Source organism: Silene latifolia, chromosome Y (assembly GCF_048544455.1).
Source record: "Silene latifolia isolate original U9 population chromosome Y, ASM4854445v1, whole genome shotgun sequence".
Classification (NCBI taxonomy): Eukaryota; Viridiplantae; Streptophyta; class Magnoliopsida; order Caryophyllales; family Caryophyllaceae; genus Silene; species Silene latifolia.
In genome coordinates, this window is record NC_133538.1 from 359155810 (window position 1) to 359227898 (window position 72089).

The window sequence follows — 72089 nt, forward strand, 5'->3', positions numbered from 1 at the left end:
TGGTCCTAAAATGTATTTAGGATTTTTGGGTTAATTTATGGATTTTTATTGTTCATCTTATAAAATAATGGCATTAAAAATGTGATTTTATGATAAAAAAAAATGTCATTTTCGGACTAAAATTAGCTAAACTTCGAATTTTACAGTGTTTTTTGGATATGTTATCACATGTATTATTTTTAGATGACCTGTAAATTTTCATAATTTTTGGAGTTTTTATGCTCGAAATATGGATTTTTCATGATATAAATCGTATTTAAATGAAAAATAGGTTAATATGAGATAAATTTCGAAACTGATCATATAAATTTAGTATGTTGTCACATGCAACTTTACAAGATGTGTGTAAAATAATAGGCTATAATGAAGTCTTCATGCATTATTTATGAATTTTTGATGAAGAAAAATAGCATAAATAGTGACTTAATTAGTGAATAATTGCTAAAACATACTTCATGACTAAGGAAAAACGTTACATGTTGCATTTTATTATCTTTTTCAGATCTAAAATTGAAAAGTTGATGAATATAATTTTTCTCATGTTTTTATTATTATAATTGATAAATCCCATAAACCGCAACATAGTTTTTCCGATAATTTATTGAAATTTTAACCTGAGTTTTTGAACATTATGAGTGTCATGGTATTTTTCCAGAATGTTCATGAGTTTAAATTTTGAATTTTGAATTTATTTGAAATTTTTGTGATTTATTTGAAGTTTATCATTTTATTGTAATTTTGAGTCCATTAATGAACAATTTTAAGAAATATAAGTTAATTATAGTCAAATAGTTAGTGGAGACTAATTTTGAGTCCTAAGTTGGTTAGGGTAATTAACTTGTGCATAAATATGATTTTATGTAGTTTATTGTGATTTTAAAAGGTTGAATCACGCAAATCCGTAAAAACCGTTTAATATACGATATTGGCTCCTTAAAGGCGATTTAGCATAAAATTGGGCATGTTCATACATATTATAATGCTGCATTTTATTTATGATTGTCATAATTTTATTTTATGTAATTTTGAATTATGTATTTTTTTTTTTACTTAGTATAGCCTTAGTTTTTAATTGGTATTGCCCGAAATGAATGGGAATATCGATTCGGTTGTAATTTATTGTGATCTCGTATCACTGTTTTGTAATTTAATAGATTTATTTTTATTTTAATTACAAATGTATAATAGGAAATTATGTAATTTGTTATGTAATTTATTTATTCCGGAGTTCCTTGAAGACGGTGTCACTCAAGAAGGCGATACATAAAGACGGTGTTACCTCGAGATGCGTGCTAAAACCGAAGTTCAAGGGACCAATGGAGTTGGTTTCCGAATATGTAATAGTTAATTAGATTTTCTATTTTAGGAAGGCCATACTAGGATTTAATTTATGCTTTGCATTTTACTTATATGTTGCATGCATCGCTAAATCGCCATAACTAAAACATGCATTATCTTTTAATCGAGTTTATCGACCGTGTCAATTATATTTATCGTAGTTCACCGCTTTAGTTCACTTAAAACGTGATAGATAATAAATTGACATGACCTCTCGCTAAAAATAATCAATTGAGACATAGCCTTACCAAAAAGTAGAAACCATGAAAACCTATTTCGTGAGGGAGTGCACTCGGCCACACCGGGGTACAAACCTTGTTACGTAGCGGAAGTGGGTGATAAATGTCAATCCACCAAATTTATATTAATGAGGGGTATTTCGGCACACCGTGCCCTAAGTTGATATGAGTTTGGATCATGGACACATTTATTCGAAATTTGGGTTGAACTCAACGAAAGTATTCACGACGATTTCCGGATGTGTTTCGGGCTAGAGATAAATATTAATGTAATTTTATCGACCAAGAGTTCTAAAAGTAGAATCGATTAAAAGGTTATTCCACCGAGTTATGTTAATAAAGGGTATTTCGGCACACCGTGCCCTAAGTTAATATGAATTTGGGTCTTGGAATCATTTATAATAGTTGGGTAGAGGTCACTATATAAATGTTCATATCTTGTTAAAATTATTTACAAGTATGATTTAAAAAGACAAATGTTAATATTTCCTTTTCCTCCATACTTGTAGTTCATTACAATGAATCCATCAAACGCTACCGCACCGATAACTATTGAGTCTTGCCACAATGTTTTTGACGACGTTTGCTTCAACAATGATTTCGACACTGCTAGAGAACTTCATTTTGGGATAGGATCGGATGGAAACCTTAACTTCATCACTTCTTCTAGACCACCAACTACTACTAGATTTCGTGTGAGCCGGTCCTTCCGCCTCATAAAATCTATAGGATCTTTGTCTCTGGAAGATAAAGATGCCAAAACTAGTGGGAGCTCAAGCAATCAAGTTCTTGCTTCAAAGGGCAAAAAGTTCAAAAAGAAGGGAAAGAAAGTGAAAAACTTCAAGCAAGTTGATGATGAGTGCCATTATTGCTATGGCATGGGACATTGGCTTAGGAATTGTCCCGTATATTTGCGAAATATAAGGGAAGGAATTATCGTTCCAAAAGGTAAAATTCCTAAGGAAATTTAGGTTATTGATATAAATTATACTTCCACTACGACATGGGTACTGGATACCGGTTGTGGTTCTCACCTTTGTAATCATTTACAGGGTTTAAGAGACGTGAAGAGGCTTAGCAAAGGAGATGTGGATCTACGCCTTGGAAATGAAGCTCGAGTAGCGGTCGAATCCAAAGGAACTTATGTATTAGCTTTGCCTAATGGATTTGAGTTGTATTTACATAATTGTTTTTATGTGCCTACACTCTCTAAAAACATTATTTCTATCGCTATGTTAGACATGGACGGTTTTTGTTTTGTCATTAAGAACAATCGTTGTACTATTTCTAGGAACGACTTGGTTATAGGCCAAGCTTCTTCCATTAATGGCATTTACATTTTAGAAACCTCGAATCTGACTAATGATATCTATAACATTCAATCAAAGAAACTCAAATCAAGTGACCCAAATGAATCGTTCATTTGGCATTGTCGATTAGGTCACATAAACGAGAATCGCATCAAAAGATTAATTTCGACTAATGTGATTACACCATTTGATTTTCAATCATATGGAACATGCGAATATTGCCTTCTTGGCAAAATGACTCGAAATCCTTTTAGTGGTAAAGGGACGCGAGCAAGTGAACTATTGGCACTCATACATACCGATGTGTGTGGACCAATGAGTATCACCGCTCGTGGAAATTATGACTACTTCATAACCTTCACCGGTGACTTGAGTAGATATGGGTATATCTACTTGATGAAGCATAAAAGTGAAGCGTTTGAGAAATTCAAGGAATTTCAAAACGAAGTAGAGAACCAATTTAACAAAATAATTAAGGCACTACGATCCGATCGTGGTGGAGAATATCTTAGCCTTGAATTCGATTCACACTTAAAAGGTTGTGGTATTATATCACAACTTACTCCACCCGGAACACCACAAATCAATGGTGTTGCCGAAAGGAGAAATCGAACCCTAGTTGATATGGCTCGATCCATGATGAGTCAAACCGAGTTACCAAACTCGTTTTGGGGATGCAATTCAAACCTCAATAAAATTTGAACGTAAGTCCAACCAAAGCAACTGAAAACACTCCATATGAGATATGGAGAGGAAAGGTTCCAGTTCTATCCCATATGAAAATTTGGGGTTGTGATGCTTATGTCAAAATTAAAAATGACAATAAGTTGGCACCACGATCCGAAAAATGCATTTTTGTAGGTTATCCCATGGCCTCACGAGGCTATTACTTCTATAAGCCTCAAGAAAACAAAGTGTTTGTGTCTCAAAATGCTGTCTTCCTAGAAAGTGATTTTATTTCTAGGGGACAGAGTGGGAGAAATTTTGAACTTGATAAAGTTCAAGAGCCACAAACCGAGGTAGAGACGCAAGAAGATGTTCCTTCATCGTCTAGCGCGGTTGTCCCTCCTCCTCTTAGAAGAACGGGCCGAGTTATTCGCCATCCCGATCGATATATGGGACTTATCGATGAAGATGGAACACTCGATGTGTTGCTTTTGGAAAGTGACGAGCCCGCCACCTACAAGGCCGCAATCTCTAGTCCCAATTCCTCCTTATGGCTTGAAGCCATGAAGTCCGAAATGGATTCTATGCATGAAAGCCAAGTTTGGAACTTGCTAGATTTGCCTAAAGGGGCAAGACCTCTGCAATGCAAATGGATTTTCAAAGTCAAGAATGGCATAGAAGGACATGATGATGTCTACAAAGCTAGGCTAGTGGCAAAAGGATTTACCCAAGTCCAAGGTCTCCATTATGATGAGACCTTCGCCCCCGAAGCCATGCTAAGATCTATACGGATTTTGTTAGCGATTGCCGCATTTTATGATTATGAAATATGGCAAATGGATGTCAAAACTGCTTTTCTAAATGGGCATTTAGAAGAGGAGGTGTATATGATACAACCTGAAGATTTTGTTGATTCAAAAAATCCTAACAAAGTGTGCAAGCTTAAGAGATCCATTTATGGTATTAAGCAAGCATCTAGAAGTTGGAATCATCGATTTGATCATGTGATAAAAGAGAATGGTTTCACTCGAAGTGTTGAGGAACCATGTTTATACATGAAATTCAGTGGGAGCAATGTTGTGTTCCTAATCTTGTATGTCGATGACATACTACTCATTGGAAATGATATTCCAATGTTGTCTTCTGTTAAGAAGTGGTTAGGTAACCACTTCCAAATGAAGGATTTAGGAGAAGCACAACGCATATTAGGTATCCGGATCCATAGAGATAGATCCAAGAGGATATTGGCACTAAGTCAAGAGTCTTATGTTGATAAGATTCTTCGACGGTTCAGCATGGACAAATCGAAAAGGGGTTTGGTACCTATGGTAACTGGGACTATATTGAGCAAGTCTCAATCTCCCTCCGAACCCCATGATGTTGAACGCATGAAGTTGATCCCTTATGCTTCCGCTGTTGGATCAATCATGTACGCCATGATATGCACATGTCCTGATGTCTCGTATGCCTTGAGCATGACGAGTAGACATCAAGGAAATCCAGGTGAGAGTCACTGGATAGCCGTCCAGAACATCTTTAAGTACTTGAGAAGAACTAAGGTTTCTATCTTAGTGTTTGGAGGAGACACCAAGATCCGTGTTAATGGTTACACGGATTTAAGTTTCTAAACGGATAGAGATGACATGAAATCACAAGCTGGTTTCATTTTCATGCTCAATGGTGGTGCCGTTAGCTGGAGAAGCTTCAAGGAAGCTATAACTGCGGATTCAACAACGGAGGCTGAGTACATTGTAGCATCAGAAGCTGTCAAGGAAGCTGTGTGGATCAGGCAATTCACGGAAGGTCTAAGAGTAGTACCTACCGTCAATGATCCCATCACTCTCTATTGTGATAATAGTGGGACGATCTTCCAAGCTAAAGAGCCTAAGTCTAGTAATAGATCTAGACATGTACTTAGAAAATATCATGTAATTAGATATTTCATTGAAAGAAAGGAAATTGCGATTTGTAAGGTTGGGACGGATGACAACATAGCCGATCCGCTCACCAAGCCTTTATCACAGGCCAAGCATGATGGACATGTTACGTCCATGGGACTTAAAAGTGTACCAAGTTTTTGTTAGATTTTGAAATGAAATAAAAGTGTTGTTTTTGTTCATGTTCATAATCACATTTGTCTTTTACCTTTTCTTTATACATTGTTACATCCAAACGGGTTGTGGAGACAATTGAACCCCGTTAAAGTGAACGCGGATTAGCATTGTATTCGCCAATAATTACTTACATGAGGTGACGTCTCGAAGTGACTAGAATGTGATGCGATTGATGGCAAGTTCAAGTGCCATAAAGTCATATGAGAATGACTAGTCGATCACATAGGCAGACTGTTAGGAACACTTTGTCGAGCCTTATGACCGCTTATAGAGTTCTGGCAAATTTATATAGCCTGGTCGTGGCAAGAGCTACTATAGTATTCTAATGAGTCGAGTCTTTTGACTAAAGACTATTCGCCTAAGATGGCACAGTTTCAGATTAACTTTGATTTGTGTTACTACGACCTTCGTAAATGGGGTCAAATGGGCATATTTTGGGTTATGATGGTTGTGACTAGTCGAAGGGAATGAGTGCGATAGGAATTGTCCACCCCTAGTCAGGGTTATAACAATATCTCAGGGCCACTCGAGGAGTAATGAACTGGAAATGCGTGGCCACGCTCGGCAGATATCTATGGTAGATAATCCGGTCAATCAGTTATTCTCCAGATCGAGGAAACCACTCTCGATATGATCACTTGCAAGTACGACCTGAAAGATACCTTGCATTGAGTGGGAGATAGTAATAGGACAAGAGAATTGGTGACGCACACTTGTCGAGGACAAGTGGGAGATTGTTGGAATATGTGTCCTCCGACAATAATGCGATCACAACTGTCTATCATGATGATCACATGTTTAAGCCTCATTTTAAAGGATACAATTGGGAAGTAATATTTTACTGTCAACTGGTCCACACATATCGGTAATGAATGGCTGACTAGAGTTTGACATTACTGTCGTGCGACGGTGGTGACCAGTTGATCCCCTTAGGTCATACCAAAGGGTAACACTCTTAATTGATTATTTAATTGATCGTATGACGATATGGGTTAATTAAATTTCTTAAAATTGACGGAGATTTTGGAATTAATATTTACGTATCTCATTATAATTTGATTAAATAAGATACAGTCTACGTGATCGAATTGTTTTATTGCTTAGACGAAATTATTGTTTAAGAAAACAATTGCAATTGAATGAATAATTTATTATAAATACAAGATGTTGTGATTTATAATTGCTAAAATATTTTGGTACAAGTAATTATGAATTACTAAGTTGATTTTGTATATGACGTATTTTATTAATGCGTTGAGTTTTAATATGTTAAAAATACATAACAATTTTACATGACATGTGACATGTGACAAATTGATAAATTGACAAAGATAAAATGGAATCCATTTTATCTCAATATGACCGAAATAATGGGGTGTTTTAGGAAATTATTATGTTAATTATATTAGTGGTAAACATAATCATATTTGCCTAAAACTAGCCACGCAAGCCTACTTGTTCTTGTGAAGATAACCTTGCTCATGCATTGGCCCTTTGACCCCCTCCCTCTACCCGGTTTTGAGAAGGAGAAAACCATGGGTTTTTCCTCTAATTTTTACCTTATACACTAGATGAAATGTTAGTGTATTCATTCATTCATTCAACAATCAAAAATAGAGTTTTTAGAGAGATAAAAACTTCTTCCTTTTCCTTCTCTTAGCCGAAATTAAGAGAACCAAATAAATATTTTTGGGTCATTTTATTTAAATTAATATTGTTCTAGTAATAATAATATTAATTTTTGTTAAGAGATTACCTTGGGTATTAATCCTTGGGAGGGATTCTACACTTGAATCCTTGTTCTTCCATTTTAGGAGTGCTCAAGAACAAGTAAGAAGGAGATCTTACTTGTGCCCAATAATCTGAAATATCAATGTAAGGGTTGACGATTTCTTCCTTATTTTCATTATTGTTTGCATGCATAAGATCAATGTTTAATTTTATGACTAAATTAATTCATAACATATATAAATATGTCAAGTAATGAGATATAGATTTCTAACAGAGACACCTTGAATTGAGTGGGAGATTGTAATAGGACAAGAGAATTGGCGACGCACACTTGTCTCGGACAAGTGGGAGATTGTTGGAAAATGTGTCCTCATGTAATACTCCGTATTTTAATAATAATTTAAAAGAATAATTTATGTAATTTAATGAGTGATTAAATGACATTTCTAATAATAAATACAAGTAAGACGTTAATTAAATAATAAATTAATAGATCAAGTCGGGAGTTGGGTTTGGCTAATATTTGTGCTTTGGGCTTAGTTGGTAATCGAGTGTTGGACCGTGTGCCATTGATTGGTTGGGCCGAAATTTATTAAATTAGTGTGAGTGTAATCGGGATTTATATCGGGAATTAATAATAATATAATATGGAAATAATAATATATAAAAGTAATAATAATTATATCAATAATGATAATAAGTTGTGGCAAATAATAAATTAGTAAGTATTATATGAGGAAATCATAGTTATGGTAAGGTTAATAATATGTGATAATAATAATAATATAATTGTAATGACAATTCCTATACTAATTAGAATAAGGTAAGTTACATAGTTTCCTAATTGGCCTCGTATTCTCTAAATCTTACATTATAAATACCACCTTAAATCTGAGAAATAATTCATTAATTAAAAGAAGTAGCTTTAGCAGACGGAAGAAGAACGAATTAACATAAATCAATTAATCTACTCGAGGCAATTATTCATCTTAAATCGATTTATATTCTTTTCATGCAAGCATCTTTAGATCTATAGTATGACTTATATAGACCACCATAGGACTCGGGAACTGGACCTATAGCGACATTGGACTGCCAAGTTTCTGACCTGACCATTGTTGACCGTCATTGACCGTGGTAGGGTGGTGTTTAGGGCGGCTAAAGGTGGCTGGTCAGGGGGTTATACGGGTTTGGTTGTGGGTGATTGGAATGGGTAACTGAACCCTTAATTGACCTCATCTTGACCTGGGTATGGAGGGGTTGTGACAGGGGAAGGTGGTCGGTCCTTTTGGTGGTGGTGGTATGGTGGCAGGTGGCGGTTTGCGGCGGTGGTGGCGAAAACAGAGGAGGAGGAGGAGGACGTGTTTGGGCAGGCGGTTTTCGAGAGTATTTTTAGTGGTTGTAGGAGGTCTGGGTTGGGGTGGTTTTGGGTGGCTTTCGTCGAGGGTAGATTGGTGAGTTGATTAGTGGTTGTAGGTGGCGGTGGAGGTGGTGTTAGGTGGTGGTTTTGGGACGGGTTTTATGGGGGTGTCAGGTGATTGTTGTTGGTGTCGGGTGGATTAGGGCGTATTTTTGAGGGTGGCTGGTGGCGGTTAAGCTGGTGGTTGGGGGATGGTTGGATTGTCCGTGGTGTGGGCTAGGGGTTTGGGTGGTTTTGACGGTGGCTAGGGGTGGCGTGATAGGTGGGTTAAAGGAAGGGGTTTAACTCGGTTTTGCCGTAATATGGGGCTGGTGTTTGTGTTTGTTTTCACGAGGTGTCATGGGATTTCATGGGGGTGTGCATGGGGGTATATTTGTTTTATTTAATTATTAAGTCGAGTTTATGTAATCGTTTACACGGGAAAATAATTTATTAAATTAAATTATAATCGAATAAATTAATATAATAAACTGAATAATAAATAATTAAATAAAAGGAATAAATAAATGAATAAATAAAGTTAGTAATTATAATTGTTGTAATTGTTATTATTATATAGGTGACGGAAATTGTGAAGAGTTTATAATCGGATTTGTTCGCTTTGATTATTGGATTGCGTAATTGGAGTGCTTGCTTGCCAGGTAGGGATAATCCTACTCAACTCGACTTTTAATTATCTATGTTTGGTATGGTGGATTACTTACGTTAAAGTGAATTGATCGTATGTGAATTGTGTTGGTTGATATTATCGTAATTGTTGGAAGGGAGAATTATGTTGCATATATTAATTGATCATATCGTAATTGTTCGGAGGGTGAATTATATTGATTTGTGTTGGCTAATATTAATAGTATTGATGAGGTGATTTGAATTGCTATCGTTGGTTGGAATGTGATGATTGCGAAAAGCTATGCGACAGTCAGTTGTACGTTGTTGAGGGATTTTATACACTGGGGTGATGGTAATATGTACGTTGTGAGGGAAGGGTACTATTACATATTTGCGGCACGTTGTTAAGGGAGGGGTACCAAAGTAATGTGAACACGTTGTTAAGGGTGTTGTGCTAAGTAAAGGAAAGGAGCACGTTGTCAGGGGATTGTGCAATGAAAGTGAATTGAATTGGATTGATAATTGTATGTTCTTGTTGTTTAGTTTTATTCCTACTCAACCTCGCGGTTGACAGTGTATTCGTGAACACCTGCGGTGAACCATTTTATGGGGAGCAGATTTGACAGGTACTAAAGATTAGCTGACTTGGGAGCATTGGGATGAGAGCTTGACTTGGACCATAGTTGAAGTCTAGATCACATATATGGTTATATCACTTATTTATTTTCCGCTGCGAGTTGTATTTATTTTTATATTAAGTTTTAGTTGATTACAATTGTAAATCTTATGTAATCATTAAAGTTTTTATTTAAAGTACTTTGGTGAGTTGGACTTTGTATCTACTACCTCGGGAAACCGAGATGGTAACAGTCCTATTTATTTGGGAATGTCTAGCCAAAGGCTCCCGAATAAATGGGGGTGTTACAAAGTGGTATCAGAGCAAAACGATCCTTAGGCCTAACTAATGAACAATAAATGAATATAGGTTGTGTCTAATAAAATGAACCCGGGTAGAAATTGTTAGGAGCACCCTTAAGGCTTGGGATGAGTAGGGCCTCTCAGACCAAACTTCCGGCCCTTCCAGTCTTGAACCGGTAACCTTGAGAGAATAATTGTGAGTGTGGGGTAATTTAAAATGAATATAGTAGATTTCTCTTAGGAATTTTGTCTGTCTTGGTTGCATATTGTTGTCATTAATGGTCGCGGTTTCGGGGGCGTAACCTTATTTTACGGAGGAGGGTTGTGACATGATTTATTTAAGTATTGTTATAAGCATGATGATATGGGGAAAATATGTTGGCATGTATGTGGAAGGGGTTAATATGATTAAACATGTGAAGTATTAATTGTTGTGCTTTCGGTTGATTTCTCGAAATTTTATCGCTTGATTGTTTTGGCTGCCATTTACTGTCGGTTTAAAATTCTTTCCCGAGATTTTTTTGTATGATACCCTTGTTAGTTAGATTTCATATGCCACTGGTCTCATATTCAAATAATATACGGTTTAGGAGAAATAAATATTTTAGTGGACAGTTGTCGAAATATTCATGTACAGTGATGTTTTCGCGCCATGTTTTTGTAAAATTTGCCATTTAAAAACTACTGAATTATTTGTTATAATTCCAACGCCATTGTTTAATAAAATCATGTATGTTTCTAAATTGCTAAGCCACGTTTTAATAAAATATTTTGACAATTTATGGTGATTTTTACAATTTGGCCTAAGTTTCGGACAAGTTGCTGTAAAATTTCTGTTTCGACCAAGTAGCTTGTAAAATGCATTATAAATTGACCCTTTGAATTTTTTGACTTTATTCTTTTTCTCATGGTTCATTAACTTTCTCTATTTTGATGTTGCTAATTATGTGGAGTAGAATAATATGTCTAGTGATATGCGGAACGTGTTGCCCTAAGCCAATATTGCCTCCATGTTTAAGTTAGATGTTGTTGATAGAAATTAAAATGAACGAATAATAAATCAATTGTGAAGGAAGGGTGGGTAGTACCTCATTAGATTAAGTGACCGTCATACCAACCCAATAGTTGGCATATTTATAGCATTTCCATTCATACCAAGCATACATCTAGTAACCATATGCAACTTATATCGCACAAACACTAGCATATGAATTCCGTAACCTAACTTGATTCCCTTATATTCCTTAGGATGAATCCTTTTTTGCGCCCAGAGGACCTATTCATGTACCCAAACTCAGATTTGAACGAGCATTGCAAAGCCTTGGAATCTCAAATGAATGTTTATGGAGCTCTAGTGAATTCAAAGTACCTAACTGACACTCATCTTAGAGCCTACACTTTGGTTACCACACTACCGTTCTCTAGACCTTTAGGGAAAGTAAGAGCAGATTACATGACTGAGTATGATAACTACAAGATGCATGTGAATCATAGTCATTATTATGGATCTATCTATCCTCCACATCTCACCTATGATGTCGTGTTAGACAGATTGAGATACCTAGTATATGTATGTTGGGCTGATAACCATAGCATCAACCTTGGACCTGAACAATTTAGTCATACCAATGGGAGTAGTGATGAGGAGGGAGAGTCATGTATGTTCCTTGGAGAAAAGAAGAGTGAAGCTTGTGAGGTGATAGAAATTAGCGATGATGATGAGGAGGAGGAGGAAGTAGTAGATATTATGTGGACTGGACCGTATGATGATGATAATGATAGACTTCAACCTTGACAGCAGAGAGCCTCAGACTATGAGATGGAAGATGATGTGATTTATGTTGGACAAAAGTTTACACCTGATCCTAAACCTAGGAAGCACAAATGGGCTCGTCTTGAGAATAGACTTAGGAGGGTCATATGAATTAAGAAAAGAGTAACTAAACATTTATGCATAGCTTTTGTGATAGTTTATTACTTTTTTTGGCAATGTATTCGCCAAAAGCTAGTTTAAGTTGTGGTTTTGCTACTCGGAAGTAAATCAAATATTTCTGTATTCATTTAACCATTAATTCGTGTTGGAAATAATACTTGTTTTCTATTATAATGTGTGTTTTAATATTTTGTGGCGTTACAACAATGAACTGTTAGTTACTATTGTTTGATATTCCGAACTTCGAGGACGAAGTTAATTTTTAGGGGGAAGGAATGTAATACTACGAATGTTTTGAATTGTTGTTGTGATACCTTGTGATGTGATTGGTATGGATGATAATCGTAAATGGATGATGGTGTTAGATGATGCTTAGTTGTAGGAATGTTTATAAATGATGTGGTGGTAGTTGTGGGCGAACTTCTGGACGAAGTTCATTTTAAGGAGGGAAGACTGTAATACTCCGTATTTTAATAATAATTTATAAGAATAATTTATGTAATTTAATGAGTGATTAAATGACATTTCTAATAATAAATACAAGTAAGACGTTAATTAAATAATAAATTAATAGTTCATGTCGGGAGTTGGGTTTGGCTAATATTTGTGCTTTGGGCTTAGTTGGTAATCGAGTGTTGGACCGTGTGCCATTGATTGGTTGGGCCAAAATTTATTAAATTAGTGTGAGTGTAATCGGGATTTATATCGGGAATTAATAATAATATAATATGGAAATAATAATATATAAAAGTAATAATAATTATATCAATAATGATAATAAGTTATGGCAAATAATAAATTAGTAAGTATTATATGAGAAAATCACAGTTATGGTAAGGTTAATAATATCTGATAATAATAATAATAATAATATAATTGTAATGATAATTCCTATACTACTTAGAATAAGGTAAGTTACATAGTTTCCTAATTGGCCTCGTATTCTCTAAATATTACACTATAAATACCACCTTAAATCTGAGAAATAATTCATAAATTAAAAGAAGGAGCTTTAGGAGACGAAAGAAGAAGGAATTAACATAAATCAATTAATCAACTCTAGGTAATTCTTCATCTTAAATCGATTTATATTATTTTCATGCAAGCATCTTTAGATCGATAGTATGACTTATATAGACCACCATAGGACTCGGGAATTGGACCTATAGCGACATTGGACTGCCAAGTTTCTGACCTGACCATTGTTGACCGTGGTAGGGTGGTGTTTAGGGCGGCTAAAGGTGGCTGGTCAGGGGGTTATACGGGTTTGGTTGTGGGTGATTGGAATGGGTAACTGAACCCTTAATTGACCTCGTCTTGACCTGGGTATGGAGGGGTTGTGACGGGGAAAGGTGGTCGGTCCTTTTGGTGGTGGTGGTATGGTGGCAGGTGGCAGTTTGCGGTGGTGGTGGCGAAAATAGGGGAGGAGGACGTGTTTGGGCAGGCGATTTTCGAGAGTACTTTTAGTGGTTGTATGAGGTCTGGGTTGGGGTGGTTTTGGGTGGCTTTTGTTGAGGGTAGATTGGTGAGTTGATTAGTGGTTGTAGGTGGCGGTTAAGTTGGTGTTAGGTGGTGGTTTTGGGACGGGTTTTATGGGGGTGTCAGGTGAGTGTTGTTGGTGTCGGGTGTATTAGGGCGTGTTTTTGAGGGTGGTTGGCGGCGGTTAAGCTGGTGGTTGGGGGATGGTTGGATGGTCCGTGGTGTGGGCTAGGAGGTGGCTGGTTTGGGTGGTACTGACTGTGGCTAGGGGTGGCGTGATAGGAGGGTTAAAGGAAGGGGTTTAACTCGGTTTTGCCGTAATATGGGGGTGGTGTTTGTGTTTGTTTTCACGAGGTGTCATGGGATTTCATGGGGGTGTGCATGGGGGTGTATTTGTTTTATTTTTTTATTAAGTCGAGTTTACGTAATCGTTTACACGGGAAAATAATTTATTAAATTAAATTATAATCGAATAAATTAATATAATGAATTGAATAATAAATAATTAAATAAAAGGAATAAATAAATAAATGAATAAATAAAGTTAGTAATTATAATTGTTGTAATTGTTATTATTATATAGGTGACGGAAATTGTGAAGAGTTTATAATCGGATTTGTTCGCTTTAATTATTGGATTGCGTAATTGGAGTGCTTGCTTGCCAGGTAAGGATAATCGTACTCAACTCGACTTTTAATTATCTATGATTGGTATGGTGGATTACTTACGTTAAAGTGAATTGATCGTATGTGAATTGTGTTGGTTGATATTATCGTAATTGTTGGAAGGGAGAATTAGATTGCATATATTGATTGATCATATCGTAATTGTTCAGAGGGTGAATTATATTGATTTGTGTTGGCTACTATTAATAGTATTGATGAGGTGATTTGAATTTCTATCGTTGGTTGGAATGTGATGATTGCGAAAAGCTGTGCGACAGTCAGTTGTACGTTGTTGAGGGAGTTTGTACACTGGGGTGATGGTAATATGTACGTTGTGAGGGAGGGGTACTATTACATATTTGCGGTACGTTGCTAAAGGGAGGGGTACCAAAGTAATGTGAGCACGTTGTTAAGGGTGTTGTGCTAACACTACTACAAAACTCGTTATGGACATCAGTCGATGGACATCGGATTATCTGGAAAACCGATGTACATAACATGCACATCGGTTGTTTGCAAAAACCTGATGTGCAGATAATTATATGTACATCGGTTGCGTTAAAAAACACATGTCCATTATTTCTGATTTTAAAGGACACGTGACATTTAATAAAACTCATGTCTATATAAAAGTCATAGACATGGAACATTGCATTTAACCGATGTGCATCTAAAGTGAAAGCAAATAAAAGGCAACGTCATAATAAGCAACAGTAGCCTTAAATAAGAAGAATAGAATTTAAAAAAAAATTAAGTTAATATTGAGCCCAGGTCTTCATTACGACCTTTCTTTCACAAGCTTCTCAATATTATCATCCACACAATCAGTCAATGACACCCAAAACCCAATTAATTACCCACAACGACCTTGTCACCGCCAACCTTTCACCGACAACCACCGTGTTATCGCCGGCAGACACCTCGTCATTGACGACCCACAACTATCTCGTCTCAATTCGTCAACCTTCTAGTTCGCAACCCTCAGTCAGGTACGATTCTTTATTTCAATAATTTTAAGTTATCGCAAATCATTTGGTTTTTGACGATTTGTTTTCATTCATCACTGAATTTTGGTTTTGTATGATGTTTGTGTTTTGGGATTCAATAAACTTTGTCATATTATGGTACAATTAAGTATTAGGGTTAGGGTTTTCAATTAAATTTGATTTCAATTTGAAGATAATTCATTTTCTACTGATGATTTGAGTAAAAGAGATGATTTGTGGAGTTAATTACGCTAACGATGTTGGTGATGAGGGAGTTGAATTGCTAATTTTTTTTAGTAATCGAGCGGGTAATTCCTGTTTAGATGTTGGATTAGTGGATTACTCAAAACAAGACAAGATTATTCAAGAGATTGGGAGTCTAGAATCTTCCAACTTTGCTGTACTGGGACCCTGCGGCATTACTAGGTGGTGCGTCCGCTTATCCGAATAGCATGTTTTATTGCAGTTCTTTTTGTAATGGGAGTGCAGATGGCATTGCAATGTCTGTACTTGTGGTGATTCATATAAAGGAAATCCCTACATTCCATATGGTTGCCATGGTAAGCTTCTGCTATCATTGTTGTAGTATGAGTTATTGTGTCACTTTCATTTCTTTGCATTTGGATTGAGGTTGATTGTTTGTGGGTTGGAGACGGAAGGGATATTTTCTATTTCAATGGTGTCAAAAGCTTGCTATTGTTGGACTTAAAACTTTATGGTATGATTACATACATACGATTTCTAAACCCGTTCCATTTCAACGAGTATTTGGCTCGATAGCAATTTAATTCTCTGTTCACCTGTATGCAGACCCTTGCAAAGTTGGCTCAAAACATTCCTATAATTTCTACAAACAAAGTGGATTGCAATCCTAGGTAACCTTGATTAATTCATATCATCAATTTGCTCAAACAATAGTTTACACTAGAATGATTCTAAATCCGAGCTATTTCATATCAGATTTATGATACTAAGATGAATCAATTTGCTCAAACAATAGTCTTGCTTGTGACGGTCGTAAGCTTGTGACGTCTCATAACCCCCTTCCTTTTTAATGTTATTTAAATCAGTTGTGAGGGTCATCATAACTTGTGACCGTCTTAATGTTATTTAAATCAGTTGTGAGGGTCATCATAACTTGTGACCGTCACGAGTAGGAATTGTTTTTTTTTTTTTTTGCTTTGCTTTTGCTTGATTGATTGTGTTATAATTTGAGTGTTTGTAAGTTCATCGGTTCTTTTGATTGTATACGTTTTTTAAAATATTTCATTGGTTTTATGACACTTTAAGTGTTGTTTTTGAGGTAATTTGAGTTGATGTATAGTTTGTAATTGAGGAAAAAGGTTGAAACTTTTCTGGGGTTTGATTCTTTTTAGTTGATCGTTGATAAAGTTGAGTTCTTTTTCGCAATTGTCTGTAAAATTTTCATAGGATTATACAGGAGTAGTTGGAGTTTCATCCTATTGTTTAGGCATGTTGGTTTTGTTTGAAAATTGGTTGAATCTTTGGACTTCAGCCGTTTCAGCTTAGCAAGGGAGCTACCACAATGGTTGTTCTTGTTTCGGTTCTTATTAACAAACCCGAGATTGTTGCAATTCATCTTTCACTGGATGGACATCGCGTTATACTTTTATATGATTTAGAAATTGGATGTGTTTTAAGGAGTTATAGATGGTTCATTTAGTTCAGTTGAGTTTTATGCAACAGAATTCAGTTCATTTAATTTGCTTTATGCAACAGAATTCAGTTCAGTTGACTTTTATGCAACAGAATTCAGTTGAGTTTGAGCTATATTTTCAATTTCCAATTTACATTTCCACAGCCTGCAGTAAAATTCCCGAATGTATTTTCTCAGGAATCGATTTTTGGGAGGTAACTAGAGTTCTTCTTGCCCTATTACATCATGTAATTAACCGTATTTGATGAATTGTTAATGGTTCTCTCGATTACAGGTTCCCTTACTTCTTAGCATCTTTGGCGATATCAATATTCGCTTTATTTGTGTTTGTTATCTGCTTTTGGCTGCTTTTGGCTGCCAGTATGTTCTCCGTATTGTGTCCCTTACCGCGCTGTAGTTGAATGCTTCCTGCTACTGATCAGTAAACTGTTGTTGCAGGAAACCCTGCACTCGCATTCTGCAGAGGATAAACTTGGATTTACTGATGTTGAAAAATCGCAAAGTACCGAATCAAAAACCTCCAATTCCTCGCTCATCCTTCTCAGAAACTGGCCTTTGATGTCGATGATCATCGTGTTTAGTATCTTTCAGATGCATGATACCCCATACAGTGAGGTATTTGCAGTTTCCAACTATATATGTTTATTTGAGGTTAACTGATACGGAATCAAGATTAAATGTGAACATTTGATATTTTCGACTAGGTATTCTCATTGTGGGCGGTGAGTCCTCGGTCATTAGGAGGATTGAGTTTTTCAACTGACAATGTTGGCCAAGCTCTTGCAGCAGCAGGTACTCCAAGCCTTGTTCTGATTTCTGATGACTGTTTTTCAGCCACGACTATATAAACGGAATATATACAAGGGTGCTCAATGATTGTAGGGATTGGTATGTTAAGTTGTAACCTACTTCTGTACCCGGTCTTAGGAAGATCTCTAGGACCGTTGACAGTCACTCGTACTGGAGCGGTAATGTCTCGACACTGATGAAACTTTAGTTTGAGTTTTGATCTCGACACTGATACTCTTGCTTTCTATGTGAAGGTTCTTAGTATACTTCTCCTAACATGTCTCCCTGTCACTACTAATTTACGTGGCGTAACTCTCACACTAGCGATCGATCTTTCTTCTATCCTGCAAAATATTTTTTCGGTATGTATTTTAATCTTAGTACCACCTGACTCGCAAAATCCGTGTATTTTCTGATTTATAACCTCTGATTTTGGCAACAGTGTATAATCTCAATAGGATTGTTTCTCCAGCAAAATAGAGCCGTGGTAATATTTCCTTTCGAAGTTGTGTTTCTGTGACTCGCTTTTATTGTCATTCATTCATTGAACTCTTTAATTTGAAATGTGTTTCGGTTAAATTGTTAAACCAGAGTCAAGAACAAAGAGGAGCAGCTAACGGAATTGCTCTGAGTATCACGTCGCTCTGCAATGCAATTGGACCGGCCATTGCTGGAACAGTGTAATGCTTGCTGTCATATTATTTGAGATTGTTTTTGAGATTGTTTTTGTTATATTATTTTTGTTATGCTGTTATCCAAAGGTAGATAATGTTGCATGGAATCATCTTATGGCGTTAGCTGTTCGGCGATTACTCTTTTAAATTTCAAATAGTTAAACTAATTTTAGTAGTTTGATTAACTATTTTATATGATTAAATGATTGACAGATGGAGATTCATCGTATATATATTATTTTGGAAGCTTTATCGTTTAGTAGCTTGTGTTGATCGTTTCCTTTACAATCTGCACACTGTAAGTTTACTTTCTTATACACGGAGTATATGTTTAATTTCGTTCTACTCTTCTCTCCAGAGTACTCCCTCCATCTCAATCATTTATTTACGTTTTTTTATTCTTTGTGAGAGTTGTTTTAATCAAGGGTAAACAAATGTTTGTAATGGGTGGTGTATGTGTCTTGTTAGTTATATAGGATCTTCTATGTTGATATTTTGTTTTCTCGTTAACTTTGTTGTGTTGAACCAGATTCTCTTGGTAATATGCCTAATGGGAGATGAGCAAATCTGAGGCTGCCAAGTAGTCTTGTCTCTTCGACCTTTTATTTTTATTTTTATTTTTAAAACAATTAGTCAGTTTACATATCGGTTTATATTTTTGTATAGGTTAGTCGTCTAAGTAAATTTGACACATTATGTAGATGAAATTTTTTTGTAATTGGCTTTGGATAACCGATTGATTGTATACAGATATTTTTTGTTGATTATGGAATCATTTTGCATTGTCATCATGTGTACGACTAATATGGGCAACAGCGTAATATTTTTTTTTTTTTCTTTTATAAAAAATAATAATTATAGACATCGGATTTTTGCAAAAAACTGATGTCCATTAATCAAATAGACATCGGTTGTCCTAAAAATCTGATGTCCATTGATCAAATATACATCGGTTTTCCTAAAAATCCGATGTCCATTGATCAAATAGACATCGGTTTTCCTAAAAATCCGATGTGCAAATTTTAATGCACATCGGTTTAAAATCCGATGTCCATTAATCCACAATGGACATGACCAACTCTACATCGGTTGTGTATCCGATGTCCATATAGCGAAAAGTCCGATGTCCATCACAAGTTTTGAAGTAGTGTAAGTAAAGGAAAGGAGCACGTTGTCAGGGGGTTGTGCAATGAAAGTGAATTGAATTGGATTGATAATTGTATGTTCTTGTTGTTTAGTTTTATTCCTACTCAACCTCGCGGTTGACAGTGTATTCGTGAACACCTGCGGTGAACCGTTTTATGGGGAGCAGATTTGACAGGAACTAAAGATTAGCTGACTCGGGAGCATTGGGATGAGAGCTTGACTTGGACCATAGTTGAAGTCTAGATCACATATATAGTTATATCACTTATTTATTTTCCGCTGCGAGTTGTATTTATTTTTATATTAAGTTTTAGTTGACTAAAATTGTAAAACTTATGTAATCATTAAAGTTTTTATTTAAAGTACTTTGGTGAGTTGGCTTTTGTATCTACTACCTCGGGAAACCGAGATGGTAACAGTTCTATTTATTTGGGAATGTCTAGCCAAAGGCTCCCGAATAAATGGGGGTGTTACACCTCAACAATAGTGCGATCACATGTTTAAATCTCATATTAAGAATACGTAAGGGATGATTTATTATAAAATCAACCGATCATCATTAATCGGTAATGATTGGCTAACTACAATTTGACATTACTGTCGTATGACGGTGGTGGTCAGTTGATCCCTTAAGGTCACACCTAAAGGACAACTCCCTTAATAGATAAATTGATTAATTGTATGACGATACAAGGTGATCAATTCCTTAAAATTGTACAATTCACTTGTGAGAGAGAATATTGATATCTTATTGTAATGGGATTAAATAAGATTTATTTTACTAATAAAAATGCTTTGTTACAAAAATTGTTTATTGTTTGAGAAATAATAGAGATAAGAATGAATGGTTAATTATAATTACAAGATGTTGTGAATTATAATTATAAGACCCATTTTATTTATGCGATCAAGTATCATTGGTCAATTTGTTGTATGTAATTTAATTAATTTATAAAATGATATTTATGTGATAAATATGCATTAAATTAATTAATAACATGTAAAATACTATATGTGACATATTGTGTGACAAATGACAAATTGACAAAATAAAATGATAGTCTATTTTATGGAGGTTGGAACGAAATGGTGGGTGTGTTAGTGGGTTTTGGTTGTTTTATTTTATTTGATAAAATGGCATGATGATAGAGTTGAACTATAATCTATAAAGATAGAGTGGAAGCATAGTTCAGTGGGAGTTAATCGCACATGTCTTATTGGTTAAAATATTGCTTTGTGAAAGTGATAGTATTATGACCTTGTTACATACGAGCCGTAGCATTACAATCCGAAAATTGTTACTCAAAGAGTAGATTTACTTTAAAGCGAGGGTCTCTTTAAAGGTAAAAAGAGGTTTAGAGTACTCAAATGCATAAGATTGACATAAAGATGTTGATCAAGATAAATTATGTTAGAAATCGCCACATTTTATTTTGTTGAAGGATGGCAAATGATACTAAAAATTCGCTTTTCTAAAATGGGAATTTAGAGAAGGGATGTGTTTGGAACACAAAACCTTAGATAAATATCTAAGAATCCTAACATAATTATGCGTAGCTTTCTTAAGTGATCTTAGAATAGTCTTAAGCAAGCATTAAAGGATTATACTTTTCGTTCATGTGATATTAGTGAATAGTTTCATTCACATGATTGAAGATTCATGATTATACATAAAGTTAAGTGGGAGCTAGAATTGTTTTTCCATGTCTTACATATTGATAACATATTATTTATTGAGAATAATGTACCAATGCTATCTTCTGTGAAAGGGTGATGGGAGACTTGGAAAGGGATGCAAAGTATTCTAGATTTAGAATATATGTGAGAGAATATTGGCATAGAGTTGAGAGTCTTATGAGGATAAGATCCTTCACATCTGTTTAACACAAACAAGGTTGAATGGGATATTCAAGGTGATGAAAGTGGAATTACTATGATGGAGTCATGATCATTCACTGAACCTATTAAGTTGTTGATTACATGAAGTCGATTTCTAATGTTTCCGCCATTGGAACGATCGTGTATGCCAACAGACGCACACGCCGTGATGAAGTATATGCTAAGAGCATAATAAGTCAATGACAAGATAATTCCCATGATATGGCTTGTGAAAGCCTTAAAGAACATCCTTGAGATTCTTGAGAAGAATTAAGGATTCGTTCATATGTTTGGATGATAAACTAAGTTATGTGTTGAAGGGTTGCACAAACTTTATTTTCCAAACCGAAAAGGATTTGTTGAAATCCTATAATATCTTATTGACTTAGTTGTAAAAGACTAGAAAAGTGTTTTAGTTTCGTACATTGCAAATTCTACCAAAGGAATCTGAGTAAATTGTGACAAAATGGTCAACATAGGGAATGAGAGTAAATTCCTCTACCAATGACTTTATCACAAGTTATATGATAACAGTGGGAGCATCTTTCAAGTTAAAGTTAAAGAGCCCAAGTCTGGTAAGGGGACTAGACATCTACTTAGATAAATTCATATTATTAGATATAACATTGAAAAGAAGGAAATAGCAATTGATAAAATTGGAATGTTTGGATATATGGTATATCCACTAGCCATGTTTTTATTGCATTTTAACTGGTGTAAAAGGTACACTAAAGATTATAAGATATGAAGTAGTAATAGTGTATTCAACTATTCATATATGATAATCGCATTTATCGTTTGAGTTTTATTAAACTTACCCGTTACCTTGTTATATACAAATGGGTTGTGGAGACAAATTGAACCCCATTAAAGTGAACTGGATTGACATGGTATTCGCCCCTAGTTACTTATATGAGGTGACATCTCGAAGTGACTAGAGTGTGATGCGATTGATGGCAAGTTCAAGTGCTATAGAGTCATATGGGATGACTAGTCGATCACATAGGCGATCAGTATGGGACACTCTTTCGGGCGATGACCGCTTATAGAGTTCTGGTAATTCATAAAGCCTGGTCGTGGCAAGAGCTGCTATAGTATTCTTATGAGTCAATTCTTTTGACTAGAGACTATTCGCCCAAGTTGGCACAAATTTCTGATTAGTTTTGATTTATGCTCTACGACTGTCGTAAATGAAGTCAAATGGGTATATATTTTGGGTTATGATGAAGTGTGGCTGAGCAAAGGGAATAGTACGATAGGAATTATCCACCCCTTATCAGGGTTGTTTGAAATCTCAAGGCGACTCGAGCAGTAGTGAACTGGAAATGCGTGGCCACGCTCGGAAGATATCTACGGTAGATAATTTCGGTCAGACAGTTACTCTCCAGATCAAGGAAACCACTCAATATATGATCAAGTGCAAGTACGAGCTGCGAGACACCTTGCATTGAGTTGGAGATTGTAATAAGACAAGAGAATTGGTGACGCAAACTTGTCTCGGACAAGAGGGTGTGAGATCGCTGAAAAAATCTACTTTTTCGAAATATAAGTAAATAATATGGAGTCGCCAGTAGGTTTTATAAAAAAAACATACAAAAAATAAGTTGACGGAAAAAGACCCCTTTTGATCCCTGGAATGGGGACTGATCCGTCACTCTGGTCTGAACCAAAGATTGCGAATTCGGGGGTAAAGGTACGGTCAGGGAAGGTTTTAGGCACCCGGACCATCCATCAAACTGACGGCCTTTACTATTTATTTGTAATATTATATATTTGACGAAATTAAGACAGAAAAAAAAAAAAAGTTAGTATCAAACTTTATACAATTATTCACACTGACAAATTAATAGGTTAGCTTATATAATAAATAGAGAAAATAAATGCAAAATAAAAAGAAAGAGTAAAGAAAGAGTAAACAAAAACTTATTTGATGTCGGTACCCTTAAGCCTATGTAGATGTTGACTATGAATGAAGAATGAATTTCGACTTTGTCGTAAATTAACGGCTCTTATGCGCTTATATGAAACTGGGATGATTTATTTGTATGTGAGTGATTTGAAACTGGAATAATATATTTGAAACGGGTGATTTATGATTATAGGATTTATGGCTCGGATCTTGTGTGTCGCTGGTTTTTGTGTGTTTTTGGCTCGTCCGTTTTTCTGTCTCTCTCTGATGATACATACGAGTATATTTATACTCTTAAAATTAGAGTTTGCATAGATTTGGGACTAATTAAAAGATAGAGTTTGTGCTCTAAGAGGCCTTTTTCTTGCTGACTACGGACTAATCAAAGAGTAATAGCCGTCTTATGTCATTCCTTTAACTCTATCTAGCCTTGAGTACCGTGATTCATTTTGTCACAAAGTCTTGACTAATTTTATAACACCAGCATCTTTTTTTAACATGAATATATGATATTCTCCCACTGTATGTGCTTTTTTTCTTTATAGTTGGACCGAGCTAACTCAAATCTACTCTCCAATTTCCCTTTTTTTAGCCCAAATAGAACAATGGAAGTCAACTTGGCTTCCCTAAAATAATGGGTCGAGTCACTCACTACGGATCTCGAAGGTGTCTAATTTGATACGGGCCACATAATTGAGCCATTTCTTGCTGCCATGTATTGGTTTTGAGCCAATAATACATTTTTGGAGTATGTCAAACGGATTTTATCACATGGGAGTGAAATGGCTTTTTGGTAGTTTTGAGATTTTATAAGTAGTTTATCGGGAAAATAAGTGTAAAGAACTGTTAATTATAACATTGTCAATTTTCATTTAATCATTAAATATCGTTATTGCTCTTTCATGTACATGAATTACTCTTTCACGGACTTTTTACCTTAAAATTTCCTAGTACTACCCTTTTGAAAACAATTTTTTCTCTCTTTTCCCACCTAAACTCTAATAAAAAAAATCCAAAATTCTCCAATTATAATTCCTAATTCTCTTATTCAACAAGTAATTACCCTTATCTATTGATTTGACTACATATCGTCTGAACTGCTAGTAAACACAATGGTAGTGGTTATTAATTATTGCGTTAATCACTAAGACTAAAGTGAACATTTAATCAATTAAATATAGTCTCAAAAGTCAAAACTTAAAAAATTGATGCATAATGTAGTGGCGTAATGCTGCAAACTATTGTAAATTAGTACGGGTGATTCGGGAGTATAATTTATGCGGAATATATGTACGAGCGGTCTCAGGGGTGGCGGGTGGTTGCACAACATTCGAAGTGAGGCAACGATGACAGGGTGTGGCAGATGGTTGCTGGCGGTGGCGGATGGCTGATGTTCGGCAGTGGAGGGAATCAACTAGCGGTGGTGGACACCCTAATTGTTGGGTCTATTTTCCAAGTTGAATTTGGGGGGAAAGTAGGGTAAATGAGTGAATTGGTAGAAATATAAGGGATAAAAGCGTAATTTGTGTCCATGAAAGAGTAATTTGTGTCCATGAATGAGCACCACCCTTAAATATTAGCCTCATCATTGGGTACCCATAAGGCTAGGTAGACATTTTGAGGTGTCTACAGAAGCCCCCACTTTGACCGAGTCTGAGTAAGACGAAGGTCAAAGTAATCCGGTTGGGACAGATAAAGGATAAGAAAAATACCTGAGACTCTTATATTACCTGTCTGGAGTAGCTGGAATCTGGAACTGGCTTAGCAAAACATTGTTTTACTAATCTGAAATGAAGCTAGAACTGGTGCAACGAAACTTTGTTTCGTTGGTTTGAAATTGGCGTAGTGAAACTTGGTTTCACTGGTCTGGAACTGGTATAACCAAACTTTGTTCAGCTGGTCTGGAATTGGTATAACCAAACTTTGTTCAGCGGGTCTGGAATTGGTATAACCAAACTTTGTTCAGCTGGTCTGGAACTGGCATGACAAAACTTTGTTTTGTCAATCTAGAATGGAGCTGGTAAAACTTTGTTTCACCAATCTGGAAACTGGTATGGCAAAACTTTGTTTCGCCGGTCTAGAATCTGGTAATGCAAAACTTTGTTTTGCTGGTCTGGAATCTGGAATAGCTAAACTTTGTTTAGCTGGACTGGAATCTGGTAAAGCAAAACTTTGTTTCGCTTAAAAGTGTACCTGCAAAATCTGCTTTCATAAGCTCGAATGCGTGTCAGGGCCCGCCGACCGAGGAATCCAAAATTTTATTTTGAAAAGGGATTAGAATGTAAAATTTGATTTTACAAACTAGGATCTGCAAAATTTTATTTCGCAAAAAGGAAGTTCAGAAAAATTTATTTTAAGAACTCAGAATGCATGTCAGGGCCTGCCGACAAAGGGATTCAAAATTTTATTTTGAAAAAGGATTGATAAGATCGTAAAATTTTATTTTACAAACTTAGATGCGTGTTAGAGCCCGCCGACCGATAAGTTTGAAAATTGCAAAATTTTATTTCGCAAAAAAGGGGCAAGTTCAGAAAATTTTATTTTAAGAACTTAAATTGCATGTTAGGGCCTGCCAACCAAGTTTAATTTCAAAATTTTATTTCGAAATAGATAGATTTGAAAATCGCAAAATTTTATTTCACGAAAAGGGCTGGGAAATTTTTGATTGATTTTGAAACCGGTAAAATTTTATTTTACGAGAAGATGATGAGACTTTATGAGAAAGCCCCCACTTTGGATGAATCTGGAAGACGAATGACAAAATAGTCGACTTGGAGATCTGGAATAGTTAGTGACAAATATAGGACACCTAAAATGCAAATACATGTCCTAGATATGATGCATAAAAATGTTTTTTTTTGAAAACATTTGAAATGACTATTGAAAAAGTTTTTTTTTTATTTTTTTTTGAAAATATTTTGAAAAAAGATGGGGTCTGACCCAAATGTTATCCAAGTAGAATGATTGGACACTACTACTCTTGAAAATATCTCTGGCGTGGAGAATATTTATCAATTTTTTGACATGTGAATTTGAGTCATATTTGATGAGTTTTGTCCTCTTTAAAGTAACAAGCTTTACTAATAAAGCAAAACTAATACCGTAGAAACAAAATACTTATGTGACCGTTGATACCCGTCGTTGTGAGTACCAAAAATAATATTTATATTTCCTATTAAAACTAACCTAGGCTAGTGGTAACAGGGTCGAACCACAAGGAGGCGAATGTAATTAATAATTGTCTAATTCTAGTCTAAGGTAACGAATGTGGGGGGTTGAATTGATTTGGTCTATAGCTAAAGGCAATAAAGCTAATAAACTAAATAGACGGATAAAACAAATATTAAAAAGGGGTGCAAGGATGGTCGGTTCATTATAGTTTCAGCGGCAGCATACTAAGTAGGTCTAAATCAAACACATGAGGCGGGAAAACAAGAGGTCCTCTCGGTCCACTCTTAACAAGTAACATCTTTCGATCTCGCTACAAGTCCCTAATATCACTAGTACTGACTCTCGTCCTGAAAAGTGACAAAAAACCTAAACTTTACCTATCTTTCGATCTCAGCATAGTTTAGTCATTTTAATTGATGGTCAATCAACCTTCCCTATCTTTCGATCTAATGGGTCAGTCAAATCCTAAACATTCAACTAGTCGCGTGCACTCGATTCGTCAAATATAGAAATTAAAACAATTAAAACGAAGGTAACACCTCACGTGGTCAGTCGATCGACCAGGTTTGGAAGTCGATCGACTGACACGCGATTTCAGTCTACTATTCTAATGCCGCCTAATCCTACAGATTTCCTACATCCTAGCACGAATAATTTAGCTACTCATGACTATAGTGGAAACAACAATAATATTAAGGATTAAAACTACGGAATTCATGCTTAAAACGATTAGGCAAATAAATAACATAAAATGATAAAATTGGCTTTTGAAACCTAACTAGCAATTTCTATCCTATCAACGCAATAAAGATGAACTGAAATAGAACAGAAAGAATACCGAAATTGCAGAGGAATTGTAACGGAATGATTAGAAGTACGAACGAAAATCCGATGCAAACCAATATTCCGAACCCTAATTATTTGATATTCTAAAACTGATAAAAACTGAATGTAAAACTTGATTGAAAACTGAATGTCTATTCTCAAAACTCAAGCTGCGTTATAAAGGAAAAGTACGCAGCTATTATTTCTAAACCTAATATATCATGGGCTTGCTAATTCTCGATCTTCTAATTCACGTCTGAGTTAGCGTCTTGGTCGATCGATCTTTGGACCGTCGATCGGCGGTCTATGCTTTGAACAATAGCTCGGAACCCGTGGGTTGGTCGATCGATCAAGGCACAGTCGATCTACAAAGTAGCTGACACTTGACTTCTAATTTCTCGTGGATTTGTCTTTTGGGCCTTGAAATGCGCACCAAGCTCGTTCCTTAAGTGAATACTTCACGTCAAATGCAATGCAAGATACTCGGGGATGGATTTGGCTCAAAATCTACTCATTTCCGCATAAATCTGCAATATTACATAAAAATACGAAAGTAGACGAAATGGAACAAATAGTAGCCTTAAACTACATAAATGAGCTCTGAAATGCGTGTAAAATAGGGTGTAAAACATCATATAAATGACACGCATCAAACTTCCCCAAACCAAACCCTTGCTTGTCCTCAAGCAAGAACTAGACTCGATCTAATGACCTATTGGAACGAGTTCAATCTCAGAGCGAATTGCAACATGTAAAGCCTAAGCCATGTTAATGCAACAACTAACAATTAATTAGCAATGCGAATCATGCAAACGAATTATGAAGTCGTTAAAAACTGCTGAACCGTCGACTATAGAGACTTATCAAATTGGACTCTCGCGGGTCGCTCATATCACACATAAGCATAGGTGAATATATAAGAGGATAGAAAGAATTCATTTTGTAAAGACTCTCACCTAACTACGACCTATAAGAACATGCCTGCAATATAATATGAAAGTAATCTCTACAACCGTACATATGCATTCCAACCGAACTAATGACCATGACACATGCCGAGGTGTATATGGATATGTGAGGTATGGGTAAGAAGAGGCAAAACATTTATGGAAAAGTGAAGGTACAGGTGATCAAGCTAGTACCAAAACGGAACCATATGGCAACATCCAACTTCTTGCTCAAATTCAATCGAAGCAGTGCTATAGCAAGCACCAAACTCACATTCTCCGTAATAAATCAACTCCCCATAAAAATATAAATGAAACATGGGAGCAAAAATCGCCATTTGATAAAGACTTGAATTATGCGAATTGATTCTTTTCTTTCTCGGGCTTCGGTCGATCGACCAAGTAGAGCGGTCGATTGACCGCTCAAACAGTACAACACTTTCTTTTTGTTTTTTCGAAATATTATTTTCTCTCTACTTTTTTTCTTGTTTCTTTCTTTCCTTTTTCATTTTCCAATCATCATCTCAACAGAGCATATGCCGCCAAAAACGAGTAACAAACCCAAAAACTAAACTACTAGCTTGACAAGGGCAGGCTAAATGTAGGATGTAGTAAATGGGACAAAAAGGCTATTTTTGGCAGTGTGGAGCTTATGGGTAAAAATGAGAAAAGGGAAACCTCTACCACATGTGTCAACAAACCACAAACCGAATGCATACAGGTATTAAGAAGATTAAGTTCATATTTATGCATATTGATGTAACATGTCTCATAAGGAGAACTACTCACAATCCTAGATAAACCGGTCATGAATGTCACCAGTTATAGGCTCTAAATCTCAGAATAAACAAGTAGCTTGCCAAATATCTAAGTCAAGTCTCAAGTCCAGCAAGAATGTAACGAAAAATCGTAGATATGCACTTATACGATTCTACTAATAACATGTCAATTAGCAAGGCTTAGGCAATAAAACAGATGCAAATGCAATGTCATCATTGAAATACTACCGTTCCGACTCAATCTATATGCTAAAATAAACGTGCAAATTTTTGAATTTTGATGAAATTTTTCAATTTTTTTGAATTTTGTATATATGAGAAATGAAATAAACAATGCAAAACAAAATGTAAACGTGAATGCAAGCAAATGATATGCGACGCAAAACCCTTCCCCAAACCAAATCGCACAATGTCCCCATTGTGCAAAATCATGTAATGAAGAAAAGATAAACGGGAATTTGCGATAAAATAAAGAAATACGACAAGAAGTAGAACTCGGGAACTCACAAGACTTTAAGCGCAGCAAAAGGAAACCTCCCCAAACCAGCGTGAGCTAGGAGGTTTCAGTAGCCACCAGTGCTACCAATAAGTACCTGAAAAGACAAAAGAACCACGCATAAGTCCCAGAAAATAATTTTGAAGCGGTAATTATGTGCACAATTTAGAAAATGGAAGAAATCAGAAATATGACGGAAAATAAAGTAGAGTAGAAAACTCCCTTAATTCCGCAAATCGACCAAACACAACAGAGGAGAGGTCGTGAACAGGTACAGTAGTGCAGGGCGGTCGATCGACCACATATCCCGGTCGATCGACCAGAGTGAACAAGAACAGAAGCTCCTGGAACTGTGCAGCCAGTCGATCGACCATACGGATCGATCGATCGATCAAAATCTTCTTGTAACCGATTTCTTCGTATTTGCTCAATAACTTGAGCTAATGTGGTCCAAAAACCTGCAAGTGCACAATAATACGCGCCCAAAATTGCGCAAAACCCAAAGTAAAGTCTAAAGTGCTTAAAAAAAACCTAAGCAAAATAATTAAATGCGAAGTCTCGCGCACACAAAAGCACTAAAAAGGTTCAAAAGCAATAAAATGTAAATGTTTGAAGAAGTCTCAATCAACTAATAGTTGATCAAGAACGGCCACGGAATGGCCCACTTGATAACTTCCTGGCTACAAGAGGTAGCCTCAACGGTGCTCATCTTCTCAGCTGCACCCTTCCTAACTTCAACATTCGTAGAGCTCAACGGATCAACAACTTCATCATCTCCCCAATCAATGACCTCTTCTAGCTCATCAAAGTCCATGTCGGACTCTCTCACTTTGACTGGCTCATCTTCAAGCTCCTCATCCGTGCCATAGCTAAGGTAACCTAGACCGCCTCTTGAAACGACTTGCTCTTTCACAGCTGGAGCAACAGGCAACTCTCCCTTCCCCAAACCAGCTCCTGCAATGTCTAAAACAGAATAATCTTCCTCCACTTTGCTCCCAATCTGGGGCGGAGGTATTACAAATGACGGGGAATAGAGACAGGCATATCAGGAAGTATAAAATAGGATTTCTTTTCAGAAACCGTATTGCAAGTGACAGGCCACATGGGGTCTTTCTTCCTAGCTGTATGGGCAAAGACAATGAAATGCTTGCCTACCTTAAAGGTCAAAGTACCTGAACCAACATCAATAATCGCACCGGTGTGCGAGAATGGTCTACCTAGTATGATAGGTATGTGTGCATCTTCGGCCATATCAAGCACCACGAAGTCAACAGGGAAGAAAAACTTCCCTATTTGCACGAGGATGTCCTCTAAGACTCCTATTGGCTGGACCGCAGAGCGATCAGCCATCTGTACTGTCATATTTGTGACTGCAAACCTACTCAACTTTAACTTCCTAGCAAGACTCAAGGGCATTACACTAATACTGGCTCCTAGGTCACATAAGGCTTTCTCAATAGAAAAGGTGCCAATATTACATGGGACTGAAAAGCTTCCCGGGTCTTCTAGCTTAAGGGGTGCAGTATGGGACAAATAAGAGCATGACTCCTCAGTTAATGCGACAGTATGCACAGTTTCAAGTGACTTCTTTTTGAGACAAGAATTGCTTCATAAACTTCATATAAGCAGGCACTTGATTGACTAATTCTAGGAAAGGTACTTGTACGTTTAGACTACGAACAACATTTCCAAACTTATTAAAAGATACATGTTCCTTCGTCGGCACCAATCTCTCCGGATAGGGGGCTGTAAGAAGTAACTTAGCCCTCTCCTCTAAGTCTCTCATGCCGGCGTCGGTGGATTTAGGCTGAAAATCCACTACCTTCTCTTTGTTGTAGCTTGACCCTTCTTCAGACCGTCTCAAATGTGAACCGTTAATTAACATAGGGTCGTGCCGAACCGAACAGACCCATCATCATCAGGTCAGCCTCAATATTTTCGGGGCGATCGTGCCGAAACAAATGATCCCTCAAGTTATCGAGCATTGGAGGACGAAAAGGTTCACTATCCGCAATCTCGATCGATCGACCGGTTAGGTCGATCGATCGACCGACTTGAACAGACCGAAAGCTCTTGTTTGTCGCACTTGATCGATCGGCCGGGTATGTCGTCGATCGGTGACATACCCGCTGTTTCGTCTTTTTCTTGTTTTTGTTCGTTCCAGCTTTCATTTGACTCGGTTCCGCCTCATCTTTTGCAGCATCGTCCTCGACCATGACGGGCCCCTTAAGGGTAGACCCACTCCTCAAAGTGATGGCATTAAGGGTCTCTTTCTGGTCCGTCTGAGTCGGTAAGTGTCCCGGAGCTCGAGTTGTACTCTTGCTAGCCAATTGAGCAATTTGGCTCTCTAGTAGTTTCATCCCGGCCTCTCTAGCTTGAGACTCCTTTTGTAACATATTCTTCAACTCAGCAAAGTCAGAATTTTGAGATTATTGCTGCTGCGGCACATAGGGAGGTTTTTGAAACTGTTGTTGCTTATGAGGGGGCACATAAGTTTGTTGATGCTGCTGTTGTGGAGGTTGAGTAGGATTTAAGACATTTTGACTACTCCACCTTAGATTTGGATGAACATTCGGCTCATAATAGGTATTCGTTTGCCTATAATGTTGAAAGGCATCACAAGACTCAAAGGGACTAGGACAATTTTCTGAAACATGTCCCTCAGCTCCACATCTTTTGCAGACGAAATGACCGTCTGACACAGCATTTACATGGTAGATTCCCCCTTTTGAAGCTCCTCCCAACTCGTATTTGTCAAATCTTTCCGTGAGAGCTTCTATTGCAGCCACAGAAGGAGATTCAGCACTTCTCCTTTGATTCCCAAGGAATTCCCATACTCAGCTTTATGGGTGGCTAAGTCATCAATGATCTTCCACCCTTTGGTCTCTCCAAAATTCTCTACAAATCGACCACTTGCTGCAGCATCCAAGATAGCTCTTTGATCATCATAGAGCCCATTATAGAACTGATTGCATAGGCTCCACTTCTCAAACCCATGGTGCGGTATGGTTCGCACCAATTTCTTGAAACGGACCCAAGCCTCATGAAATTTCTCATCCGGCCCTTGTTTAAAGCTCGTGATCTGAGCTCTAATCGCATTGGTCTTCGAGGCAGAAAAGTATTTCTTGTAAAATGCCAAGGCCAATGAACTCCAGTCGGTGATCCCATTAGCAGCTCGATCCAGGTCTCTATACCACTCCCTTGCAGCATCACGAAGGGAGAAAATAAACATGGTCTCCTTTATCTAGTCCGGAGTCACGCCAATGGGTGCGGGTATGGAACAACAATAATCGATAAAGGTCTCCATGTGCTTGGCTGCATCTTCGGTTGCAGCTCCCCCGAATTGGTTTCTCTCAACCAAATTAATATAGACAGGCTTTGGCTCGAATTTTCGGTCTTCCCCTGGTAATGCGAATCCTTTGTAAAGATTCGCGTGATCGCTCGCTTCAGTGACTAGCTATGCTTGCTTCTTCAGACCATGACCGGAATTTACGGAGAAGTGACTGTCTCACCAAGAAGAAGTGGAAACAGGAGAAGAAGGTGGATCTTCCTCAAATAGAGCGTTCTCGTAGTAACTTGACAGAGTACTCAGCTCTTCCTCTGTTGGCAATATCCTAGATGATCGTCTCAACTCACGCAAGGTCTTCTCAATCTCAGGATTGAAAGGTACTAATTCACCACCCTGTGACATGCGCATAAGAGGAAACTACAAAAAGATTATGAGAATAGTTTAAGGAATGAATGTCCCTTAAACTAAGAAACAGACTAAAATAAAACAACTAAAAATTAGAACAATTGCCTCCCCAAGAATCGGCGCCAAAATTTGATACCCGTCGTTGTGAGTACCAAAAATAATATTTATATTTCCTATTAAAACTAACCTAGGCTAGTGGTAACAGGGTCGAACCACAAGGAGGCGAATGTAATTAATAATTGTCTAATTCTAGTCTAAGGTAACGAATGTGGGGGTTGAATTGATTTGGTTTATAGCTAAAGGCAATAAAGATAATAAACTAAATAGACGGATAAAACAAATATTAAAAAGGGGTGCAAGGATGGTCGGTTCACTATAGTTTCGGCGGCAACATACTAAGTAGGTCTAAATCAAACACATGAGGCGGGAAAACAAGAGGTCCTCTCGGTCCTTTCTTAACAAGTAACATCTTTCGATCTCGCTACAAGTCCCTAATATCACTAGTACTGACTCTCGTCCTGAAAAGTGACTAAAAACCTAAACTTTACCTATCTTTCGATCTCAAAGATAGTTTAGTCATTTTAATTGATGGTCAATCAACCTTCCCTATCTTTCGATCTAATGGGTCACCAAATCCTAAACATTCAACTAGTCGCGTGCACTCGATTCGTCAAATATAGAAATTAAAACAATTAAAACGAAGGTAACACCTCACGTGGTCGGTCGATCGACCAGGTTTGGCGGATGATCGATCGACACGCGATTTCAGTCTACTATTCTATTGCCGCCTAATCCTACATATTCCCTACATCCTAGCACGAATAATTTAGCTACTCATGACTATAGTGGAAACAACAATAATATTAAGGATTAAAACTACGGAATTCATGCTTAAAACGATTAGGCAAATAAATAACATAAAATGATAAAATTGGCTTTTGAAACCTAACTAGCAATTTCTATCCTATCAACGCAATAAAGATGAACTGAAATAGAACAGAAAGAATACCGAAATTGCAGAGGAATTGTAACGAAATGATTAGAAGTACGAACGAAAATCCGATGCAAACCAATATTCTGAACCCTAATTATTTGATATTCTAAAACTGATAAAAACTGAATGTAAAACTTGATTGAAAACTGAATGTCTATTCTCAAAACTCAAGCTGCGTTATAAAGGAAAAGTATGCAGCTATTATTTCTAAACCTAATATATCATGGGCTTGCTAATTCTCAATCTTCTAATTCACGTCTGAGTTAGCGTCTTGGTCGATCGACTGCTGGGACTGGTCGATCGACTGGTCTATGCTGAACAGTAGCTACTGGAACCCGTAGGTTGGTCGATCGACTGAAGGCAGTGGTCCATCGACCGAAGTAGCTGACACTTGACTTCTAATTTCTCGTGTATTTGTCTTTTGGGCCTTGAAATGCGCACCAAGCCCGTTCCTTAAGTGAATACTTCACGTCAAATACAATGCAAGATACTCGGGGACGGATTTGGCTCAAAATCTTCCTATTTCCGCATAAGTCTGCAATATTACATAAAAATACGAAAGTAGACGAAATGGGGCAAATAGTAGCCTTAAACTACATAAATGAGCTCTGAAATGCATGTAAAATAGGGTGTAAAACATCATATAAATGATACGCATCAACCGTATAAACTTAGTATACATCCCCCGAAGTCTTAGATGCTGAACGAGGGTGATAAATGGAATGGAGTAGAAGGTTCAATGGTGTTAGAAGACACTGGAGACATGTGTGCCTCTCTCACTCACCTAAATGAATGAAAGGGTCATCCCAAGAGGAATGGAGATAATGTAACTTGTGGATTTGACTCGTTTGAGAGATGAAAAATGAGTACTCTGCAATTTGATTGCAACCTTGACCGGGATTTTTTTTTTCTTTTTTCTTTTTTTTTCCCTTGTGAATTTTTGAGACTTTTGACCTTGGATTTGATTGCAACTTTGGCTAGAATTTTTTTGTCTTGTGAACTTTTATGTCTTTTGATATTGGATTTGTATCTCTTTGAGATCATAATTTTTCTCTTTGAATATTTGAGAGTCTTGAAACTGGATTTGAATCTATTTGAGATCATTTTGGTTTTTGACTTTTGAAACTTTTGTCACTCGAGTTGATTGCAACTTTGACTCAGTATTTTTGTTGACTTATGAGAGTCTTTACTATGAGTATTTTTGAGCTTGTATTGGTACTTTGACTCACATCTTAAGTTCATTTTAAGGGACTAGTGGTCACCTATAAAACAGCACGGAGTGCGCGCTGCCGTGTCTTGTTTGGTTGGACACGAGTGTACTAAGGATCTGGTTTGAATATTTTTGAGCTAGTTTTCTAGCACCAATGATAGTAGATGATAAGATTTGGATATTGATCGGTTATATGAGATTTGTGCTCATCTGGTAGTCACATGGAATATAGTAAATTGACGAATCTAGTAGATAGAGAGTTCTGCTCATTTGGCAGTCATATGAAAATATGGAAAATTGACGAAACTGGTAGAAAGATGTAGTCTCCAAACCTAGAGGTCACCTAGAGACACGGCGATCAAGGAATTATCGCACCATAGAGATGGAAAAAATGGTCAAATGCACGCCCTCGTTCAAGCTGATTCTAAGAGGTCGATTGATGTACACTACATAGATACGCCCTAAAGTATTTCAAGTCTATTCTAATAGTTAAGGGTAAAAAGTAGAACAAGTGACTAGTAAGAAGGACATATGCTCAGTTTTTCATTTATTTGACTCAAAAAGGACTAGGATGGTCCCATATTTAATTAGACACTGGATGTAAACTACATCTTTATTTGTTAATGTGAGCAACAGAGTTATGAGATTATAAGGTGGGGAGTAGTTTTTTTCAATTTTATTGACGTGTGCTTGTGCTTAATCTCTATTTAATTTTCAAACTGGTTGACATGGCTTTAAAAAGCAGAAAACTGAGAGAGTTGTTTAAAAATTAATGGAAAGACTCGATGCGTGATGACAACTTATACACATGGAGCACAGATGGGTTAAAAAAATGGAAAATGGAAAATTGTCAAAGAAAGAAGAAGAAAAAAGTTTTTTTTTTTTTTGGAAAGTAAAATCAAAATAAAAAATAAAAAAATGAAAGAGCAAAACGGAAACTTGTATGCTGATGCATGGATGGGATTCATTGCCTAGGTGAAAACTCTTTGACACATACATGATTAAATACAGACTCCAGCCAAATTTGCAAGTGGAAATCTCTAATGCATAAAGACTAAACACAAATGTTTAGACTAATTTATTAATGAATGACTTAAGTACTAGTCTAATTAAGATGTGCTTTTTATATTAAAAATAACAACACTTATGGTCAGCGTGAATTGAAGGTAACATACTAACATGAATGGACTAATGAGACACTTTTTTGTAAGAGATAGAAGCGGACATGCAACTATGTAAACATACTATCTTTCCTTAAATACTTGTAAGACTAAACTGCGACTCAAATTAATTAAAGTTTAAAGAGCACACAAGATGTTATTACAGGACCTTACTGCTATTTTACAAGACAAGAGAAATAGTGAGTTAAAAGATGCAATTACATACGTGAGACATATAGCTTGTTAGTATAAAAAGCGAGAATAGAATATACACAGTATAAAGCTTGATACAAATTAATCATATATTATCCTAATCAAAGGTTCAACGGGATCTATGGTTAGGTTTACGGGTTGGAATTTGGGTACTCACTGTTAAAATATTCAACACCTACTCTCAATATGGCCGGCAAGCAATTTTTGTGGACTAATATTCATAAATGTTCTACTGTTAAAATAGTAAGAAGAAGGCAAATGGTAATAGCATTTTACACATGCTGTTTGACATTTACTACTTCATGTGGGAAAGCCACAATATCAATAGTCTTATTTGCTAGTATAAATAGCAAGCTCTTTGTTTGAGCAATGTACTCAGAACACACAAAAACAAAACAAACAATAAGAGAGTTTGTGAGAGTTTGTGAGTCGTAGAAATATTAGTGAGTTAAGAGTGTGAGTGTTTATTTGTAATTGGTATATTTCCAATTTATTTGAGTGATAATAAAATTATTGTAAGAGTGCAATTTATTATTATCGTCTTACTCTTTTCACATAATATTTTTCATTACGCTTCCGTATAATATACACTCTGATTCGCTACATTTGGCATCGAGCCGATGAAGGCGGAGTGTTATTTATCTTGTCCAAATATTGATTAAGGGGTCAATATTATCTTAGTGTGCACAATCCGGACCGTGAAGCAAATTGGTCGGGGATCAAGCTTACTTGATTGAGCCGGGCGTCATCAAGTCACCATGGGAGATATCAACTTTTCAACTAGTGGTATTGAGAAGTTAAACAGTGGAAATTACAGTACGTGGAGCACACGTATGCAATTCTATCTGTTGGGACAAGATCTTTGGAGCATTGTTGGCGGTGGTGAAACCGCCAAGCCAGCTAGAGGAGAAGAGCTGGAGAAGTGGAAGGTCAAAGCTGGAAAGGCTATGTACGTGTTGACAGCAACCGTCGGGGACGATATGTTGTATCGCATCAAAGATGCAGAAACACCAAAGGAGGCATGGGACACTTTAAAAGAGTTGTTCTCAAAGAAGAATGATTCTCAGCTCCAGTTGCTCGAGAATGAGCTAATGTCGGTTCGACAAAATACCATGTCGGTAAACGAATTGTTTACCAAAGTCAAGACTTTGTGTGAGCAAATCACAAAGTTGGATCCTGAAAATCCAATCACGGATACCAGGATGCGAAGAATTATTATCTTCGGTTTAAGGCCAGGTTTCAGTACTCTTGTTGCAGCAATTCGAGGTTGGGCTACACAACCAACTCTTATTGAGTTTGAAAATATGTTAGCCAACCAAGAAGCTCTAGATAAGTAAATGTCTGGAGCATCCATCAAGGAAGAAGAAAAGGCTCTCTTTGGTAATAAAAAGTCATACCAAGGAGGTGACAAGGGAAATTCTGAGTCGAGTTGTCAAGGCGGTTCAAATAGAAAGCCAGGAGGATTCGGAAAAGGCCAAGGAAGAAGAGGCTTCCAACGAGGAGGAGCTCGTCAAGATCGACAACCAGACCAACAAAGAGATCAGGTGCTCCCAGATGTTGTTTGCTACAAGTGTAGTAAAAAGGGACATTATGCTCGAGATTGTTGGTCAAAATCGGCAAAAGGAAATGTCGCAACATCAAACGAGCACAAAAATAATGAAGTTGAATGGGATGTTCAAGCTTCATATTCAGTTGAACAAGAAGGTTCAAGCAAGAAGTCGACAGTGCATGAATCAATGGCATTAGTCGCGGAAAGTGACAACTTAATCAATTATAAAGATGATTGGATAATTGATTCGGGTTGTTCGAATCACATGACGGGAGACAAAGAGAAGTTTCTAAGCATGTCAGAGTACAAGCGTGGACGAGTTGTTGTGACTGCAAATAACTCGGAGTTGCCAATCACTCATATTGGCAAAGCCATGGTTATCCCAAGATATAGTAACAAGCAAGTTCATCTTGATAATGTCTATCATGTATCAGGCATGACGAAAAATCTAATATCGGTGTCACAACTAGCATCTTCGGGAAATCATGTGGTTTTTTGGCCTAATGATGTGAAAGTGTATCCAAGTTTGGAGGGAAATTCATCTCCTATCATGGAAGGGCGACGTTTGGAATCTGTCTACGTAATGTCCGCTCAAACGGCATATGTAGACAAAGCTAGAAAAAATGAGACGGCTGATTTGTGGCCTGTACGCCTGGGGCATGTAAGCTAGACAAAGCTTAAAATCATGATGAGTAAATCAATGCTCAATGGTCTTCCTCAACTTGATGTGAAGGAAGATGTAGTTTGTGCTGGGTGTCAATTTGGCAAAGCACACCAGCTACCATATGAGGATTCAAAGTTCAAGGCGGGGGCACCCCTGGAGTTAATTCACTCTGACCTATTTGGTCCGGTGAAGCAACCATCAGTTAGTGGTTATCGTTACATGATAACTTTCATTGATGATTTCTCAAGATATGTGTGGGTTGATTTTTTAAAGGAAAAATCAGAAGCTTTTGACAAGTTCAAAATTTTCAAAGAAAAAGTGGAAAAAGAAGTTGGCAGCAAGATTCAGTGTCTACGTACAGACAATGGGGGAGAGTTCACATCCACAGAATTCACACGATATCTACAAGATTGTAAGATCAAACGTCAATTGACGTGTCCGAACACTCCACAACAGAATGGAGTGGCAGAGAGAAAGAATCGACATCTGGCCGAGACATGCAGAAGTATGGTACATGCCAAAAATGTACCCCCACGTTACTGGGCTGAATGCATGAAGACAGCTGCACATGTGATAAATAGGCTACCACAAGCGAGACTAGAATATGTCTCTCCATTTCAGAAGTTGTGGAAGCTAAAACCTGCTGTGAGCCATTTCCGAGTTTTCGGGTGTGTATGTTATGTCTTCGTTCCAGATCATCTCCAGATCATCTTCGTACCAAATTTGAAATGTGGTGTTTGATGAAGCATCATCTTGGTGGTCACCACAAGCCGTGTTACTGCCAGACTCAAAGGAGATTGAGGAAAAACTCAAGGATAAGATAGATGATCAGTTAAGCGAGAGTGATGGTGAATCAGAAAGTGAAGAATCTCAATCTTCACCATCAAAAGAGAAAAGTCCTTGGACAACAGGGGTACACCACAGAACTCCTGAGGAATTAAGACCGAGTTAGGTTGAAGATGTCATTATCCAAGATAAGGATAGTCAGCAACAAGTAAGGAGAACTAGCCGGCCACACAAGCCAAATCCTAAATATGCAAATGCAGCAATGGTGGAGAACACCGTGAAAGAGCCAAGTAGTTACGATGAGTCCGCTCATAGCAAAGATTGGATGAAGGCTATGGAAGAGGAAATCCAAGCACTTCATCAAAATGAAACTTGGGAGTTAGTGCCAAAGCCAACCGATGTTAAACCCATTTCATGCAAATGGATGTATAAAGTGAAGACCAAGCCAGATGGTTCTATTGAAAGGTACAAGGCACGACTAGTAGCTCGAGGATTCTCTCAGCAATATGGGCTAGATTATGTTGAAACATTTAGTCCGGTTGCAAAGATTACCACGGTACACGTTCCACTAGCACTTGCAGCTAGTAATTCATGGAAATTGTGGCAGATGGACGTGAAGAATGCATTTCTTCATGGCGAGCTTGATAGAGACATATACATGGATCAACCAAAATGGTTTGAGAGTTCTGATCAACATTATGTATGTAAGTTGAAGAAAGCTCTTTATGGATTGAAGCAGGCGCCACGAGCATGGTATGGTAAGATAGCTGAATTCTTATTGCAAAGTGGTTATTCAGTTGCTCCTGCAGATTCGAGCTTGATCGTGAAAGCTCGAGAAAATTTATCAGTGGTCCTTGCTTATGTGGATGATCTTATCATCACAGGAGATGATGATAGAGAGATTCATCAAATAAGATCAAATCTCTCAATAAGGTTTCATATGAAAGAGCTTGGAGAGCTAAAGCATTTTCTTGGTCTAGAGGTAGACAGAATCAAATGTGAGATATTTCTTTGTCAACAGAAATATGCCCAGGATATGTTGGAGAAGTACGGGATGCTCGATTGCAAACCAGTGTCGACTCCAACCGAGATCAATGTTAGACTGTGTTCTACAGAGGGAAAAGTTTTAGAGGATGTGACGATGTATAGACAACTCGTGGGAAGTCTTATATATCTCACAATGACTCGACCTGATGTCGCTTATGCAGTAAGTGTGGTTAGTCGTTTCATGCAAAATCCAAAGAAGTCTCATTTGGAAGCAATACGACGTATACTGAGGTATATTAAAGGAACAGTTGACTATGGAATATTGTACCCAAGTGGTGAGTTGTCTGAAATTCACGGGTATTGTGATGCTGATTATGCCGGTGATCATGACACACGTCGATCAACTACCGGGTATATGTTTAGTCTTGGTTCCGGTGCTGTTTCGTGGTGTATTAAGAGGCAACCTACTGTATCATTGTCGAGTACAGAGGCAGAGTATATAGCAGCAGCGATGGCAACACAAGAGTGTGTGTGGCTAACACAACTCTTGAAGGATCTATATCAACTAGTTGATTCTGGAGTGAAGGTTTATTGTGACAACATGTCAGCAATGAGATTAGCAGAAAATCCAGTTTTTCATGCTAGAATAAAACATGTTGAAGTACATTACCATTTTGTACGGGAAAAGGTTCTAAGGGCTGAGATTCATCTGGACTATGTCAAGACCGATGATCAAGTGGCAGATATATTTACCAAGGGTCTGAGTGGACCAAAATTTGAGAAGTTCCGAATGCAGCTTGGTATGACTTCTAGACTAACTCTGATATGAGAGTAGTCGTTGAGGGGGAGTGTTAAAATATTCAACACCTACTCTCAATATGGCCGGCAAGCAATTTTTGTGGGCTAATATTCATAAATGTTCTACTGTTAAAATAGTAAGAAGAAGGCAAATGGTAATAGCATTTTACACATGTTGTTTGACATTTACTACTTCAAGTGGGAAAGCCACAATATCAATAGTCTTATTTGCTAGTATAAATAGCAAGCTCTTTGTTTGAGCAATGTACTTAGAACACACAAAAACAAAACAAACAATAAGAGAGTTTGTGAGAGTTTGTGAGTCGTAGAAATATTAGTGAGTTAAGAGTGTGAGTGTTTATTTGTAATTGGTATATTTCCAATTTATTTGAGTGATAATAAAATTATTTTAAGAGTGTAATTTATTATTATCGTCTTACTCTTTTCACATAATATTTTTCATTACGCTTCCGTATAAAATACACTCTGATTCGCTACACTCACAACATTAAAATACCACGAGGACATCTCTCGCTTTTGTGCTCCCCCAGTCATATGGACCAGACGAGTTGCCAAAACCAGGGGCGGAACCAGGAATCAAACGTACCCAGGGCTAAAAAAATTTAAAAACAATTTTATATAATTCGAATGGCGTACTTATAAGACCGGTCAAAATGTGCCACACAATTATTTAAGCGACTAGTATTAGACCAAATAACACACTGAAACTCATTACATAAAAAGCAAGAATATCATCAATAATTCAATTATACTCCGTGTAACACCCCCTCATACCAAGGTACCTTACCAGGACTACCCCAGCATGAAAGGTTGTTACCATCTCGGTTGCCCGAGGTTAGTATATATCAAAAGCAACAGTCCAAACACATTTATTAATGTACGGTAATTATAAAAGTTACATAGTCTCGAAAATCTAATAAACGAATTATCTAAATGGCAACAACTACCAAAACAATAACTAAAGCTCGTGATGGTGTCATCTAATCCAGCGTGGTGACTCCCCATGATCGCCCCCAAGCTCAATAAATGTATCACTGTCACAATCTGCTCACCATCCCCGAATGGATCACGGGTTTTACAAAACAACAACACGGGGTCGATTACTCAATCAATATAAGACAACAAACATTACCACCCGGTGATCATCGATATCACGCACAAGAACCGACTACACACCGAAGTGTGTAGCCACGCGATTACTCATCGCAATGGTAATCCTCGCCGCCATGGGTGACCGCAGCCCATCCCCACCTAGTCCAGCTCATCAACGAGCGACTAACAATCCCTGTCCCTTAATGTGCACATCCCCTCCCATGGCGGGTTCCACGGAGGGCGAACTAGGGTGTGAAGCCACTCCCGCAAGTGACTCCACCACAATCACACAAACCACGAATCATCACAAATGTCCACAACACCACAACCGTCACAACACAATCACCTCACCACCGTCACCACAACACCCATACTCCGATGATCGTGAGATAACAACAATTACAATACAATAGTAATCTCAATCAATTAACGATATTGAGTAGGGGAAACCCTACCTTTTCGCAATCCGCTATCTTTGCAATCAACCATACAAATGCATAACAAATATCACATCGTCACCTACAACAATAATCACATAATACAATTACACATTGCACAATCCCATTTTCCCCATTCCATATATACAAAGAACCCCCAAAGAATACAAATGACAAGGGAATGAAACTTACCAACAGTAGAATAAGAGACTACACGCAAGGATCACGACGATTTTCACACACAACGAGATATGAGGATGATTAGGGAGTGATTAGGGAGAGATCGTAGAATGATTAGGGTTGTAAGTGATGTTTTAGAAACTGACGTCGAATATAAAATAACCCTAACATTCCCTAATCAAACCGATAAAATAACATTCGCGGACCGGATACTCGGTCGAGTAAAGCTATACTCGTAAGTATCTTCTACTCGGTCGAGTATTCTCCATACTCGGTCGAGTATTACTCGGCAGAACCAAAACAGACTCCACAATTAACACTACTCGGCCGAGTAGGCTCTACTCGGTCGAGTATACAACTTAACAAAATCCGTAGTGTTACAATCTTCCCCCCTTAAAAAGAATTTCGTCCCCGAAGTTCCAACCCAACCTATAAAACATGGACACCTAACACCAGCTCCACTAACCACGCTTACTAGATAACATATCCTCTCGGTATAGACTCCATAACATTATCGAATAACCACAAAATAATGTTTCCAATCTTGTCTCACTTCCATAACACTCAATACCAAGACAATCCACAAAAGAAGATCAACCATCAAAACGGAATGTTACATTCTACCACTCTTAAAAAGGAACTTCGTCCTCGAAGTTTACTCACACTCATCAACATCATCATCCAAATTTGCCAAAACTCTCGAACTCATAAATATCATCATCCACTTTTATCAACACTATCGAAAAATTCTCACACTCTTAAACATCGAACTACTACAAGCACATCCATGGACTTTTAACACTATCAACCACTATATGTACCCATCCATTCTTTATGCTACACCAACACTCTACGTCCAATAATATTACGACATGCACAACCCTTAAACGCTCTTTGCCGCATCCTACTCCTCTTAAGACACATGTTACGTCCTCGTAACTCACCAATACTAGAACCTTAGCTATACCTCTCATTATCCTCATCACCACCACATGTGAAAGATACCCGCCTATAATCTAAACACTTACTATAACCAAGGCTCTCTTACTTAAACAGTTCTCATACCTCAACTCATTCTGCACTCCATCTAACCAATACCACACAATCCTGATCATGACAAACACTCTAACTTTTCCACATTACCGCAACACGACATACCTCTCTATATAACTATATAAAACTCTTATCGCCAAGAGCATAATTCACGATCCACACTTGTTACGTACACTCACACTAGATCCTCAAGTTCCTTTTTTTCATTACCGCAAGACTCATACATAACTTAACACGACACTAAATACCCAACACCCTACACTCACTGTCTCAACAAAGGATTATGAACCATCTGCATATATCAAATCATTACCACACATGTTCTACGAATCACTTGCATATATCAGATCATTACCATGTCTACCAAAGCCTCATCTAGAACAAGATCAAAATTACTGTAACAGCCTATCACAACTGTGTCCCATCAACAGAGTATCACTATACCATGATAACAACGAAAACATATACAAATCTCTTTCACATCATCCTCTACCCTCATTCCCAAACCGAAACTGTAAGAAACATCAACAAACAAAACAACAGTCTACATGTCTAACCGAAACTCACAAGAAACAACAACAACAAAAACAACAATCATGCATAAACTCGGTCTCAGATACTTTGAAACTCAAATCGTAACCACCCCGTATACTCAACCACAACCGGTGACGGCATCGCAACACCGCAACCAACCAACACCAGCACGACACAGTAGCGAAAATGCCCGCATCACAATACGAAGTACCATGCTGGGATCACCACCCGAGGCACAACAACCACATCGATAAACATCACAACCACATATAATTCCCATAAACACTGACTCAGTATGACATTTCGAACAAGAAAACTCATTCAAAACCGTTTTACTAGATTATAACACATCATATTATAGGAAATAAACTGACAAGAATCTCATGAACATCATCCTTACCATTTCACGGGATAAACATGTATCATCAATACACATACAATTTTAACTATTCATGCCAGATCAATCAAATTATTACCTTTTGAACCTCATTTCATTAGTATACCGTACCCAACATACATTACAAAACATTCATATAACAACTTTATAATTATCACACCATACCACTTCTTGTGAGGTCAGAACCTCACACAAACATTTACACATATCATAGACCCGTAATCACATCCAACTAGTCAATCCCGATCACGTAAGTTACCACTTGACAATGAATACCTCTCATCCCACTTAACTCGGTGCCTTTCATAACATATCCTCTCTTACACACAATTATCACCCCTCCGGCAAATGTAGCCATAACATCGCACCAACTTCCAAATGAACACCTCGTATATCCACATCTTATACTTCCTCACAACCAAACATACCAACCACCTCCACAAAATCAACCTCATTAGAACAACTAACTTCTCTAAAGTAACATCATTCTCAGCCACTAGTGACACTACTATGACACCAACATCCTTCATGTGACTACTCTCTTACTATCACTCCTTAATATAACAATTTGTTTCCTCTCTTTGGTTATCATCCCAAATACGAACATCCAATCCATCAACAAAACATACCTCAACATTATTCCCAATTCTATCCTTTATCATATCGTTACCTAACTCTCCACCAAAATCTCAGATCTTGCAACACTCCACAAGCTTCTTATTCCCTTAATACCTCGAAACTCACGGCTAACACGTCGTCCTGCTCTCCTATATAACCATTAACTCACACCCTCTAGTGGGGATATCGTACATTTCATAATTTCCTACCTTCATGCTCCTTAACTCCGGTCAACGTTCTCTCAACTTACTTCCATCCCTCTTTCCCTCCTTTTACTCAATAGTGCCAATTAATAAGTCATCTCCTTTCTCTTTCCACCTAACTCTTAGTCATTTGTTTCTTTTCCATAGCTCCACAACTCTAATTCCATTAATTCATATCAATATCTTATCATTCTTCTTATCATTTATCATCTCTCATCTTGCTTCACACTCACCCTTGTCACCATCAAGTCCACGCACTAACAGTTACTCTTCAATTAGCCGTATCTCCCTTTCGCATCTCTAGAAACCAAAATTCACTTCATACCGTTTGTCCAAAGAATTACACACTGGGCTCACCCCTTGATATTCCAACTTCCCAAACTTAGCCACTATCTACAAATCCACATCGCGACATAACTTCCTTTAAGTTCACTATATACCTCTCTTTCCTATCTTCTTACAACAACCTTCCATTACATATATCCTTAAGCAACTCTATCCTAGCTGTTTTCCTCCATAAATCCTTACACATCCAAATATGCCACTATTCGTATCCCTTATCTCAATCTTTCATTCTCATGCTTCTTTATACTTACATCACCCTTGCCCATATACACTTACTTTTATACTACTCAACACACGACTATATCACTCGTCATATCTCACAAAACATGCTATTTACCTCGATTAGCTCATCATTCTTCCCTTTTTTTTTTTTTTTTTCCACTATCCTTCACAACCACATTAACACATGTCTTCCTTACCCAACACATGTCCCTCATAAGCCGTCATTCTCCATGTCATAACTTCCAGTAACTTACGTATCAAGACCGTCTCACATATAAAAGAATGCGTTAAGACTCAAAACATTCATGTGTATATACCCTACGACTCAAAACAATGTAAAAACATAGCCACCGGCTCAAAACAAAAGTAAGAACATAGCCACCGACTCAAAGTGGCCGCCCAATGAGGTACCCAGTCGAGTACATAACATACTAGGTCGAGTACAAGGTACTCGGTCGAGTAACTATATTACTCGGTCGAGTTTTCGACTCAGAAGCAAACTCAATTGTCGCAGAAGGATTACTCGGTCGAGTATTGGGAATACTCGGCCGAGTAGACCTTACTCGGTCGAGTATGAGACTACTCGGCCGAGTTCACGACTCCAGGAGCTAAACAAGATTATCACAGAGAGATTACTCGGCCGAATATGGAACACTCGGTCGAGTATAAAAGATACTCGGCCGAGTAGGGACTACTCGGTCGAGTATCGGCGCAGTTCTCAGCACCGTCCAGTTTTCGTAAAACAGTCATATCTCACTCGTTACTTGGTCATTTTGGGCGTGTGACCTATCGTTAGAATCGTAAGAGGACAAGCTACCACCTCAACTTAGAATCACAACAATATCTTTTCTAGAACTCGACTTATGACAGTTTTAAGACAACCCTTCCGTAATCGATCTTCATACTAATCAAATTTCCTAAACCAAAACAATTTGAACATGCATCAAGCAACAACAACAACTCAAAACTCCAAGAAACCAGTACACAAGTGAAATCTTATCATACTCACATGAAAATTAAACACGACATTCACATATATAGATGCATGACCTTAATCGCATGCTTCTACCAACAATCAAGCATTAAAATCATCATGTTCATATGCACATGTACCACTACCATACTTCATGTTCAACATTGTATTAAACAGGTAACATGATCACATTCTTCATGCTCAAAGTTTAACATCAACAAATTCTCGATACATCCTTCGACAACCATCACATTCCACTTCTTTCATCATTTCATCCAATCATGCACAAGATTCCAACTATAGGTATCAAACACACATGACTCAACATACAACAATTTCCCCCCATGTGACCGGCTTGAGATTGTAAGGGCCTTAATGCGACTTCGGGACGTCTCCCAAGTCTTTTCGGCAGCTCCAAACAACTCTCCCCGGGTTCATTTTATTTAGACTCCCTAAGTTCATTGGGTTCATTTGTTTTAGGTGCCGGAATCGTCTACTCGATACCACTTTTGTAACACCCCTCATACCAAGGTACCTTACCAGGACTACCCCAGCATGAAAGGTTGTTACCATCTCGGTTGCCCGAGGTTAGTATATATCAAAAGCAACAGTCCAAACACATTTATTAATGTACGGTAATTATAAAAGTTACATAGTCTCGAAAATCTAATAAACGAATTATCTAAATGGCAACAACTACCAAAACAATAACTAAAGCTCGTGATGGTGTCATCTAATCCAGCGTGGTGACTCCCCCATGACTGCCCCCAAGCTCAATAAATGTATCACCTGTCACAATCTGCTCACCATCCCCGAATGGATCACCGCAGGTTTTACAAAACAACAACACGGGGTCAGTACTACTCAATCAATATAAGACAACAAACATTACCACCAGCTGATCATCGATATCACGCACGATAACCGACTACACACCGAAGTGTGTAGCCCCGCGGATTACTCATCGCAACAGTAATCCTCGCCGCTGGGTGACCGCAGACCCATCCCCACCTAGTCCAGCTCATCAACGAGCGACTAACAATCCCTGTCCCTTAATGTGCACATCCCCTCCCATGGCGGGTTCCACGGAGGGCGAACTAGGGTGTGAAGCCACTCCCGCAAGTGACTCCACCACAATCACACAAACCACAAGATCATCACGGTGTCACAACACCACAACCGTCACAACACAATCACCTCACCACCGTCACCACAACACCCATACTCCGATGATCGTGAGATAACAACAATTACAATACAATAGTAATCTCAATCAATTAACAGTATTGAGTAGGGAAACCCTACCTTTTCGCAATCCGCTATCTTTGCCGCATCAACCATACAAATGCATAACAAATATCACATCGTCACCTACAACAATAATCACATAATACAATTACACATTGCACAATCCCATTTTCCCCAATTCCATATATACAAGAACCCCCAAAAGAATACAAATGACAAGGGAATGAAACTTACCAACACAGAGAATAAGAGACTACACGCAAGGATCACGACGATTTTCACACACAACGAGATATGAGGATGATTAGGGAGTGATTAGGGAGAGATCGTAGAATGATTAGGGTTGGAAGTGATGTTTTAGAAACTGACGTCGAATATAAAATAACCCTAACATTCCCTAATCAAACCGATAAAATAACATTCGCTAGACCGGATACTCGGTCGAGTAAAGCTATACTCGGCCGAGTATCTTCTACTCGGTCGAGTATTCTCCATACTCGGTCGAGTATTACTCGGCAGAACCAAAACAGACTCCACAATTAACACTACTCGGCCGAGTAGGCTCTACTCGGTCGAGTATACAACTTAACAAAATCCGTAGTGTTACACTCCGTATTTGATTACCCATTACAGTTATTTAATTAAATATAATTTGACTCTTTTATTTGTAAAAAAAATTGCAAAATTATTGAATCTTTCAAAAGTTTTATATACACTTTATTAGATGAGTCAAAATACTTGGTAACTTCTAACAAATTTAACAAATTTACAGCATAATGAAGTCAATTAGTACAAAATCCGAGTTGCGTAGTAGCGGAATTTTATTTAAATTCAATGGGCTCACAAAATCTTTAGTAATAAGAGTAACAAAGCAAAGATGCCTAAAATAAAAAGTGGAAAAAGGCTGTCCACGAGGAATTGAACCCAGAATCTCACATACAAAAACCAGAAATTTAACCACTGGACTCTATCTGCATCAATGCATTTTAGTTGTAGTAATTTTTATTTGATAAAACCACACGGGCTATAGCCCAAGTAGCGGACCTCTGGTTCCGCCCCTGGCCAAAACGCGACGTCATGAGGTGGAAAATATGTGTAAGGCCTAGTCGGTTGAATGGACCTTCTAAGTATACAACATACTTTAACGAGGGTGAATAGTAAGCTTAAATGGCGTAATATTGGCTAACGGGGAGCCTACACCTTTTTTGTCTTTATTTTCAAAAAAAAAAAAAAAAAAAAAAAAAAACGTAAAACATATCGATTAAACCAAGGAAACATTATTAGCAAGATTAGAACCGTACAAATTAAAACTCAAGGAATGCATGTATGCCAGCAGCTATTTGTAGGAGTAATCTTACTGTCATGCACTATCTTTACACACCCAGTTAAGGGCGTAAAGTATTCCAATTCATGATAATTAACCTGCAAAGACAATGTTCCTAGCTTCACATGTTAAGCGGTTATGCAAGAAGTGGGGTCAGTTTATTCATCGGAAAAAAGAGTCAAATATATAATATTAAAAATAAATTTTAAGTCTTACACGCTTATTAACTCCCCAGCGGAGTCGCCACTGTGAGATCCCTAAAAAAATCTCCTTTTTTGAAATATAAGTAAATAATATTGAGTCGCCGGTAGGTTTTATAAAAAAACATACAAAAAATAAGTTAACAGAAAAAGACCCTTTTGATCCCTGGAATGGGGACTGATCCGTCACTCCGGTCTAAACCAAAGATTGCGGATTCGGGGGTAAAGGTACGGTCAGGGAAGGTGTTAGGCACCCGGACCGTCCATCAAACTGACGGCCTCTACTATTTATTTGTAATATTATATATTTGACGAAATTAAGACAGAAAAAAAAGAAAGTTAGTAACAAACTTTATACAATTATTTACACTGACAAATTAATAGGTTAGTTTATATAATAAATAGAGAAAATAAATAAAACCAAAATAAAAAGAAAGAGTAAAGAAAGAATAAGGGAAAAACTTATTTGATCGCCTCTGCATCGGCGACATGTGGATGTTATTATGAATGAATTTCGACTTTATTAAATAAATTAACTTATTTTTATCGCTTATATGAAATTGGGATAATTTATTTGTATGTGAGTGATTTGAAACTGGGATAATGTATTTGAGACGGATAATTTATGATTATAAGATTTATGGCTCGGATCTTGTGTGTCGCTGGTTTTTGTGTGTTTTTGGCTCGTCCGTTTTTCTGTCTCTCTCTGATGATACATAAGAGTATATTTATACTCTTAAAATTAGAGTTTGCATAGATTTGGGACTAATTAAGAGTTTGCATAGATTTGGGACTAATTAAAAAATAGAATTTGTGCTCTAAGAGGCCTTTTTCTTGCCGACTACGGACTAATCAAAGAGTAATAGCCGTCTTATGTCATTCCTTTAACTCTATCTAGCCTTGAGTACCGTGATTCATTTTGTCACAAAGTCTTGACTAATTTTATAACACCAGCATCTTTTTTTAACATGAATATATGATATTCTCCCACTGTATGTGCTTTTTTTCTTTATAGTTGGACCGAGCTAACTCAAATCTACTCTCCAAATTACCTTTTTTTAGCCCAAATAGAACAATGGAAGTCAACTTGGTGAGATAAAATAATGGGTGTAGTCACTCACTACGGATCTCGAAGTCGTCTAATTTGATACGGGCCACATAATTGAGCTATTTCTTGCTGCCATGTATTGGTTTTGAGCCAATAATACATTTTTGGAGTATGTGAAACGGATTTTATCAAATGGGAGTGAAATGGCTTTTTGGTAGTTTTGAGATTTTATAAGTAGTTTATCGGGAAAATAAGCGTAAAGAACCGTTAATTATAACATTGTCAATTTTCATTTAATCATTAAAGATTAGCCTCATCATCGGGTACCTGTAAGGCTAGGTAGACATTTTGAGGTGTCTACAGTGGGAGATAGTTGGAAAATGTGTCCTCAACAATAGTGCGATAACATGTTTAAATCTCATATTAAGAATACGTAAAGGATGATTTATTATAAAATCAACTGATCGTCATTAATCGGTAATGATTGGTTGACTAGAGTTTGACATTACGGTCGTATGACAGTGGTGGTCAGTTGATCCCTTAAGGTCACACCTAAAGGACAACTCCCTTAATAAATAAATTGATTAATTGTATGACGATACAAGGTGATCAATTCCTTAAAATTGAACAATTCACTTGTGAGAGAGAATATTGATATCTTATTGTAATGTGATTAAATAAGATTTATTTTAGTAATAAAAATGCTTTATTACTAAAATTGTTTATTGTTTGAGAAACAATAAAGATAAGAATTAATGGTTAATTATAATTACAAGATGTTGTAAATTATAATTATAAGACCCATTTTATTTATGTGATCAAGTATTACTAGTCAATTTGTTGTATATAATTTAATTAATTTATAAAATGATATTTATGTGATAAATATGCATTAAATTAATTAATAACATGTAAAATACTATATGTGACATATTGTGTGACAAATGACAAATTGACAAAATAAAATGGTAGTACATTTTATGGAGGTTGGACCGAAATGTAGGGTGTGTTAGTGAGTTTTGGTTGTTTTATTTTATTTGATAAAATGGCATGATGATAGAGTTGAACTATAATCTATAAAGATAGAATGGAAGCATAGTTCATTGGGAGTTTATCGCACATGTCTTATTGGTTAAAATATTGCTTTGTGAAAGTGATAGTATTATGACCTTGTTACATACGAGCCGTAGCATTACAATCCGAAAATTGTTACTCAAAGAGTAGATTTACTTTAAAGCGACGGTCTCTTTAAAGGTAAAAAGAGCTTTAGAGTACTCAAACGCATAAGATTGACATAAAGATGTTGATCAAGATAAATTATGTTATAAATCGCCACATTTCATTTTGATGAAGGATGGCAAATGATATTAAAAATTCGCTTTTCTTAAATGGGAATTTAAAGAAGGGATGTGTTTGGAACACAAAACCTTAGATAAAGATCTAAGAATCCTAACATATTATGCGTAGCTTTCTTAAGTGATCCTAGAATGGTCTTAAGCAAGCATTAAAGGATTATACTTTTCGTTCATGTGATAATAGTGAATAGTTTTATTCACATGATTGAAGAATCATGATTATACATTAAGTTATGTGGGAGCTAGAATTTTTTTTCCATGTCTTACATGTTGATAACATAATATTTATTGAGATCAATGTACCAATGCTCTCTTCTGTGAAAGAGTGATTGGAGACTTGGAAAGGGATACAAAGTATTCTAGATTTTGAATCTATGTGAGAGAATATCGGCATATAGTTGAGAGCCTTATGAGGATAAGAGCCTTCATATCTGTTTAATACCAACAAGGTTGAATGGGTTATTCATGGTGATGAAAGTGGAATTACTATGATGGAGTCATGGTCATTCACTGAACCTATTAAGTTGTTGATTACATGAAGTCGATTTCGAATGTTTCCGCCATTGGAACGATCATGTATGCCAACAGACACATACGCCGTGATGAAGTATATGCTAAGAGCATAATAAGTCAATGACAAGATAATTCCCATGATATGGCTTGTGAAAGCCTTAAAGAACATCCTTGAGAAGAATTAAGGATTCGTTCATATCTTTGGATGATAAACTAAGTTATGTGTTGAAGGGTTGCACAAACTTTAGTTTTCAAACCGAAAAGGATTTCTTGAAATCCTAGAATATCTTATTGACTTAGGAGTAAAAGACTAGAAAAGTGTTTTAGTTTCGCACATTGCAAATTCTACAAAAGGAATCTAAGTAAATTGTGACAAAATGGTCAACGTAGGGAATGAGAGTAAATTCCTCTACCAATGACTTTATCATAAGTTATGTGATAACAGAGGGAGCATCTTTCAAGTTAAAGAGCCCAAGTCTAGTAAGAGGACTAGACATCTACATAGATGAATTCATATTATTAGATATAACATTGAAAAGAAGGAAATAGCAATTGATAAGATTGCAATGTTTGGATATAGGGTATATCCACTAGCCAAGTTTTTATTGTATTTTAAGTAGTGTAAAAGGTACACTAAAGATTATAAGATATGAAGTAGTAATAGTGTATTCAACTATTCATATATGATAATCGCATTTATCGTTTGAGTTTTATTAAACTCACCCGTTTCCTTGTTATATCCAAATGAGCTGTAGAGACAAATTGAACCCCATTAAAGTGAACTGGATTGACATGGTATTCGCCCCTAGTTAATTATATGAGGTGACGTCTCGAAGTGATTAGAGTGTGATGCGATTAATGGCAAGTTCAAGTGCCATAGAGTCATATGGGATGGCTAGTCGATCACACAGGCAGACTGTATGGGACACTTTATCGGGCAGTGACCGCTTATAAAGTTCTGGTAATTCATAAAGCCTGGTCGTGGCAAGAGCTGATATAGTATTCTTATGAGTCAATTATTTTGACTACAGACTATTCGCCCAAGTTGGCACAAATTTCTGATTAGCTTTGATTTATGCTCTACGACTGTCGTAAATGAAGTCAAATGGGTATATTTTGATTTATGATGAACTATGTCTGAACAAAGGGAATAGTGCGATAGGAATTGTCCACCCCTTATCAGGGTTGTTTGAAATTTCAAGGCCACTCGAGGAGTAGTGAACTGGAAATGCGTGGCCACGTTTTGAAGATATCTACGGTAGATAATTCCGGTGAGACAGTTACTCTCCAGATCGAGGAAACCACTCAAGATATGATAAAGTGCAAGTACAACCTGCGAGACACCTTGGATTGAGTGGGAGATTGTAATAGGACATGAGAATTCGTGACGCACACTTGTCTCGGACAAGTGGGAGATAGTTGGAAAATGTGTCCTCAACAATAGTGCGATCACATGTTTAAATCTCATATGAAAAATACGTAAGGGATGATTTATTATATAATCAAGTGATCGTCATTAATCGGTAATGATTGGCTGACTAGAGTTTGACATTACTGTCGTATGACGGTGGTGGTCATTTGATCCCTTAAGGTCACACCTAAAGGACAACTCCCTTAATAGATAAATTGATTAATTGTATGACGATACAAGGTGATCAATTCCTTAAAATTGAACAATTCACTTGTGAGAGAGAATATTTATATCTTATTGTAATGGGAATAAATTAGATTTATTTTAGTAATAAAAATGCTTTACTACTAAAATTGTTTATTTTTTGAGAAACAATAGAAATAAGAATGAATGGTTAATTATAATTACAAGACGTTGTGAATTATAATTATAAGACCCATTTTATTTATGTGATCAAGTATCACTAGTCAATTTGTTGTATGTAATTTAATTAATTTATAAAATGATATTTATGTGATAAATATGCATTAAATTAATTAATAACATGTAAAATACTATATGTGACACATTGTGTGACAAATGATCAATTGACAAAATAAAATGGCAGTCCATTTTATGGAGGTTGGATCGAAATGGAGGGTGTGTTAGTGGCTTTTGGTTGTTTTATTTTATTTGATAAAATGGCATGATGATGCCTACCTACAACTAGCCTTACACTTACTCTTACACATCTTACACATCCAATTCTTGTGAAGACAAAAAGAGGAAAGTAAGATGCCCTCTTTGGACACACCCTACCCGACCTCTCCTCCTCTTTATGAGAACTGTTGTTCTCATTTTTCCACTTACTCATTCATTCACATCTCCTACATGCAAAACATTCACACATTCTCTCAATCTCTCTAAAACAAGGTTTTAGAAATACACGCATTTGTTCATCCATTCTAATATCAAAGTAAGATTACTAGTGTAGTAATAGTAATAATATTAGAATTAATTTCAAGGATACTAGTTTATTAATCGAGTTAATTAGTATACTAGTTTAAGGGATAAGTCTTGGGTGCAATCTAAGGAGGATCTCTACTTTGGGATTTTTGGAGGATCATCCAACATATTAAGCTCAAGAACAAGTGAAGGAAGGTGACCTTACTTGTGCCCATATTTTCGGACCTATATACAATGTAAGGGACATTGTTTTTCCTCATAAATCTCTAATTTTGTTATGCATGCACTAGATCTAAAGAACAAATAATTAAGAAGTTAATTAGTTCACTATTAGAGGAGTCTAATAAGTGGTAATTAAACCCAACAGTTTTAACCGGTGTTGGGTGGTTGTCGGGATTAGCCGTGGTGCAGGTTAGGGCGTGGCAGGTTGGGTGGTACTGACGGTTGCTAGGGGTGGCGTGATAGGTGGTTAAATGAGGGGGGGGGGGGGTTTGAACTCGGTTTTTACCATAATGCAGGAGTGGTGTTTGTGGTTTGTTGTCGCGTGGTTTTCACTGGGTTTGCATGATTGTTTTAATTAATTAATAAGTCGGGTTTACGTAATCGTTTACACATGAAAATAATTAATTAAATTAATATAATGAATTGAATAATAAATGATTAAATTATAATATTTATGTTAGGTGACGATTTGTGAAGAATTTATAATCGGGTTCGTGTGCTTTATTATTGGATCGCTTGAGCTGCTTAATTAGATATTGCTTGCCAGGTAGGATAACTACTCAACTGGCTGTTATTGTCGTGTCTTACATGAGTATTATGGCTGGAAGTATACTTTGATATATTGTTGTGGTTGATTATTGTGGATTATATCCGGCTGATTATTATTATTTATCGTTGCATTCATATAAGCATGACATTACATTAATTATCAGATTTATTTTGGCAGACATTACTTATAGTAATGTATAGTGGTTATCAGATTTATTCTGGCAGACGATTATAATCGTGAATTCTTGAGGCAGGCCCCATGCTGGTTCTGCAGACCGTCTGGTGGATATTTATCAACTGTATGTTCAGGCATACATTACTTTATAGTAATGTAGTGTGTTTTCTCACCTTCGGGTTGAGACTGCCCCAGGCAGGGATTGGCTGGATAAATAGTGTTGCGAGTGATGAACTCGGCTGAATGGTTCTATTAAGTCATATCATGCATATTTATATTGTTATTGTCATCTAGTGTTGTTAGTTATTCCTAATCAACTTCGTGGTTGACAGTGTATTCATGAACATCTGTGATGAACCATAATGGGGAGCAGATTTGACAGGTACTAAAGATTAGCTGACTTGGGAGCATATGGGAATGCATGAGGAATTTGCCAGTCTATCTGGAAGTCTAGACCACATAGATTAATTAATCACTTAAAGTATTTCCGCTACGAGTTGTATCTTATTTTATATTAAGTTTAGTTGGTTAATTTGTAATAAACATGTAATCGCTAAAGTTTTAATTAAAGTACTTTGGTTTGTTGTACTTTGTTATTCACTATATCGGGAAACCGAGCTGGTAACAGTCCTATTTATTTGGGAGTGTCTTGCTAAAGGCTCCTAAATAAATGGGGGTGTTACAAAGTGGTATCGGAGCAATACGATCCTCAGGCCTAACTAAAGAGCTTAATAATGAATGTAGGATATGTCTAATAAAATTTACCCAGGTAGAAACTGTTAGGTGCCCCCTTAAGGCTTGTGATGTGTTAGGGCGCCTCTCACACCAATCTTCTGGCCCTTTCAGTTTTGAACCAGTTACCTTGAGAGATATTACAGTGTGGGGTAATTTGAAATGAATATCGTTTATTTATCTTAGGGGTTTTGTTTGCCTTGTTTGAATATTGTTTTCATTGCTGGTTGCGGTTACGGGGACGTAACCTTGCTTTTAAGGAGAGGGGACGTGATATGATTATTTAAGCATTATTATAACATATGGTTATGAGAAAAGTATGTTGGAATATATTTGGGAGGCTTAATTATGATTAACTGATGTGACTCATATTTAAGCATATTTAGTCCCCGAATTAGCCTCGTTCCTATGCTTTTTAGTGCATAATTGGGTCATTTACTATCTTTAGTTTCCCGTTTTGCATATTCTTTGAGGTTTTGTTCCCTTGGTAGGAAAGGAGTGCAAACCTTGCATTTTCATGGCAAAATGAAGCTAAATTGATCAAATTCAATGACCAAGCATCAAAGGGAAGACGATACTAGAAGGCCTATGTAGATAATAAAGTAGATTGGGCAATGATGAAAGGATCCTTGGATCCTCAATATGATCCCCGAGGATTGTTGAGGAAAGAAGAAAAGGGAAGTGCTGACCCAGGATCCGAGCGTCTCCCTGCCCACGACGAGCGTCTCCTTGACCACCAATCCGAGCGTTCCGATGCCAAGACGATCGTCTTGAGGCCAACAAATATGAGCGTCTCTCCCCTGATCCGCTCGGATTCCCTTGCAGAACCCACCGTGCCTACTTTCTAGACGCTCGGGACGAGCAGATTTCCTGGAGACTACCAAAACGGATATGAGCATCTCCTTGGAGAGGAGCACTTCCTCAACTTTTCTTAAGGGTCTTAATAGTCATTTAAGCCCTTAGTAACCCTAATCCTTGTACCTAATCTCCAGTATAAATACCCCATTGTACTACCTAGATTAGCATGTCATCATAATAGGATCTTAATCTTATCCTAATCAAGTCTTAATACTCTCTTAATCTTGTAATCAATTCCTAATTTAGCATTAATACAAATCTCATTTCTTAATCTTTCCTTAATTTCTCTATTGTTCACCATTTATTTTGTGTAATTAGAAGACTATTTGGGTTTATTTGGAGGATTGACAACCTTCCATCAATCATCAAGTACTTCTATTATTCTTTGCTTTATTATTTGAAATCATATTTATAGGTATAATTCTCTCTTAATCCCTTTTTAATTATTGTTAATCATCTTCATTTGTTCATCATGTTTGGCTTGCTAGTATGATTGACAACCTTGTTAACATGTTAAACTTGATAATGAGTGAGTAGTTTCCTTAATTAGGGTTAATGGGGAATTAGGGGAAACCAACATGGGGATTGATTCATGCTTAATCTAATATGTTTTCATAACTAATTTGCTTGCTTGTTGCGCTTCCAACTTATGCACATGTTATGTTTGATGAAATGCGAGCCTATGAATCCTTGCATTTTTTACCCATCACTTACCTTTTCAATGAGACTTGTAAGACATAAACCAACTCTAGTCTCATTGGACCATGTATATAGTTGGATGGGGAGGATTAAGTCGACTTGTAGGTGTTGTACAATCTAATCGATTTGGCTCCGGGACCCAAACCTTCCTCGGGATTGTAAGATATACACTAACTCGATCCCATCATAACAATATGTTCTTGCATCTAGTAGAGAACATGTTTGTATGATCAAATCCCATGAATCCCCTATGAACCCATGACACCCTAGTGCTTTTAATCAATTATTTACAACTCATTTTAAGCATCTTGCTTGTTTTCATTACTCTATTTACATTGATTAGTTTAGTTGATCTCCTACCTCAACCCAAATTGTGACACCCTTGGACAACCATTTGCAATAGAAAATCCTACATCAATACCCGTCCCTTGGGATCCGACAATTACTTACCTCTTTACTAAGAGTAGAGTAGTTTGTGAAGTTATAAATATTGTTTTGGTCTCGGTAACTTTTGACGACGAGTAACAAAACCGATCCGACCAAAAATGGCGCCGTTGCCGGGGACGGTGTTAACTTGATTTGATTTTCTTTGATTGTTTTTAGTTGTGTCTTTCTTTACCTTGGGGAAGTCAAACTCCTCAAGGTTTGGTTTAATTATTTTCGAGTTGTTTGATATTTTGCATGTCTAGGAGATCACAAGGTAACTTGTTACCCATTGATTTTGAAATTGAAAGAACTTTGACCAACAATAGAAGACTTTCTAGAAATACTTTGAGAGGTATTGGTGAGATTGTGGACATTCAACCAAATAACATTGAGTTCATCAACCCTTTTGCAAGAGAAGGAGAGGATAACCCAACACAAAACCAACCACAAAATCAACCCACAATGCCTAAATTTTCATCACTATCCGTACCAACCGAGGAGAACCTACCAAATGGTACTCCTACCCCACAACATTGAACCGGCAATTTCATTGCAAAATCCGCATTTGTACAATTAGTTGAGAGAAGTCAATTTGGGGGGATGCCTAGTGAAGACCCTCATTCTCATATGGAGACTTTTTGTGACTATTGTGATGCGATTTCTCAAACCGGAGTGACTCAAGACCAAATTCGATGGGTCTTATTTCCTTTCTCTTTGATTGGTTCCGCGAAACAATGGTTGAAGAGCCTAGATAAAGCGACTCTTGGAAAAAATTGGCACTTGCTTTCTACAAGAAATTCTATCCTCCGAAGAAGACTAACATGTTGGGAGCCCAAATCACCGGGTTCAAACAAAGGGATGAGGAATCTTTGTATGAAGCATGGGAGAGATTCAAGGATACTTGTCGATCTTGTCCACACCATGGACTTAGCGAGTGGTTCCTTGTACAACAATTTTGGAATGGTCTATATGAAGACTCCCGAAACATTCTCAATATGGGATCAAATGGTATGTTTACCGAGGTTGATGATAATGAAACATGGAACAAGATTGAGGAAATAGCGGTCCATAACTCACAATATAGTAAGCCTCGGAAGACTACTAGAGGAGGAAAGCATGAAGTGGACTCTATTACTCAATTGGGTGCTCAACTTAGTGCTCATATTGACACCATTAATTTGAAGTTTGAGAAGGTTATGGCTAAACTTGAAGAGGCCTCCAAATCACCTAAGCAACATGTTAATGCCATGGTGGCATCTTCATCAATTCCAAGTGGAGTATGTGAGAGTTGTGGAACTTTGGGACATGACCAAAGTGAATGTAGGGGAACAAGTGACCAAGTGAATGCTTTCCAGGCATACAAGAGTGGTACCCCTTATTCCAACTATTACAATGAAAACACCAAATTCTATCCCAACCTCTCATACAAAAGCCAAAATGTTCAAAACCCTCAAACAACATACACCCCACCTCCAATGAGAAATCAAGCTTAGGGACCCTTTTACAATCAAAACCCAAGTTATCAAAATCAACCTCCATACAATCAAACAAATGACCAAGGTTTTGATGTTCAAAAAGCAGTCCTCCAAATGCAAAAGAACCAATAAGAATTTTTCACTCAAATGCAAAAGGATAGCCACGCAAAAGACATCACCATTTACAAGATACTAGCTCACACAAAGATGTTGGAGACCCAAATGTCTCAACTAGCATCTTCTAGTTCACAAAGATAAAAGGGGCAATTACCACCTCAAGGTAATCCCCCAAGACAAGAATCGGTGAGTGCCATCCGTTTGAGGAGTGGTACAAGGTATGAAGGGCTGAAGAGGCCCGTTGATGAAGATGTTGTAAATGCTAGTGACAAGGAAAGAGTTGTTGAAGACTCTAAGAAAGAAGAAGAACCCACCACCATTCAAGAAGTTTCAAAGGAGAATGAAGAGAAGGCTAAGGAGAAAGAGCCTATTGTGATTCGGCTTCCATTTCCAAGTCGTCAAGCTAAACCTAAGTTTGATGAACAACTTGGGAAGTTTATGGAGATCGTGAAGAACTAGAAGTCTCAATTCCATTTACGGAATTAATCAATCATGTTCCGGCCTATGCGAAATACATGAAAGATATTCTTACAAAGATGAAATCCATCCGGAAACTTGAGACTATTGCTTTCACTAAGGTGAGTAGTGCCATATGTAGATACCCAGTATATGCACCTTCCAAAAACCACCCGATGATGATCGGACTATAACATGTTTTTGATATGCTTGCGTGGATTGGCTATACATGAGATGGTTTAATGCACTACTCGGATATGAAAAATGATTTCAAAAGTTTTCTAACTTCATTTGCATTAAAAGGACCCTAATTAGAGCCAAAATCGTCTTCGGACCGAAAACCGACTCAGAAACCCACAACTCGAGTCAACCTGAGTCAACCCGAGTCAAACCAAATCTCAAATGTCGAAAATAATGCCATGAATGACTTTATCATGTCATTTCCATTAAAATGACCCTAATTAGAGTCAAAACTGACACCGGGCCAAAACCGACTCTAAATTCAAATCCCGGCTCACACGGGTCAAACCCGAGTCAAGCACACAAATTACCTACCCCAAGTAACACCAAAATAATCTTATTAGATGCCCATATTATTTCACGACATCTTATATAAACACCACATATCAAACCAACCAAACAAGGGATAGCGCAAAGGCCACATCCAAATTGAAAAGGACAATACACCCATTTGTATCACAAGGTAGCTCGCGCCAAAAGCAGGTATCTGCTTAGCCTTTAAGCAAACTCAACCGACCTATCTCCCCACATTTATCTATAAATACCACCCTTCACACACCAAAAACCTCACGCGAGCGTCCGCCCCCTCACCTCTCTCTTAAACTTCTAGACTCGACTTCCTAAGTCACAAAATCGCCACGAATTTACGACCTACCGATCGTAAACACAAGCCTTACACATTTTGTTTGGTACCGTCGCCGTGCATTCGAACGACCCATTTGAACAACTCAATTCATCAATCAACATGTTTTTCAACAACATATTTTCAACATATTTTCAAAACAAAATCCCTTTTTAAGGCACTCTTTTAAACTTATTTGATCGCGAGTAGTCACAACGAGAAAACCGTCTCTAAAGTCGTCTACGTCGCAAACATCAATAGACGTAAGTTTGAGGGTGTAAATATCTCATTTATTTCATGTCTTTACTGTTTTTATGAGTTTATATGCATGAACAATGCATGACACGATTCAAATATAAGTTAGACGAGCCAAAACCGAGTCTTGGCCCGAGACAGAAGCCCTTTGTTATGCAAAGAGGCTCGCGCCTCTTGTGGGTCTCGGGTCAGACTCAAACGTGTTTGTTCTCGCCTTTCCTCTTTATTTCATTTCTTATTTGTAAACGGTTTTTACCATTTCAAATGTTCCAAATCATTTTAATGACAAACTTTTTAACCATAAATCATAATCATCCTTGGTTCCTTATACCGTGACGGTTTATTCAGTGACTCGATGATATTATTGGTTAATTACATTTTAATGGGTATTTTAACACCCTTTTATTTTACTTAGCATCTTTCTCATTTATTTACATTTGCAAACATATTAGTCATAATCCAAAATCATCCTTGGTTCTTTATACCATGTCAGTTTAATCCGAGTACGATGATTAACTTGACTAATTACAAATAATTGAACTTAACATAATTAGTTCAAATCAAACGTTTTCATTTTACACATTTTATTATGCTTTTCAAACTTGCAAATCGGACGAGTATTACTAACATAATAGTAATTATTCCGAGGCATGCAAACAATACATGCAAATCATTCATTACAAAATACGGTTTTTTCATAACCTTTTAAATAACCAGAAGATGCCCCTTGGGTCGACTCATGGCTCGCGCCCCAAGAGGTCATTTGTTTTCATGTTTCAAAATTTGGACATGCCCCATTCTCTCGCCAATAGGCTCGCGCCCCAATGGGGCTGCCTGGCACTGTTCTGTCCCATTTTAGTACTTGTCTAGGACGATCCCGATTATGGATAATCCAAATACATGACAGATCAGATTGACAAGTTTATGTTTTTACACTTTATCCTTTAAACACACTCTTTCAAATAAATGGATCGTGTTAAGCACCATAACCCAAATTTGGTAAATGGATGTTTAATTTTCGTTTTCACATGCAAATCAATCTAAATACAACTTTGACATCAATTTCTTGGTACATGCATAAACAAGCGACTTAGGAAATCTTCACATGTTAGGTTAAGACATTTGGATGTGCATTCATGCATTTAAATCATTTTATCAACTCTTGCACTTAAGCAACCACAATCGATCAGTAGAAGCCGCTAACGCGGGCAGGATTGGGTGTCCGATTAAAGGGCTTCCCAATAAGTACCCTCACCCCTTACTGAGAACCTTTGGATAGTGGATGGCCTTATCCAGGGCGCACGAGAGTCATTTTAGGCATAAAATGCTAAAAGGGGGACGATTCCTTATCTTTATTACCTATGTCAAACACCGCTTTTTATCTTGGTTGACCTAGGTATAAAGTGGATTCGAATGGGTTCAAAGCATCCCACAAATGCTTGGTGGCGACTCCGAACATCTCTGCATCATTTCGAGAACTTTACTGAGACGAAACCGACCGATTTAAAGCGATCCGGTCGAAAGCATTTTTACGTCACCGAGCGTGGCTTTCAAAAGACTGTTGTATGTCCACAGATTAGCTTGGCGTGCAGGTGGCCCGTGACTACGGACCGGTAGGTGGCTCTTGCCCGTAGACCGGCCTGTGGCCCATGTCCACAAATTGGCGACTCCGCTGGGGAAAACTAGGACACTTGTGTCTTTGTCATCCTTAGAGGTGAAACTCAAACGAGGTCGTGGTTAAAGTGCATTAATTGATATTACGGTCATAAATCGGGTTCCTTGTCCGGACCCACAACCTAACCCTTTTCGACCAATTGGCTCGTCTCGTCGGCGTGAGTTTTCTCATCCTCGTGTTTCGACTCCCGATTGAGTCAAGCATGCCGTTGATGATACACATTTCTGTTTCGTCAAAGAGCTTTCATCACTTTCGAGCACGGGGCTAGGGCACTCTCCTTACACATTTTGTTTGGATTGGTATCCCTCTCGCAAATCGGGATTTGATTGCTTGGTGTGTAACCCACCCTCTTAAGCAAAAACCCGTGTCAGCATAATGCATAATATAATGAAACTGTGAGTGCTTATGTGCTATGTGATCATAAGTCCTTCCGTGTCATTTCAAACTTTCAAAACACCCATTTGCGCCGTTATAATGGCCATTTCAAACCTCGGTCTTTCGCCGACCGTTGCAAACCCTTTTTATGTCGTACGAATGATGACTTTCAAAACCGGTTTTCTACAACCGTTTCAAAACCACATTTTGCGCCGTTATAATGGCCATTTCAAACCTCGGTCTTTCGCCGACCGTTTCACACCTTTTTAGACCGTCGTAATGACGATTTTCAAACCCGTTTTTTTTACAACCGTTTCAAAACACCTTTTTATGTCGTTATAATGGCCATTTGAAAACCTGGTTTTTATAACCATTTCAAATGCCCTTTTTACGCCGTAACGACGATTTAAACCCATGCAACTTTCCAAATTTCAAATATCGTTTTCGAAATCAAACTTGGCTTTTCTAAGCCGTCGTAATGACAATTTCAATTCTCACAATTTTCGATTTGCATACCGTCTTTCAAGGTTTAAAACGGTTTTCTAACCCGTCGTAATGACGAATTCAATCCTAATAATTTCCAATTTCAATCCATTTGAATAAAAATTTAACCGTTTTCAAATTTCAATTCAAAATCAAATCTTTGAAAACAAATATAACCATTTTCAAATTTCAAATTCAAAATCAAATCTTTCAAAATAAATTTAACCGTTTTCAAATTTCAAATCTTTGAAAACATATTTAACCGTTTTCAAACTTCAAATCCAATTTCAAATCATTTGAAAACAACTTTAACCGTTTCAAATTTCAATTCAGAATCAAATCATTGAAAACCAATTTAAACGTTTTCAGATTTCAAATCAAAACTCAATCTTTGAAAACAAATTTAACCGTTTTCAAATTTTCAACCCAAGATAAAATTCTTTGAAAACAAATTTAACCGTTTTCATGGCCATTGTGATGATGATTACAAAATCTTCAATTTTCGATTTTCAAATCCGTGATTCGGAATTTCAAAAACCATCCTCGGAAACAACACATTGTTTTCAGAGCCGTCGTAATTTCAACTCAAGCCGTCTTTTGAAAACAAACCTAAGACAACCCTTTCAACTGGTCGACCTTTTGAAGATCCATACTCTTCGGAAGCCGTCCATAAAACGACAAATGAATCTTTTTGAAAATCTCTATTTTCGAAAACTTCAGTCCACCTTTCTGAATCAGCCTCGAGTCGATTAGAGTCCGGTCGATTTCAAGTCAAATTGTCTAGATAACGTCGAATCTCCGCCGAAGTTAGTACCTACCTTCTGGTCTAGGTCATGTCTCCTAATTGTCGAGACATCTTCAATAGCGTTAGCAGAGTCAAAACTGTCGGGTATTAAACCCGTCTTTCCCCTACATTACGGGTCAAAGATCAAGTTTGTGTATGTGTCTTGTCCAACTGCTTCATGCCAGCAACACACATCCAAACTGAGTCAGAATTCGTATGTCTAGGCATCACTATGCCAAAGTTGACACTCGAGTCTAAGTGCAAAGTCATGCACCCAGAGTTCAAACACAAGAGGTCATTCACGATCTTTAATGAACTTATAACTTAGTCACATTGTCGTGTCTCCACAACAAAACTGCCTTTTGTACATATGTACCGCACTTACCTTTGTTTGTGCAATACCCTGCCAAGACAAGTTATAACGCCTATCGTTATGTAAATAGGAATCCCATGGGTGCCATTAATTGCCAACCTGAAACTCAAGAAGCTGATCAATCTGCATCTGCCATGACTTCTGCCGAAACCAACAACATGGTCCTTCGACTCCTATCCACCGTGGAAAACTTGAGCAATCCCTCTCCCAGGTTGAGGACAAAATGATAACCCGGAATTTTCCGTCTTCTGATATTGAGCAAAGGGTTAAGCTCCTTGAAAGCCGGCTACTTGCCAATGACAAAACCAACCCTAATTGGAAGGCTACCAAAACCAGACGACCTCATAGGTCCTTACCTGATCTGGGTATACCTTATTCCACAGCCTTGGAAAGGCTAATCTCCAAAGGAAAGCTCAAACCGATTGGTTCAACTCTAGACCCTCTACCAAACAAACGAGGACGTAGATGGGACGGAAAGCTGTTTTGTCAATATCACCAAGGTCGCGGACATGACACTGAAATGTGTCTCCCTCTAAAAGGCGCCATTCTTGATATGATTGAAAAGGGCGAGTTACCATTACCTCCCTCAACACACAACAAAAACAACCCTCCAGAATACCCTATTGGACACAGTTAGGAATATTCCCTAGACTGCTCTCATCTCATCCCTCCTGATGATGAGAAAATTCATGCAATTGACGAAGATGGCCTACAAAGCGCTATAATGATGCTCTCTGTCTCCATTAACAACATATTCTCAAAGTTGCAAGTTTCTATCGATGACTTGAACACTCGAGTATCTAATTTGGAGGAAAGGTTGGGTAATACTGAAAATGAACCTGACCATCAAGGAGAAAACCAACCCGCTGTTCACCGACCAACAACTGTTGACAATGAGGAGTCATCCGATGGTTCCGACATCCACGAACCTACCAACAAAGAAATCACCTCACCAAAATCCCTTTCAAAATATCAAGCAACATCCCAAAAACTTCCCATTGACAATGACCTAATCCTTTTTCCGCCCAGCATTGACAAAATCAAAAACAAAAACAAAACTCACAAAAACATCCCAAAAAACGCCAATGTTGGAACCATGGGAAAACAACAAAGGGTATTCACAGATCTGGGAATAACATATGCCACTGCTCTGGAGATACTTGCTTTAGAAGGAATGCTGCAACCCATTGGTCCGACTCCGGACAAACCTGAACACAAAATATCCCAATTCCGGGATGATAATACCTATTACCAGTATCATCAAGGCAAGGGCTATGACACCGAAACTTGTCTCAAACTCAAGTGATGCCTGTCGTTGTGAGCACCAAAAATAATATTTATAGTCCAAACTACTACTATAGTTAGTGGCAGTCAGGGTCGAACCACAGGGAGGCGATGCAATTAATAGTTGTATTATTTAAGTCTTAAAGTAACAGTGTGAGGGGGTTTGATTTGATTTGGTCTATAGCTATAGGCAATAAAAGATAGTAAACTAAATAAACGGATGAAATCAAGAATAAAAGGGTGCTAAGATGGTCGGTTCACTATAGTTTCGCCCGCAGTATGCTAGGTAGGTCTAAACCAAACACGTGAGACGGGAAAATAAGAACTCCTCTCGGTCCATTCTTACAGGTAGCATCTCTCGATCTCGCTACAGGTCCCTAATATCACTAATGCTAACTTTCGTTATGAAAAGTGACTAAAAAATCTAAATTAACTCATCTCTCGATCTTATTAATTTAGTCGTCTTAATTAGGTAGGATATCTCCCTTCCCTATCTTTCGATCTTTATTAGGTCGGTCAATTCCTAAACATTCAACTAGTCGCGTGCACTCGATTCGTCAAATATGGAAATTAAATTAATTAAAACGAAGGTAAAACTCACGAGGCCAGTCGATCGACCAGGGAACCCAGTCGATCGACCATGGCGCGATTCCAGGTCTACTATTCTAATGCCGCCTACTGCTACAGATTCACTACATCCTAGCACGACAAGTTTAGCTACTCATGACTATTATGAAAACAACAATGAAATTAACGAATAAAGATATTGAATGCAAAAATTAAACTAACGAAACAAGCAATTAACATGAGACGATAAATTGGCTTCTGGGAAACTACTCTAACAATTCTAAACTATGAACGAAATAAAGCAGTAAACTGAAACTGAAATGGAGAAATACCGAATGGAATTGCAGAGAAAGGAAGAATCCGAAAAGCAGGAACAAAGGTAAATTGCATTCGAACAATTATGCCCTAATACTAAACTCAATATAGAACCCTAATAAATTTGATGATAAAAGACTTCATTCAAACTCAAAAGTGTCAGGTTACGTTATATAGGAAAATAACGTAACACTTATTCCTAAACCTAATACACAATGGGCTTCTTAATTCTCGATCTTTTTATTCACGCCAGCATCACGGTTTGGTCGATCGACCACTGGGACCGGTCGATCGACTGGTCTGCACTGGACAGTGGCTCCTGTATGTCGTGCTCTGGTCGATCGACCATAGAGGTTAGTCGATCGACTGGAGTAGCTGGTACTTGGCTTCAAAAATTTCATGAATTAGTCTTTCGGGCTTCGATATGCGCACCAAGTTCGTTTCTTGAGTAAATACTTCACGTCAAATGCAATGCAAAGTACTCGAGGACGAATTTAGCTTGATTTCCGCTGGATTCTTCACATTTCTGCAATAATGTACAAAAACACGAAAGTAGACATAAATGGGAAGAATAGTAGCATAAACTACATAAATGAGCTCTGAAATGCGTGTAAAATGAGGTGTAAAACATCATATAAATGACACGCATCAAACTTCCCCAAACCAAACCCTTGCTTGTCCCCAAGCAAGAACTAGACTCGATCCTAAAACCTAATGGAACGAGTTCAATCTCAGAGCGAAATGCAAACCGACTAGCCTAAACAAATTTAATACAACAACTAACAATCAATTAGCAATATGAATCATGCAAACGAGTTATGAAGCCGTTAAAAACCTGCTGAACCGTCAACTGTGGAGACTTATCAATTCGGATTCTCACGGGTCGCTCATATCACTCAATAAATACAGGTGAATATATGTATAAGATAGAAAGAATTTATGTTGTAATGACACTCACCTAACTACGACTTATAAGAACATGCCTGCAATCTATATGAAATTACTCTCTACAACCGTACATATGTATTCCAACCAAACAGATGACCATGACACATGCCGAGGTAAATATGGATATGTGAGGTAATGGGTAAGAAGAGGCTAAGATAAATTTGGATAAAAACAGAGTTAAAAGCCAAGCTAGTAACTAAGGGAACCAAATTATAACAACATCCAACTTCTTGCTCAAAATTCCAATCAAAACGGTGCTAATAGCGAACACAAATCTCACAATCTCCGATATAATCAACTCCCCATAAGATATGAATGCAACATGGGAGCAAAAATCACCATTTAATAAAGACCTTGAATTATGCGATTTGATTTTTTTTCCTTCTCGGGCTTCGGTCGATCGACCAAGATGGGCAGTCGACCGACCGCTACAGTACAACACGCATTTTTTTCTTTTTCGAATCATTTTTCTTCTCTTTTTTTTTTCTTTTTCAATTCTGTTTTTTCTTTCTTTCCTTCCCTTTTCACCTTCCCAACGTCATCTCAAAATGAGCATTAGCTACCAAAAACGAAGAAAAAATCCCAAAAACTAAACTACTAGCTTGACAAGGGCAGGCTAAATGTAGGATGTAGTAACGGGGCAAAAAGGCTATTTTTGGCAGTGTGAGGCTTATGGGCAAAATGAATAAAGGGGTGACCTCTTCCACATGTGTCAACTAACCACAAACCGAATGCATACAGGTATTTAGCAGATCAAGTTCATATTTATGCATATTTATATAACATGTCTCATAAGGAGTACTACTCACAATCATAGATAAACTGGTCATGAATGACACCAGTTATAGGCTCTAATCCTCAGAAAATATAAGTAGTTTGCCAAAATTTAAAGTCAAATCTCAAGTCCAGCAAAATATTAACGAAAACTCGTAGACTATGCATATGATTCTACTAATAACATGTCAATCGGCAAGGCTTAGGCATAAACGGCTGAAAATGCAATGTCATCATTGAAATACTACCGTTCCGACTCGACCTAAATGCTAAAATAAACAAGCAATTTTTGAAATTTTTCAATTTTTTTGAATTTTCTGTATATATAAGAGAAAATAAACAAAAATGCAAGACAAAATGTAAACGTGAATGCAAGCAAAATGAAATGCAACGCAAAACCCTTCCTCAAACCAAATCGCACAATGTCCCCATTGTGCAAAATTATGTAATGAAATAAAAGGAAAACGGGAATTTGCGCTAAATTAACTACATAAGACATGAAGTAAGGACTCAGAAACTCACAAGACTTTAAGCGCAGCAAAAGAAAACCTCCCCAAACCAGCGTGAGCTAGGAGGTTTCAGTAGCCAGCAGTGCTGCCAATAAGTACCTGAAAAGAAGCAAAAGTACCATGCGTAAATCCGAGAAAACAATTATTGAAATGCAGAATTATATGTAAAATAAAGAAACGGAAGAAAACAGAAATGAGTCGGAGAATAAATTGGAGAAAAGACTCCCTCAATTCCGCAAATCGACCAAACGCAGCAGGGGAATGATCGAAAATAGGTACAGCAGCGCAGGGTGGTCGATCGACCACATCACCCAGTCGATCGACCAGGGTGAACAGGAACAGAAGCTCCTGGAAGTCGCAGCTCAGTCGATCGACTGAAAAACCTGCTGTAACTTTCTGATTTCTTCAATTAGCTCAATGACTCGAGCTAATACGGTCTATAAACATGCAAACACATAGTAACGCGCCCAAAATTACGCAAAACCCAAAGTGACAGTCTAAAGTGTATAAAATCCTAAGCAAACTCATTAAAATGCGTAGTCTCGCGCACATGAAAAATGATAAATAGTCTTAAAAAGCAATAAAATGTTGTTTGAAAAAGCCTTAATCAACTAATAGTTTATCAAGAACGGCCACAGAATGGCCCACTTGCTCGGCTTCTGGCTACAAGAAGTAGCCTCTACAGTGCTCATCTCTTCAGCTGCACTCTTCTAAACTCCAACATCCGCGTAACTCAACGGATCAACGGCTTCAGCATCTCCCCAATCAATGACCTCGTCCGGCTCATCAGAATCCAAATCGGACTCCGTCACTTTGACTGGCTCCTCATCGGGCTCCTCGTCTGTGCCATAGCTGAGACATCCTAAACCGCCTCTTTGAACGATTGGCTCCTTCACAGCTGGAGCAACATGCGGCTTTTCCTTCCCCAAACCAACTCTTGCAACATCCAAAACAGAAGAATCTTCCTCCAATTTGCTCCCAATCTGGGGCGGAGATGTTATAAAAGGAATAGGCATAGAGACAGGAATGTCAGGATGCATAAAATAGGATTTATTTTCAGAAACCGTATTACAAGTGACTAGCCACATGGGGTCTTTCTTCTTAGCTGTCTGGGCAAAGACAATGGAATGCTTTCCTACTTTGAAGGTCAAAGTCCCTGAACCAACATCAATAACTGCACCAGCAGTGTGCAGAAATGGTCTACCCAATATGATAGGAATGTGGACATCCTTGGGCATATCTAATACAACGAAGTCAACAGGGAAAAAGAACTTTCCTATTTGCACAGGAATGTCTTCTAAG

The 72089-nt window shown here is 37.5% G+C and overlaps 2 protein-coding genes, 1 long non-coding RNA gene and 1 pseudogene across 3 annotated transcripts; 3 read left to right on the forward strand and 1 right to left on the reverse strand.

Annotated features, from left to right (window-relative positions):
- Positions 1-15188: 15188 nt before the first annotated feature.
- LOC141633818 (uncharacterized) lies at positions 15189-17116 on the forward strand. The gene is made up of 3 exons (XR_012538571.1): positions 15189-15411; positions 15875-16126; positions 16219-17116. It is a non-coding gene; the product is annotated as an uncharacterized LOC141633818 (long non-coding RNA).
- A 23-nt stretch (positions 17117-17139) lies between these two features.
- Positions 17140-19140, forward strand: LOC141631701 (protein ZINC INDUCED FACILITATOR-LIKE 1-like). The gene is made up of 7 exons (XM_074444337.1): positions 17140-17280; positions 17378-17701; positions 17791-17878; positions 17969-18054; positions 18130-18237; positions 18318-18362; positions 18467-19140. Exons 1-7 carry the CDS (start codon positions 17140-17142, stop codon positions 18557-18559), a joined length of 885 nt encoding a protein of 294 aa, XP_074300438.1. The 3' UTR covers positions 18560-19140.
- An 18589-nt stretch (positions 19141-37729) lies between these two features.
- LOC141631702 (uncharacterized) lies at positions 37730-38308 on the forward strand. Its single transcript, XM_074444338.1, has one exon. The coding sequence runs from the start codon at positions 37730-37732 to the stop codon at positions 38306-38308; it is 579 nt and encodes a 192-aa protein (XP_074300439.1).
- A 22056-nt stretch (positions 38309-60364) lies between these two features.
- Positions 60365-60463, reverse strand: LOC141635456 (small nucleolar RNA R71; annotated as a pseudogene).
- Positions 60464-72089: the final 11626 nt, after the last annotated feature.

Bases quoted from the DNA above. Each gene is read 5' to 3' on its own strand.
- LOC141631702 (XM_074444338.1), top strand. From the start codon at position 37,730: ATGGGAGATATCAACTTTTCAACTAGTGGTATTGAGAAGTTAAACAGT.
- LOC141631701 (XM_074444337.1), top strand. From the start codon at position 17,140: ATGCAACAGAATTCAGTTCAGTTGACTTTTATGCAACAGAATTCAGTT. The intron at 17,702-17,790 runs GTATTTGCAGTT...ATTTTCGACTAG, and splicing joins ATGATACCCCATACAGTGAG to GTATTCTCATTGTGGGCGGT. The intron at 18,363-18,466 runs GTAATATTTCCT...TTGTTAAACCAG, and splicing joins TCCAGCAAAATAGAGCCGTG to AGTCAAGAACAAAGAGGAGC.